Source organism: Hypomesus nipponensis, chromosome 19 (assembly GCF_054491055.1).
Source record: "Hypomesus nipponensis isolate SF chromosome 19, ASM5449105v1, whole genome shotgun sequence".
Lineage (NCBI taxonomy): Eukaryota > Metazoa > Chordata > Actinopteri > Osmeriformes > Osmeridae > Hypomesus > Hypomesus nipponensis.
The window spans coordinates 5,297,606-5,358,553 of NC_140379.1; the positions used below are offsets into that span (position 1 = coordinate 5,297,606).

The 60,948-nt window shown below is 44.5% G+C and overlaps 3 protein-coding genes across 5 annotated transcripts in view; 1 reads left to right on the forward strand and 2 right to left on the reverse strand.

The window, feature by feature from the left end:
- shf (Src homology 2 domain containing F) overlaps positions 1-5,159 on the reverse strand; it is a 77,771-nt gene extending 72,612 nt beyond the window's left edge. For both annotated transcript variants that reach the window (XM_084682382.1, XM_084682381.1), the window contains exon 1: positions 4,500-5,159. In XM_084682382.1, coding sequence (XP_084538508.1) covers positions 4,500-4,934 — 435 coding nt within the window. In that variant the 5' untranslated portion in view covers positions 4,935-5,159. The remainder of the gene's footprint in view (positions 1-4,499) is intronic.
- A 23,165-nt stretch (positions 5,160-28,324) lies between these two features.
- Positions 28,325-38,316, reverse strand: ube2q1 (ubiquitin-conjugating enzyme E2Q family member 1). 2 transcript variants are annotated; one of them, XM_084682241.1, is made up of 13 exons: positions 37,731-38,316; positions 36,658-36,762; positions 35,406-35,528; positions 35,054-35,110; positions 34,753-34,893; positions 34,006-34,090; positions 33,817-33,877; positions 33,576-33,666; positions 33,388-33,446; positions 33,070-33,118; positions 32,878-32,973; positions 32,066-32,132; positions 28,325-31,790 (listed from the first exon to the last, which is right to left on the reverse strand). In XM_084682241.1, exons 1-13 carry the CDS (start codon positions 37,887-37,889, stop codon positions 31,759-31,761), a joined length of 1,125 nt encoding a protein of 374 aa, XP_084538367.1. In that variant the 5' UTR covers positions 37,890-38,316; the 3' UTR covers positions 28,325-31,758. The 2 variants fall into 2 exon arrangements, with proteins under 2 accessions (XP_084538367.1, XP_084538366.1); XM_084682240.1 differs by having other exon boundaries at positions 34,738-34,893.
- Positions 38,317-54,250: 15,934 nt separating this feature from the next.
- chrnb4 (cholinergic receptor, nicotinic, beta 4 (neuronal)) lies at positions 54,251-59,845 on the forward strand. The gene is made up of 6 exons (XM_084681651.1): positions 54,251-54,296; positions 56,400-56,545; positions 57,307-57,351; positions 57,631-57,740; positions 57,938-59,003; positions 59,481-59,845. Exons 1-6 carry the CDS (start codon positions 54,251-54,253, stop codon positions 59,643-59,645), a joined length of 1,578 nt encoding a protein of 525 aa, XP_084537777.1. The 3' UTR covers positions 59,646-59,845.
- Positions 59,846-60,948: the final 1,103 nt, after the last annotated feature.

Genomic DNA, 60,948 nt, shown 5'->3' on the forward strand with positions numbered 1-60,948 from the left:
ATTTATAGGCAACGTTTGTCAATGTCTTTCATAACACTGCTAAAACAAGAAAGCCTGTTTGATGCTTTGTGGAGTTGGGAAGTGAAGGGCATTTCCTGCTCTGTAGTGACATTCAACTGCTTGCTATCACACCTACCCACCTTCATCTGATAGCGAGACGCTTTGGGACTGCTCTCAAAAGACAAGCGCGCCTCACGGGATGGGTTCTGCTGCGTCCGTCCAGCCGCGAGGCGGTCAGGCAGTGATGTTTACTTCAGCTTTGACATTTCTTCCATCGCAAGCGTAGATGAGAGTGGGATGTCAGAACACTAAGAGCTGGCAGGATTCGCTAATCACATGACCCTACAGAGCGGAATGCCAGGAGCCAAAGGCTTTCAAGAAAAAGGGCTTTTACGACTGCGGGGAGAGCGAAGCTGAGGAACGTTTAGCCATACCAGCCACTATGCCAGACCAGTCAAACACACTGGATTTACCCACCCTGGGAGATTGCAGCTGGAAGAAGGGTGCCATGATTCAGCAGGTACACACCCGCAGTGTGCTGTACCCCCGCATCAAGAGAATCAAATTCAATCATACCAGAAAACATCAGAATAGATTGAGCGTAACGCCATCGTGTACAGGAAACCTCACAAGTCATTGGATGTCTACTGCAGGAGAAATGAAAGAGCATCTAAACCCCCATGCGCTGTTCAAAAGGCACTCCTAAGCCAATTACACACAACTGTCCCTTCAAGGACTCCGCTAAACGACACCTGATTGGCTCCCAGCGCCTCCTCTGATTCCATTATCAGAAATGTGATCTGTGTTGCGGAGGCGAGGCAGCTGATGCCCACTTGTGGCATTCATCTCAAACACAAGGAGACAGGCACACTCTCCAAAAGAGAGATAGAGAGAGAGAAAGAGAGAGAGAGACAAAAGGAAAGACAATACATAAGATTTCTGAAGTGGAAATTGGTTTCCGAGATAGTTATTCAAGTCAGGTGGGAATGGGTCTCAAGCACAGGCCAGAAGAAAAAAAAAACACATAAGCAGACCTGAGACTCTTAAGGTGCAAATATGCTTTGCTGCACTTTGGGCTCTATAGTGCAGGCTGTTCTGCTTTCCATCACCTGGGGGGAGAGACGGTTAGGAAACAAAGGGTTCTAACTAACAACATAATCATTCTAAATGCTAAACTGCCAGTCATCCCTTTCATGTTCAAGGATGTGCTGAGCCAGGAGCTATTAAAAAGGACGTGGAAGAGAATAAGGAAATAACTGTGCAAGAAATCTGTCAAACCAGATGTCTCGCTCGGTCGTACGACAGCTGTCTATGTTTATGATCCAACTGCATGCTTCTATACATAGATATGTAAACTGTTTTATGAGCTGTCCTTGTGTCCTCCCTGCTCTGGCTGTGGGAGCTAGGCATAATGTCGATAATTCAGGCTCCTGTAACAAAGGACATGGTTGGTAGAACAGAACAAAATAATGAATACAATATAATGCTGTGCCTTCAGTGCTATCAATGAGAAGGTATGACTAAGTAAAAACAAGTTATAGTCCTGCACTCATGTCTATGTTGACATATTTCCAAAGTTGTGTCCGTCATCACTTTCAAGTGTCCTTGAGAAGTTATTTTCAGCTGAGCAGGAGGATGGTTTAAAAGATGAGGCCCTTAATTAGCTCCACCGCGGCAGGCTAATAATTGATCATCTCATTCAACTCGCTCTACCATGAAGGTCCCGCAATGATAAACAAACAAAAAACAACAAGGGTTTGCCATAACGGCACTTCCATCAGCATGGAGATAATGGCTCTCACCGAGGTCTCTTGTAATACAAATATACATGTAAAAATGTATATTTGTATTACAAGAGACCTATATATATATATATATATATATATATATATATATATATATATATATATATATATATATATATATCTTAATGAAACACAGCCTCTCGCCTACCTAGCTTTCTTCCATGTAAACTGTTAATAATACAATGAAAGTGATTTGGAGGACTGAGATTAGGACTAAACACTATACGATGCTATTGACAGCCCAGGCATTAGATAAGCAGTTATATAATTAGCATCCAGCAGTCAAGTAATTAAAACATCAATGGGGCTCATGCTGTAACAAGAAGGCACCAGCGTAGACTCTCTCTCGTCAGCATACTGCTCTTGAGGCAGCAACATTGATACACACACACACAGAGAACGAGAGAGAGAGAGAGCGAGATATTTTATGTTTAAGTTTATGTTGCAACACTGGTACTGCTCCAACCCTCAAAACTTTCACAGTCAGTTTAAAGATGGTCAAAACTCTTAAATCACTTGTTTCAAAAAGTAGCGTTATCAAACACAAAGCTACAGGATCTAGTCCAGACACCGTAAGCACTATCCATTCCACATTCTCAGTTGGTTTTAAGGGAAACAATCCTTTTGTATGCTTTACATATGTAATTGTTAAAGATAGCCACAAATATCTCAAATTGCAAAATATTACAATAAAACGTATTTTGTCTGGAGCATAACAACTGAATCTAAGCCAACGTGTATTTTAAGCAGTGATTTCACATTTTGTTCAGATGGCTTTATATCAATAGCAGTTTTTTGTCCGAGTAAGCCTTGTTGGAGACTAGACAATAGCTCCTTCTGGAACATTACCTTGTCCTGTCAGATACAGAAGCATTTTTAGGGCTGTTTGTGTTGCCTGGTGACCAAACCGTCTCAAGGGCTGCTTTTTGTCTTTATTGCATTGCAGTTCCCCCCCCCCCCCCAACAACACACATTTCCACCAGAGGTCATCAGCATGTTCAGCAAACATCTAGACCTTCAAAATCCAGGTCTCTAAAATGTAGCTCTGAATCACCCATCAACTCGCATTGAAATGCTATTCGTTCACATCATGTTCCTGTTTGAAGGAAGTCACTTAACCCATGCCAGAGACTGATCTGTACGTCTGCCTGCTGCACCATATGTGCACAGAGTGGAGAAAGGGGGGTTGAGGCAACAGTATTTTCCTGCTTGAGAATGCCATGCCTAATTGACTGCTGAGATCAAAATAAACCCCAATTAACAGGAGACAGAAGTAATCCATTTAATTAGCCAAACAGAAGCTGTTGCAGAAGAAATAAATGTTGAGTCCTGACTTAACCATTGTTTTATTCTAAAAGGAGCACGGCAACTTGATTATTCTTTACATAAATCCCTGCATTACCATCAGAATCATCAATGGGTTTGCAAAACATACTGGTACAAGACAGTTAAACAAAGACACATTCCAAATATAAGATGCCAATTTGTACAATCCTTCCTTGCAATATGAAGGATAGTAAAATGGTAGCCTAAAGGACTACAACTGTTTCCTCCAAGAACTGATTTAGTTCTCTGACATGATGGCAAATGTTTGTTAACCCTAACACACACGCCTTGGATATTGTGTAACAGGTTGTGTCACGAGCAGGAGCAAAACAGACAACTTTATGGCTACTTGTTAAACTGACATAAAAAGAACCTCTTTGGAATGGCACTCAATGTGAACAGACCACACCTGAAAGCAGAGGAGTGGCAGGTACATGCAGGAAACAGGAAGAAGGCTAAATATGGGTCTCACACAATTTATAGTTAAAATCAGTACAGTGTTTTAATATGGAATACAACACTGGTTGGTTTGGCATCTCCCCACAATACTATGATTGTGGTGTGATGTAAGAAGCTCTGAAAACAAATACCTGGCATTGGTAATTACTGTGTCAGCGCCACAATAAAACATGGAGTAAAGTTATGCAGCTACGCACATCTTCCTCCAGTGTGTGAGTTGAGAAGCTGGTAGGCTACATTCCAAAGCAGAATCACACTTCATTCGTCCTTAACCTCACTGACATCGAACATCTCAAGTTTCTTCAAATGAACACAGTGTGTATGAATTCCTGGAGAGCCTAGCTTGTCACTAAGCTTTAAGGCACATGGTGGAACATTGCCTTCAAGCATTATTGCCGTCTGTCTCTACATTTTTCTACCGATGGTAAAAACCCCAGGGGGTAGACGTGAAATTGAATAATTTTAAAAATGGTACGCCAAATGCTGTTACAAAATAACAATTTGTAGAGTATAGTAGAAATCACTAACGGCTATTTTACTTAAGGGTTCATACTGCTTACATCTGTTTCTGTCTATTGCAGTTTCTTACTACTCAATTGTGCTTTTGGTAAACATTTCTTAACAATAATGACAGAAATCAACGAAAATCTATTTGTCCCGATGTGTCCAAATGAGGTAGCCTAAACAATCAGTATGTAGCCTACCTTTCTAGTTAATACCACATGTGTGCTAATAGTGTCTGTCACAAAATCTACACGGGACCAAGACTTACACCTGTGGGATGTCGTTCAACCAGTTTTAACGACTATACTTTGGAAACATATTCAGTTTCAATGAGGGCAAGTAATCTACTCTACATAAAAAGTTGTGTAGGTTAACAATGTGTTTTGGACCTGCGTGGCTACTTACCTTTTCCTTATTTTCATGATCCGAGGGAGGCGAGGTAGGAGATTTAACGCTCCCTACAGCAACAGCTTGGGCTGCTATAACACAGCTGCCCGGGGCAGAGTTGCTTTTTTCGATTGTTTCCACCTTTATGAGCCGGTGCTTTGGTGACACATACTTTATGTCCGGAGACCCCACAGAGCTCAAGCCTGTTCCAAACGAAATATTTCCGCCTGGCGTGTACGGGTCTTCGAAGTCCAGTTCCTTTTGTAGTTTGTAAGCAGCAAGAATGTCCGGCTGAGCGGGGCTCGGATAAGTGGCCCCAGAGCTTGGTTGTTGGTAGCCAGGAGTACCGGACACAGCTTCGTGTCGACAATGTCTGTAGTCCGGTTTTGGAGGCGCCGGAGGTGGTGCTTTGGTAGTTTTGAATCCTAGGTGTTCCTTGAACCATTTGGCCATGCTGCCAGTGCATTGCTCACAAGTCAGTTGAGATATTTTGTTCTACCTTTCCTGGTCCTACTCTTTTTTTGTGAGCGCTGGGGTCCTTGGCTCACTCCGACTTGCTTCGGAGTACCTCTCTTGCTCCAAGTCCGACAGAGAACCTCGCGCTAACCCAGCGCGCGCAGCCACAGGCACTTTCTGATCTCCCTTAACTCTGACACTACTATCGCTCTGACAGCCCGACCGCACTCTACGCCAAGCCCATGCTATAGCCCACGCAACATGGGAGAGCGCTTGTGCAAAGAAGGAATAGGCACGTCCCTGTCCCCTCACCTGAGAACATTCACTGCCATCTACCGGACTATTGTTCCGCATCTTATGCTCAACCTAGTTTTACCGTCATCAGCGTTTTTGTTTGTATGGGTGTTGAGAAGGAAATCTAAATGAAATTAATTTATAATTCATGGACCGGCGAGAAAATTATATTATTTCATAATTACTCCCTTCTGTATTAGAACTCATGCCAGTACTGAAGGAAGGAAGATACAACCATGACATTTACAATTTGTCTAACTAATCTCTTGGTGACCACTGGAAACGCATCTGTAAATAGCAAAAACCTTTAACCAAGCTGACATTCAGTCACCTTCCAAACATTTGCACCACAGGCTGAGGTGGCACACAATTAAAGTCACAGCCATTAAAAATATCCAAAGCCTATATTAAACCAGGAAAACCTTGTATAGTGGTCAACACTAACTTCGCAATTCAAGACAAACCCACTCATTTGACACAATATTAGCAGGAACCAGCAGCAGCAAGCATGGCCTTTTATGACGCAATATTTCATTTAATACCACATCCTCCAGGAAGGTGCACAGTGCTGGTCAGGTTAACCATAATAAAGCCCTGGGAAAAGGAACTCCCATGTGTTGAAGATAAAAAAAATCGATTATCTTCCCCAAATATGGCCATCTTTTGATGGAAGGTCGGCAGTATAATTTCAGTCAGACATCCTTTTCCATTGTCCATTCCCAAATGTAGCAAAAACATGAATATTCATAGAGTGAAACTGGACAAATAAAAAGTGCTTAAACATGGGCGGTAAATCATTTAGATCAGAGCTGACATTGATAGTTTCTGAATGAAGAGTTTGGCTCTGGGAGAGGTCTCTGAAAGACAACTGACCTAGTGCTTGAATATGTGCGTTTGACTGCCTGCAGAGAAGCAAAAAAGAGTTTAACTTATGCATTGCAAACCACCAAGCTCGAGGCACTGTTAGGACCACACTTGCCAACTGTTACATACTACGATCACCCAGGCTTGCAGCACCCAGGCCAGGCGCTGAACCACAGGAAGCAGACAAAATCATTCAGATACGACAATTCAAGGTTCGAAAATTCAGGTTGCTCAAATTCAAACAGTAAAATTCAGATCCGTAAAATGCAATGAAAAAAAGAAACAAAGATATTTTTGCCGAAAAGAATCGACCGGAAAAATATTCGAACCAAAAATATCCGAGACGCTAAAAATTCAGATTGCAACATCCGGGATAACAAGGATAGGTAGGGAAATTGAGCCTTAACGCAATCAAACCATCTCACTTCTCCGAGAAGGATCTAAATGCAGACCTTCCTCCTCCAGGTGTAGCTGCAGGCAGTCATACATACAGATCAATCACAGCCTGGGGTATGAGAAGAGAGGTCCGGTCTGCTGCAATCTGATTTTTGGGATTTGAATTTCATCTTTCGATTTGAGCAGCCTGAATTTTCTATCAGAATTTCTGAAGCTTGACTGTTATTTTAATAGAATTTTTGGGATCAGAATTTTCCTGTTCGAAATTGAGTAACCTCAATTTCTGAAGCTTTTTTTCCCAACATTTTTTCAAATATTTATTCAAGCTTTTTGTTTTACCTTTTGAAAAAATCATTTCACACACACACAACACAAAAAAGTTAATATTTCTTGAAAAAGTGTTTTAAATTTTTTGAATGGTGTAAGACTGCTTGCCTCAGACCGGACCCATCTCCTCAGACCCCAGGCTGTGATTGTATGACTTATCTGCATGTATGCAGGCAAAAATAGTCTAATAGTCATGCAGCCTTGATTTCCCTTGGCTCTCAGTTCAAGGCATAGTTTTTTGTTTTCTTTTTTTACACAGCTAATCCACGTAGTTTTGTCTTTTCCGGGTACCTAAATGAAGCCGTTGTCTTCACAGTGGTGAAGAGAAGTACTGTGAGAAGCCATGGAAATTACAGCACATGTATGACATGCTTTATAGAGTTTAGAGAGCAACTGCCCACACACACTCACACATCAAAGGGTTCTCATGTGTACCCAGGGTATTGTCTGGCAATTCAGTTTCAAGTCAGGCACCAGACCAGGAGAAAAAAAAAAGAGAAAGAAATCGAGCTCTTTTGAAAACATCAATAATTCATCACACATTTTTTACCAGGTAAATAGTGTAGCTCAGATATCCAAGTATACATTCTAAGGCATTTATGGCATCCACAAGCCCAAGTACTCATTTGGCGTGGACTATGAGTTGAGCATGAGGAATAGCAGTAAGTTTCATCTGCCACATGCACAATGGTATCATCCAAGTAAAACACTTTGTCAGACATTCAAATGGTGCTCGATTGCTGATGACACAGCTTTCATATTCCTGAACTGTTATATTTTACACAGCGATCCCTTTTAAAAGTATTAATGTAATCCCGCTCAGAATAGGTTGTTTGTTAACATATGCATCAACCATGAAGAGCAGGGTAGCAAATGAGACCTGTGTACAGTATTCACCACCAGAATGCTCTTCAGGTGGTAGAAACATTGCCTTGTACGTCGACTCGAGGTACAGAAGCTGTAAATATAAAATGATATAAAGCACAGCGGAGTCACAAACACACATGGAGAGGTTAAAGTAGCAATGTCCCCATGCCCACTGTTCCCACAGTAAAATCATCAATATTTTAGTGTGTTCTGGTGCACTTCCCTGCCTACTACCTCATGTACCACTCCCCCATTTCAGCAGTCTGATTGCATTGTTTTGTCTCCTTTCCCACACCTGTCAATCAAAGAGTTGTGGAACACAGCCCATCCACAAAAAGCAGGTGGCTCCTGCCACTCATAAGCCCCACAGTGGCCATCACCTGCAGCCGTAATACATAGACCCTGAGCAAGGGAGATGAAAATCAGTATTAATGGCGGTTGTGCACTGAAGGAGGACATGGAAAGAGTTCAAACGTGATTTATTTGCGGCCACTCTTTGGACCCAGGTGTGCATAGATACAGTATGATCTCAGAAAAATATTCTGTTTTTGTTATGAGGTCATCTCAGATCGGTGGAACCAGGTGCAGAAAGCTTGACTTCTTTCCTGTCAAAGTGTATACTTGATGTGGTTATATGTAAAATAGTGGTGCATAGATGAGAAACATATGGACACCCTTCCCATATGATTACTCTTTTGATACTGTTTTGAGAAAGTGTATGCTATGCACTCTGATAGGACACGCAGACACATACAGTTGGCAGTTGTATAGTTAGCAACAGGACCTGTCAGTCAGGTCACCATCTCACATCCTCTCGCATCATCTCCCTCTCCCATTGGCTGCATTTTACCTTAGCTTTTTTCAAGAATGATCAACATCAAACAATCTTATCAAATAATTGTATAAACCTTTGAGAAGAAAATGCAAAATATTTGCATCAAGGAACAGTTATTAATCACTTCTATTGTATCGGTGAGGGTGAATGTGCAAAGGCTCACAATATCCCATTTGCAAATCCTCTCTTTTATCTTTGAAGATTTTTACCCTCTATGTGAGAGAAATCTTCTTTGTCATCAATAGGACTGAGCCTCTGCAATATCAAATTATTCCAATATTGCCTTTTTGAAGTGATAATGCACCATGTGAGACTTAAGGAGAACATTCCAGGCTACTAGTTGAGATGGCCTACTTTTTTCGCAGGGTTATTAGGGTTCATTTCTGCTAGCCACTTAAAACAGATCAGTCAGATGTGCAAATTATAAGAAATGGGTTATTGTATGGCAGAATCTGCAGACTCAGTCACTGGGGAATTAATCTCCATTTAGTTATGCAATGTTGTTCAGGTTTGACACTCCCTCTGCAACACCCAACTTCTTTGCCTTCCTATTGCATCTCTGTTTCTCTCTCCCTCCCCTCGTTACACATCTGACAGCATTTCACAGTCAAACTTACAGCCTAGTCAATTATTCATGAGCTGCATCTCAAATTCCCTTTAAACACTTTCTTCTGGCCTTGTTTGCTGATTCTCATGCCACTCCATGCATGCCAAGCTTCTGTATTTGCTGGCACGTGGAACACACAATGTGACATGTTACCTATTGAACCCTCCTAGGTATGTCACTTCCTTAAGACTTCAATATAATCCTTGCACATCCCTGCCTGTCTGGGTAGCAGTGTTATTCACTTGCTGTGAATGATTGTGCTGGTAAGTGTGGCTAGGTGCTTATGACAAGCAGGGGCAATCTCTGGGATAGGTTCCATGTGTTTGTTTTGTCTTTCTGATAGTTATAGTTGCCGTGCGATGCTGCATCCCCCCCCCCCACACACACACACACTCAGACTCTTTTCTTGTGATTGTGAGCTGTGACTGTGATGGATCACAGCTGCATGGTCTACAGCCCAGCCTCCCTGCACTGTCAGACACAGTCAATGGCCGCAGATTAATGAACGTTTACAGGCATCTAACTGTTCGTTTCACCTCCCCACTATCTTCTTTTAATGCACAGCTGGTATGCAACGCCATATTTACTAACATATGGGGGTCACAGCTTCGCTCATCCCTGGGAACTTGCTAATGGACCAGATAGCTCTGCATAATCTCCACTTGTCCAATTGCTCTCTCTCTCTCTCTTTCTCTCTCTCTTTCTCTCTCTCTTTCTCTCTCTTTTTCTCTCTCTCTTTCTCTCTCTCTCCTCTCTCTCTCTCTCTGACTCACTCACTCACTCACTCACTCACTCACTCACTCACTCACTACAACCTGTGTTCATATCAACAAAACCATCATTATGTTTGTCATGCCCCACCCTGAGCACAATTTCATTATTCTGAAGCACAATTATCAAAGCCAGAATTGCTGCTGGTTAGATTCACATTGATTGCCATGTGAGGGAGACACACTGTGACTGAATCATTCCCCATCATCCTTTTCCTCATTTTCTCATTTGTTTTATTGCATTTTCTGATGGCAGTCATTTCCAACTGTGCACGTAAACTGTGTTGTTGTATGATCAGTGCATTTGGTTAGAGTTGATCTGGAGTATATAAATGGGATTCAGTTGAATGTGTGATCCTATGGAGAGCAGCACAGGAGCAGTGTTGAGCGTCCCCTGAGCCTTCTGTGGGAAATGTGCTCTACAGCAACTTTGAGTAATGGAAGATGAGAAATGTGACCCGATTGGCCCTGTCTTATTCTGTGGCACTGCTATCACTGTCTTGCTAATGGTTCCGTCATGTGTTAGCATGTGCCACGGCAGGCCCGGCTGATTGGGGTCCTCAAACTGCCAGGTCTAACCGCCACAAAAAGGAAACGGTGACGGAACACCACGTTCTCCTGTCTCTGGAGACGGAAATGTCCTCATCCTAACGCCAAGTCATTTCCTTCACTGAGGGTTTTTTTTTTCTTCCCCACAGCCAAGATGGTGAGTAGAGGACTAGAGTGCTCATCACTCCAGCACTGAGAGGACGGTGCCATTATCTTCAGCAAGGGCACCGGGCGGACAGGATGCAGGTGATGACTGAGGACGCTGACAAGCTTTAACAGTGAATGAAGAACACGACGTTTATGTTTCGGTTCGGTCCTCGTAGGAAGTTAGCTTCTATAGTTTTTGAAGAACAAACAACTCTTCCTCACTGATATTTGTCAAAGTATATACATTTTGAGTAGAAAAAGTACTCATTGATTCGTTATTAATTAAATATTGGTAAACTCTGCGGGTGGCTTCAGGGATCGCTTGCTCTGATTTGTACTCTTATTAATCATATATTGATTTCTTGCTTACGTATGGTCCTGGTTGGCTGACTGTAAACTCTTAGTGTATATGAGGTCCTTGTTTATCTTTTAATTGTGTATTGATTCAGCACATTTATTGAAACGGTTAGTCTTAGTATTTTGAGAGAACCATTAAAATGCCATACCAAACTGAGCATACTGTCTGCAATCATTATTTATTTTATATGTGCAATGTTGCTTAAGCTTATTTAATGAAATAAATAAGCAAAAAAAAACGATAGATTAATAAGGACTACTTGGTTTAACTGGACATATCCCTGTATGAAGTTCCAAACAATTGTAAGTGCTAAACACATTTGAGTTGAGACTTCACATGCCACAAAACATGAACATTCTTGAGTACCTCTCTAACAGCTTTCCAGACAAATTAGACACAGCTCACTAGTATTCAATGGGACTCACCCCTGGGAAATTATCGTGAGGCAATGTGGCGCTCATCTCGGTTTTATGTTCCCTGGGCAAAGACTGAAAAAACGTCAAGAAAAGCAATAAAAAAATCTAAGACCTCATCTTAAGACTGCCAGAGCCTGCGAGTGCTCGACAATCACCCGGCCGTGAATGATAAATAAGTAATTTCCTAGTGGGTTTGTCTACGCAAGGGGAGCGGATCCTTTCCGACTCCATCGGAGCTGAGTTTTTTTTCGGAGGGATGATTAGATGGTGAGGATGATGGATGGACGAAGTGTGATCCTGGAGACAGGGGATGTCCGGACCTCTCATTGCCGGACGACTCACTACTGGCGGCCATAACCACAGCCTCATTACACTCACAGCTCAGGCTAGACTCTTTATCTTGTGACATGTTACTGAAAGGCCGTCTCTAGCCCTGCTCGATTGAACAGCATCACCGACACCCCTCGTTTTAGAGGGAGCCCATTAGAAGCTCCATTGGAAGGTAAACGTGTTAAGAAATTCAAGGATGAGATGTGCTGCAGGTACTATAAAGAGACCGAAGGGATTTCACTAAAGGGAACCGATTTTGCTGAAGAGTAAAGTGTATTGGTTGGAAATTAAAAAATTGACCAGCTACCTTCTGTGGATGAGCGTAATTCAGTTACTGATCTGTGTCAGGACATTGACTGAGAATATCTTCCCAGCATGCTATCTCAGACCCAAGAGCACACTGAGAGACAGCATCATAGACCATTCAGACAGTGAGCTACAGTTCACGATGAAAGCAAAACAAAAACAACACGACTACTCCAGCCTAAGGGCAAAGAGCCAAGGCAACATCAGTAGAAATGGAATTCCAGACTGAAGCACTCAGAAATGTCCGACTCCTTTGTGCGAGTGTGCTCAGATGTTTTCCTGATGTAAAGGTACACGTTTCCTCTAACTGCAAACCCAGAGCTTAGCTTTACAGAGTCGCAGCCATCTCAGCTGTAACTAGCAGCAGTTTATTGGACGTGTCTTTATGTGCAGTAAAGCTCTGGAAAAAGCTCCCGGCAGTTCTTACCAGTGACTGAGCTTTCCCTCAGACTTCCATTTCTCTCTGAATACTGACAAGGGATGGCCATAATTCTAGCACTGTTACTTACCAGCAGTCTGGGGAGGCCTTACATTTTCGACTTCAGCTCTCTGTACTTCATACAACGGTGAGTCTACCAACTTACACGTGTCAGTCTGACAAGCTATGTTCCTAACGGCGTACCATGTCTAGCAATGACTACTGTGAAGGCATGTCTGTATGTAGATAATGAACCTGTGGAAATGCATTTCATGCAGTGTAATTTCATCACTTATTCCACCAATTATAGACCCCATTACAGTCACAGACTTCAGATTTTTTACCACGTGGCTTTGAGAATGATTCTCCAAAAACATGTAGCAGCTGAATTAAGTAAAGGGATACTATAGGCTAGTGCAGCCCAATTAAGACCCCAGTGACAGGAACGTTCACATAGAGCAGTTTACTGAGACGTTTCTGAATGTTAACTACTTTAGGTGTAATTGGACTAAAGTGAAAATAATTTTCTCTTAAAGATGAACATGCTTTGCTCTGTGTCCGCCTTGGCAGTGAGAGCCAGATTGTGCGAGTGCAAGGGGAAAATCCAGCCACAAGCATATAAATGTGTGTTGACTGGCTTGACATTCACAGTACCAGGCTACTTCGGACACAGTTACACTGACGGAAGGATACACACCTTTTCTTCTTCCCCCAGGAACTAAACGGTGAGACACTTCGGCACTCTGTACTTTTCCCATGAGACGCCAGTGTCTGAAACACGCTAATAACACCTAAAACTGTCTAGCACTGAGGAGGGAGACAGACAAACCAAGACGCAGAAACAGAGGGATGGATAAGTCCCTAAACACGGAAGCTCTCTGAGAGGAAAGTGCCATTCAAAGCAGCTCTGCAGCATTATTTCCAGAAGACACAGTTCCTGTCTCTTCTGAGTTAGCATAATTAGCACTCGGTGATAAAAATGGGTCTCTAGGGAGCTATCCACTCACAATATATTTAATTGAACTAAATGATATAAAGGGATAAATTAAACGCGAGTAGTATTGAGCTTGCCAGAAAAAAAGAGAGTTCAATCAAACTGTTGTAAAGGGCACGGTAATATTCTTTTTAGTGTTCATCAGATAATGGGCGTCTCTTGTGAGGGCTGAGAAGGGAATTGTACAGCCACAACCTCTCCTGAGGGTGTGTGTGCATGCTAATGACCCCTCACTAGGTAGCCCCAACTCCTCGATGGGATCCACCAACTACCATAGCAGAAAATCCCAGGGCATACTCACACACACACCTCACAGATCACACACAGATTCCCTAACACTTAAACACATATGCGCACACACACACACAATATAGGTACATGCGACAGGAGCAGGTCAAAGTGAGTCTCACACCTGGTCTCTGTGCTCGCCTTCATTACCTTCTTCCTCCAAAATCCCCCCTCTGGTCATGAACGAAGGACTCCTGATCTGATTCTTCACGTCCCACACACCCTTCTAGTCTCACACCAGCCTTCACCACTCACTGTGGCTGTCTGAGGCACCTTCTAGACCCACATTAACACCTAACCACCTCTGGCTTCCCACTCTGAGGAGAGGATCAGCTTTCTGTCTGTGTGTGTCTGTGTGTGTTTGTGTGTTTATGTGTTTATGTTCATGTTGTATCTTGTAGCTTACAGTTAGAGGTTTCCAGACAGTCAGAGTTTAAGTGCCTTAATGATAATGCAATGTAGGTGTCAGGCAATCTTTTTTTGTGCCACTTAGGGGTCATTTAGAGTCTAGCTTTCAGATCAATAGTCTGGGCTTTTGGAATTATTTACATTTTCCAAACAGCAAAGAGCATGTTTTTCTCATCAATTATCAGTAAATGCATGAAGAGCTTCGCCGACAAGACCAATGATTTGGGGTCAAAGAGTGGTTTTAGTGTACTTATTGTGCAGTTTAGGGTGTCAGTTGCGTAAAGTGATGGGTGAGTCATCGTGGATGTCATTTTAAATGGGTTGATGTAAATTGAATCATTTTGAAAAATCAATACGTGGCCTGTTGTGTTTTCAGACAAAATGAGCCCTTTAGCTGTTATGAATGCTTTTCGTGGTACTTAAAAATATGACAACATACATTTTAGCACAAAAAATAAATGGAATTGTCCTTCTTATATCAGGGCAATACCATTCATTTGTCACGCAAAGTACATCACGTAAAAGAACCCTCAGAGCTTCACGCACTCAAACACACGCAAATATACCACACACACACACACACACACACACACACCGACCAAAGGGTGTGGAGAGAAAGTGAGATAGTGTAGCGTGTCTTTGATTTCAGCGACTCCAAAGCCCTGCCAAGCCCCGCTGCACCTCGCTCCGACGCCCCCCCACCCCTACGCCCCCAACACCTTTTCCCACCCTGTCACAGGCGAGAGAGGAATACAAACCAACCCCCCCCCCCCCCCTGCCCATTCCCAACCCTGAAGCAGAGCACAGCCCCCTCCCTCCCTCCCCCCTCCCTCCCTCCCTCCCATCCCTGCCTGCTCTCTTCCAAGGACAGGCAATGACATCCCCCTCAATGAGAGAAATGTGATTTTGCCGGATGCAGACATGATGGAGAACACAGCTCGAGGGGTGGGGATAGGGGTGGGGGGGTATAAGAGGCAATGCGGGCAAGAGTAGCGGGGGTGGTGGGAGCTCTGTGATTGAGACTTTAACTGCATATGTTTGACGCCCCCCCCCCCCCCAACAGCCCCCATCACCCCGCAGACACACTTCACACTCTGAAAGTCATCCATATTGGCCATCCTGCCTCAGTGACTTCTGTCAGACACCATGGTTAACAGTGGATGCCAATGAGAGCAAGAGACAGTTGTCACATGACAACCCGTCCACTCAGTGTGAAGGAATCTCGGCCAGACACAGCCTGTGTTAGCCTAGCCGCTAACAGAAGGCACAGTCTCGGAGGGGTGTCATGTCATTGTTGCCATACTTTTTTCTTGTGGTGTGCATAAATCTATGGACAGGCGTTCATATTTGAACCATGTCCAATGGTCGATAAACAGTAGAGTTAGGGGCCAGTGCATGCTCGCCTGTCTGAACAGAGCACATGGGTTTTGTGACTGTCATCTATGAAGTTATTTAGCTCCAGAAGGCCAAAGCTGAGAGGTGATTAAAAGCAGAATAGAATGTCACGCCTAATAGATAGAGAAGGCCACAGGATGAAGAAAAGAATGAGGGGGGAGAAATGGGGTGGAGGGGTGAGAGAGAGACAGAGGACTGGTAGGAGGGAGGACGGATGACAATGGGGAAATAAGGGATAGAAAGATAGTTGTGTGTGTGTGTGTGTGTAGACACTGGGGAATGAGCAAGAATGGTGTAACCATGGTCGGCTCTATTCCAGTTGTAATTACCCACACTGGAGAGGGGAAGTGGACCTGACACAAGCCCCTACACTGCAATATAGACCCTGTTCTCTACCAGACTGCAACCATATGGACCCTGGGAAAACACACACACACACACACACAGAAGCACGCTGTGTGCCCTTGCAGGACGTCAGCTGCAAAGGAAACATCACCTATGATACATATCTGAGATTCTCCATGTTTCGAGTCTCTGTAAGACAAACCATCCTGTCGTCTACAAGCCCATAGCCTTGCAAACCCATAATGGTTCCGCTCTGTGGCATTTGAGTGTAAAGCGCAGTGTGCAGAGCAAGAGCGCTGTCTAAATGCAGGGAGACAAGCTTTATGGCATGACCTTCTCCACAGACATCCCCCCCCCTCCCTTCCTTTCTCACTCCATCTCACTCCATCCCCCCCCACCCCCCCTTGCTCCCTTCTTTCTTTTTCACCTGCCTTCTCCCCTTTCAGTCTGTGTAGCCATCTCTGCGGCTCTGGTGATTGTTTCCAGAGATGACACGCATGTCACGGAGCAGACAGTTGGCCTGGCCTCGACCAGACCACTCTTCACCCCAGGGCAGGCTGGTGGTAGCCACAACGGGTGGACAAAAAACAGAGAAGCAGTCAAGGGAGCCGTAAACTCACACACACACAGATTTATATTCTCTTGACATATATTCATTGGAAGGTTGTTTTTTTCACGACAGTGTAGAGTGTACGCAGTGGAATTACCTTTGGTTGAAGGCGTCCCTATGTAGTGGCATATCCCCAGTGAATAAACACTAAATAACCATGGAGAAGCCTGGCAGTGAGCTCTCAGATCAGGCACAACCTTCATCCGCTCTCAGGTCGCTCGGGGATGGCGCCGTGGGGGGTTAGGGGGGTGGGCGTCCGAGCTGTGAAGCAGCACGCCGCTCACTTTGTCCCTTGCCCCCTGTCTGTCTGAGGGCTCTTGCTGTGACAGCATGGGGCCGGGGTGAAGCCAGAGGTCTGTACAAGTGACAGGTTCACGCGACTTGATGCTCTGCATGTTGAGCAGACCACACAATGTGCCGCTCACCTGCGGTGCTCTCCAAATCTGCCTCCCTGTCCTCGCTTCTTTCAAGGATATGGTCTACGTCATTGAGCAATGAACTGCATTTTGTCATTAGAGATTGATTATTTAATCAGTCAATGTACATGGCTGCATGACAATGGCCGATAATAAGATAGGTCTATTTATTTTATCTGTGCTATTTTAAGGCAAAATGTCAATTCTCAGACCTATTTCTACTACAGTATCCCTACACACATGCACGTGAATGCGCACACACACAGAGACATCAATTCCCTGATGATGAGTAAATGTCAGTAGGCTGCAGTTTTATAAATTAATTTAGACTTCAGACTGTGGAGAGATGGATGTTCTCTAGCAAAGTGAATCCCAAAGTGACTGTTACTGGTCGACTGCAAGGAGAGCAATCAATTTTACCATCCAGAGCAGTGAAAGGAGGGAGTGACTGCTGGGTTATGAGATGAGGGCTCGATGAAAATGCACCAGGCAGGGAACCAGTTTCCTGAAGTTCCCTCTGTGTGCTGTGCAACCAGCTTCCCCATGTCCCCGCACGAGTCTCCATCATGGCCCCTCGCCCTTGACTGCCTCTGCCCTGGTTACGAGCCACTCCAGACAGCCATCAAGCCTCCAGGTCGGAGGCTCCCGCTCCTAACCTTATCTGACGACTCCTCTCCTGGCGCAGAGATTGAAATTTCATTACCCTTGCAGCTTGGAGAGATTGACATTGCTTTTCATGTCACACAGTGTATCTGTGCAAGGAGAAGAACAAAGCAGAGATTGTATTCTTATTCTTACAGTACCTTATCACTCACGAAAACAATGTTTATTTGTGATGGTGATACAGGAATATTCACATCATAGATGAAGAATAACATAACCTCGCCACTCAACAAAATAACGATGAATAAGGATGACGCATGAATATTCATCATAGATAAAAGCAATACCTGTAAGGGCTTTTATTGGTCTAGTAAAATGCCCGTCTATTTAGGTGATGTGATTCAAACTTTGGTGGGCCATTTCAATAAAGCCAAAGAGTAATCAAAACCAATCAGTATTCCTCTGAAGTCCCTTCCCTTTTATTAGCAATCTCATAAAAGTGACTCTTTCGAATAGGCAATTGACTAGCAGTCCTGGCATTGGGTTTTTAATCTGGCGTAAAAGCCCATTTACCACAAATAAATCAGCTTGCATGATGTCATAAGCAACTAAAGGAGACGGCAATGCCTTTCCTCTTCATAGGAGCTGTGTAATTACCTCTGCTTGTATTCCCATAGATGAATATGTTTGCAATTATCTAAGGATCAATCACGATCCTTATCCACACCTGTTGATGAAAGTGCTGGACCGTTTCCGTGGGGACGGAGGAACATACGGTGTGTACACTGGCATGTCTCGGTGTTCCTGTGCAAGCTTGGCACACTCTCTCAAAGTCATCCTATTTACCTGTCCCCCCACCTCGACAGGTCTGCAGGTGTGTCTGAGTCGCCTCAGGGACCAGGATAGACTGCAGCCGTCACTCTGCACACTGAACACCCCCTCCTGAGGCAGCAGGGGAGAGGCGGGCAGGGAGACAGGGCAGGGAGACAGGGCAGGGAGACAGGGCAGGGAGACAGGGCAGGGAGACAGGGCAAGGAGACAGGGCAGGGAGACAGGGCAGGGAGACAGGGCAGGGAGATAGGGCAGGGAGACTGGGCAGGGAGACTGGGCAGGGAGACAGAGCAGGGAGACAGGGCAGGGAGACAGGGCAGGGAGAGGCGGGCAGGGAGACAGGGCAGGGAGACAGGGCAGGGAGACAGGGCAGGGAGAGGCGGGCAGGGAGACAGGGCAGGGAGACAGAGCAGGGAGACAGGGCAGGGAGACTGGGCAGGGAGACAGGGCAGGGAGACTGGGCAGGGAGACTGGGCAGGGAGACAGGGCATGGAGACAGGGCAGGGAGACAGGGCAGGGAGACTGGGCAGGGAGACAGGGCATGGAGACAGGGCAAGGAGACAGGGCAGGGAGACAGGGCAGGCAGGCCAGGGAGAGCGCCAGCTGTGAGGTAGACGGGCTGACAGCAAGGAGGAGAGGTAGCTTGGGAGGAAAACAGACAGTGGTCAGACAGGCAGACAGGGAGGAAGACAGGAAAGCAGGAAGGCAGATATGTAAGGGATAATGTATAGAACGGCGGTCATTAGCGGGAAAATAAGCCCCTCCAGAGTGAAGCTACACCCTGCTGTTCGCCCTGTCGGGCTTATTTTCCCGATAATGACCGGCATTCTATACATTATCCCTTACTTGATGAACAGCCTGTGCTCATGTTCTTGCACACATGCCCACACACACCTGTTCATGCCCACACACACCTGTTCATGCCCACACACACCTGTTCATGCCCACACATACCTGTTTATGCCCACACACACCTGTTCATGCCCACACACACCTGTTCATGCCCACACACACCTGTTCATGCCCACACACACCTGTTCATGCCCACACACACCTGTTCATGCCCACACACACCTGTTCATGCCCACACACACCTGTTCATGCCCACACATATAAAGTGCCACACTGTGGGATCGGACACGCCGACACTCTTCTTCATACATACACGCTTGCACCCACACACTTTTGCTTCACACAAACGAACCAGTTATTAATGAGATGACACAAACAACTACTATAACCGTGCACATACACACACACACACATTTCCCTTGATGCTGGTGGTGCTGTGTCTAGTCATCACTCTCTGTCAGGCTTGCTCTATGTACACAGCCTGTGGCCTGTGAGTGGCTATGGTGGCAGAGCCAATCAGAACCACTGTCAGCAGGCCAGCACAGAGTGTGTCAGCCTCAACATTCTCATTTATTCATCACCCCTTTCCCTTTCCATTTCTGTCTTTCTTTCTGTCTTTCTCTCATTGTCTCTCTCTCCCCATCGTTCTCTTTTCCTTTCTATCCCTGCTACGTAAGCGGCTGATCTGTGGTCGATGTGAGCTGACTCCTAAAATGTACCTCATTGAAAGTCCTGCTGTTACTTAATTCCATCTGACAACAAATCCCATTTTTCTTCCCTCTTTATCCATACACCGCCTTTCTAAACTCAGAAACTCTCAGGCTTCAGTTGTCAAAAGATCAGTCACGAGTCAACCTATCAGGGGTCAAAGATGGATGGAATGGGTCTCAGTCTGTTGCTTGACATGTGGTCCAGATTGAACTTGACATCGTTCACTAATGGTCCCAGTGAGTGTTTTGACGAGCAGTTATTACACCGATGGTAATGGGCTCAATTAACATACTCTATTCCGACCTGAACATGAAAACAGTTAGCCTCTTGATCTCGAGCCATTGCTGTGCCTTTGCATGGAGCACATCCTCCTGATAGTGGTCCATGCACTGCCAACCACTCTCAATGTGTCACCATTTACATTTAGTCATTTAGCAGACGCTCTTATCCAGAGCGACTTACAGTGAGTACAGGGACATTCCCCCCAAGGCAAGTAGGGTAAAGTGCCTTGCCCAAGGACAAAACGCCATTTGGCACGGCGGGGAATCAATCCAGCAACCTTCTGATTACTAGCCCGACTTCCTCACCGCTCAGCCATCTGACTCCCTGTCACCACCATTGTGTAATGCACCTACTGTACCTCCCAAGGTTGGACAGCATCAGTGAAGTGATATGAGACTCTGGGGGCGTACACAGAGAACCTCTTTCAGAAATTAGCTTTGACAAAGTCCTCGCTCTAATCGCGTGAGCATCCTCCACGTCTTCTCTCCGCCCGGGGGCCATCAGCATAACGGATGCCTGCAGGAGCTGCCCTCTGGCCCCCGTCCCTGCCGCAGAACCCCCCCCACCCACACCCACCCACACCGCCTGGAAATCAAATACACTTAATGGGAGGAGGAAACATTACAGCTGTAATCGAACCCAGAGCGGGAAGGAGTGTATTATCCTTCACCCAACCCCCCCCCTCTATGGAGAGGAGGTTCTGAAAGGCTGATCAGACATAACCGGAGCTGTCCTTGCCTTACACCACCCCTTCCTTCAGTGTTTATGTGTGTGTGTGTGTGTGGTCCCTCTGTTCTCACCACACTTCCACACACACACCCTACCCCCAGTCACTGATTGGCCCAAATGGCTTCTGTCAGGAAATAGAGTGCATGGCCAGTGGATCAGGTTCTCCTTCTGACTGAGGCGAGAGCAGCGTGAGTGGAACGACTCGAAGGTGCTCCTCTCACCGCAGACTGGCTCTCGTTTCAGGCGACGGCGTTCAGAGGGCAGACTCAAGGTGAGGGAGCTAGGTTTAGCAGGCTTAAGAAGCCCTGTTGCTTTGGTGGTAAAAAAAAACAAAAAACAGGTATATATGTAGTGTACAGTACATTAAGAAATAGAGTTTAGCGGAAGTACAGAGTAAGTATCTAAGAAGAGGCAGTATTAGGGTAGGATTAGAGTAGACTTCCCTCCGCTAATCTGGGTTTGGCTGTTTTCTGTACCAGGAAGGGGATGGTTCAATGCTGTGTCATCCTTCCTGTCTCTCTCTCTCTCCCTCCCTGAGCCCCAGCAAGACAGCCTGGCGTCAGTATCCCCCTCACCTCATCATCCGAGCACATTAATACATTAACAATAAATAATGAGGAAATCCATTGAAACAGACTTTGCATATAGATAGCCTACTTAAGGGGGAGACGGTCATTAACACAAAACTGCGGGGAGTGGCCAGCAATTAGAATCCCTCTCCCATTCGTTTTTTCTTCCTGTGCCGGGCAGGAAGGTAGGTGGGCAGGAAGGTAGGTGGGCAGGAAGGTAGGTGGGCAGGAAGGTAGGTGGGCAGGAAGGTAGGTGGGCAGGAAGGTAGGTGGGCAGGAAGGTAGGTGGGCAGGAAGGTAGGTGGGCAGGAAGATAGGTGGGCAGGAAGGTAGGTGGGCAGGAAGGTAGGTGGGCAGGAAGGTAGGTGGGCAGGAAGATAGGTGGGCAGGAAGGTAGGTGGGCAGGAAGGTAGGTGGGCAGGAAGGTAGGTGGGCAGGAAGGTAGGTGGGCAGGAAGGTAGGTGGGCAGGAAGGTAGGTGGGCAGGAAGATAGGTGGGCAGGAAGGTAGGTGGGCAGGAAGGTAGGTGGGCAGGAAGGTAGGTGGGCAGGAAGGTAGGTGGGCAGGAAGGTAGGTGGGCAGGAAGATAGGTGGGCAGGAAGGTAGGTGGGCAGGAAGGTAGGTGGGCAGGAAGGCAGGTGGGCAGGAAGGTAGGTGGGCAGGAAGGTAGGTGGGCAGGAAGGTAGGTGGGCAGGAAGGTAGGTGGGCAGGAAGGTAGGTGGGCAGGAAGGCAGGTGGGCAGGAAGGCAGGTGGGCAGGAAGGCAGAAGGGCCTGGGTGGCAACAAAAAGAGGGTGTATGCATATCTACATCGTACCCACACTCACCCCTTCCTCCACTACGTGGAAAGGTCCCTGAAAGATGACAGCCATGCTGGGAGGAAGCAACACCCAGTGTGCAACCCCTTCTCATGTTGGTGGATGGGGAAACAGATCCATCGTAGATGTCACCAGTAAAAGTTAGCAGAGAGGATGTATCTGGGAAAACAAAAAAAGATGCTCATGGCGTGGTGGCAGGAATGGATGTGAAAGCCCAGACAGACGTAAAGCCTGGGGTGACACACTTTCCCACAGATTCATTACACATATGACAGGCTCTCGGTAATCAAACTCTATGCTGCTCTCTCTCCTGTCTCTGAGAGAGCTCCTGTCCAGCCAGGAAAGAGGCTAAATCACCCGAGGAAGGCCACAGGGCCTCATCAGAAGACAGTTGAATGGCCAATCCCTTGCCAGCAAAAGGAAGGTATTATCCAGCGCCCAGCTAATTATCCAAATCACAGACAGCGGGTCATTAAATATGGGCTAAATTAAATATCATGGGCCTTCGTGTCCCATCCATCAGGATTCCGGTCCACTTTCCTCTTGGCTGGATGTGAGTCATGCTGATCAGTCTGCGGAGTGGTGAACCAGGGTCTCATCCGGGAGGAACAGAGAGAGCGGATGGGAGGGTGGCCCTGTTTGGGCGCATCGGATCTACGTTGGCCATTGGCTGACTAACGGACGGTAACATGCTTTTGGCTGGCTGGTTGGCTGGCTCGCACATTCCCATACTGCCGTGGCCACTTAAAATCTCCTGCTGTCAAGAGCAGGTCTTGACATGGCTGAACAGGTTGTCATGGCAACAGTGGCTTGTTAGGGATGTTTATGCAGGGGAACCTGTGGGTTTGCACTTAGGGGAGAAACACATTCACCATCCTCTGGCAATATAAGTAGCATCAAGCAACAGGGGGACACTGAATGCAAAGATCAGATGGCTTAACTCAAAATTGCATATTACAAAGCTAACATGTGAAATGTCTACCATAAAAGTTGGTGCAATGTATGTAGAGTAGTCCCTAAAGCATGTTTACAAAATAAGCCTGTTAAGTAGGTATCATTGGATGCGTGAGTTATAAACAAGCCCATGTGAAAGTGTGAGAACAGGCAAACGGCACACTAAATCTCTTCAGCACATATCCGCTGAACTGAGAATCCCATTCACAGCTGTGCTTGTCAGTGGTTATGGAACTTCCTACCAATCTCTTGGCTCTCGTGGTATCAATAATCAAGCCAAACAGCTGTTTTCTGGAGGCTGAGTGGAGGCACAGGGTGGTAGGGGAGATAGAGAGCACGCCCGCCCCCTCCTGTGGAGAAGCGGAAGGAGATAGAGAGATTTGCCAGCCATCCTCCTTTTCCTTACCCACCTCCCTCAGTATCAGGATGGATGGCTGCTGCGCTCCCTTCCCCTGGCCTCTGATGAGCTCCCATTGTGAGGCCCGAGGAGGAGAGCCTTCTTAATGGGATTGCTCTCATTCTGGGAGAGCCGATCTATCGACTGCCTTCCGTATAGGAGGACCCCCTTTGTGAACCGAATGAACTCAGAGATTGATGACGCTGGGTTCGGTGTGAAGCAGACCCACCCTCATCTTCCATCTCGCCCAAAGGCTTTAACGGCGGGTTTATTTGGGGGCATAATTCATATCAATGTGAAAATGAAGGGCTTGTGCCAGGTTGTCAGAGCACTAGTATAATGTTAACATTTTTCATGCTCAAGAAAAACAGCCTGGAGAATCTAATTGGGGGGCAGGTAACACAAAGTAATGTATATACAGTATTTGCTCTGTCTGGAGGGCATATTGCATTTCCAGGCATTAAAAGACAGCATAACACTGACAATGAGAGGGAAGAAAAAACCTTCCATATGTCTGCACAACAACAAATGTCCCTGCATAAACTTTCAGCCCCGTGCCTCGCTTCCTGCTCATGAGAAATGATAGCTGCTTTAATTGAAAGAGTGTCAGAATGTATTCTTTTCCTTTAAGAAGGCAGAGACTGAACGATTCTTTATCTGCAGGTGTCAGGGCATGTCTAACAGCCCTGTAATACAACAGGTCTCCTCTGAATGTTGGTGTGGACGGCCAGACAGGCTGATAAGATGCTTATCTCTGCTGATGGCACATAGTCTTATCTCTTCTATGGCTGTTAGCCAGGCACACAATGTGACTTATGCAGGAATCTCAACACTAGAGAGGAAAGGAAGCTAACAGCATTGTTTTTATTTGTTGATGTGGCGCTAGTACCATGTGATGTGCTGTGTCATAACACCCAGTAAAGACAGTTCCATCCTGAATGCTAAAGATATATACTGGGCATCACACCATGTACAGAAATATAAGCATTATTCAAATAGTGTATATCATTTTCAGGAATATCCCACGTTTGGTTTACACAAGGTTTACATACAGAACAGATCCTCTTTTGGTGTTCTTCAGTGATGAACGATGCTGCACTTTTTTTTTTGCTCTGGCTGTGTCACAAAGGCCATTTTAACCAATGTAGCCTTTCCATTCATCAGTCTTATGAGTGCTCTTCAGTGCACACCATCCATCTCCCAGCCTGCTCATCCTCCTCCTGCTCCTCAAAATAGACTAAAGACAGAGGAAGAGGAGAAGGGGTGGGGGTTGGGGGAGTTTAAAGAGCCCCTCGACCTCCATCCACCCCCCCACCCCCAACTCTCCACCCCCTGCCTTCTTCAACCTGATGAAGCCATCAACCGACCCCGAATCCAGATGCTATGCCTCATTAGTGGAATATAGGATTCTAGATCTTAGGGCTAGCCTTAGAGCTGGCCAGTAGAACAGTCCAGGTTTGGAATTCTCTTCTGTGAAGGGCCACAAGTCATCATGGTGGAATGGCCTGGGGAACCAGCGGTTCTCTGTGAGAGTGGTAACACTGGGAGGGTTAAATGTAAAAGAAAAGAGGCTTTGTTTCTGCTTATCTCTCGCCAATAAGCTTTTTTCATTATTGGACTGAGGTGCATTGAGAAAGGGAGAAAAGAAGGCCCTATCTCCTGTTTAAATCAATGTCCTAGCAATAAGTCAGTTCTATCTCTCTGCTCTGTGGTTTAGGCATTGGGAATCAGAATAAGACAGATAGTCTACTCCAATGAGCTCATTGCCCTCCTCTTTGATCTGCCAGTGCAATTGTAGCCTGAGCCCAGACAGAGCTGTATCATGGAGCAGGCAAATAACCTTCACTCACAGCCTGCTACCTTACAAACACCCAAATAAAGGTGCAGTCAGGAACCTTCAGAGATCACCAAAGCATGGAAGGATGTTCAGGAATAGGATCCTTTTGTTCTGTGGGCCTGGAGGTGGAGGGGGGGACTTTCTGCTACAGTACCCTCACACAGTATTGAGCAAGCATCTGAAATGAATCATAACCCCCCAACAGTGGAAATCTATTTAGTTTAGCCCAGTCAAAGCCTGTGCAGGGAAGCACATCTCAACAGGGAAACCTCTGATCATTGGACAGTCTAAGATGAGGGGTAAAGACAGATAGGGCCAACGTGACTATCCCATACAGATTACTTTGAATGGTGTGAACAACAGCAAAAAACATGTTTACTACAAAGACTGGTCTGGTTTGAAATTCATATGGAATGCACAGAAAGAAACAGTATAATAGATGACACACAATCAGCAAATGGGATTGTCTGATTGCCTTTTAGTGTAATTTATGCATTCTATCTTCCAGAGAGTCGGAGAGGCAAACAGGGAATACATTTGAAATAACTTCAAGAATGGCAAGATGAAAAACACTTTTAAGGGTCATTCTCTAGAAAGATGTAAACTACAATCACACAAACTTAAAATGCTGATTTGGGTATGCATAATGTAATAGGGCAAACATCCTTTCCAGTGTGGAAGTATGCAACAGGAATAAAAATCATGCAAACTATTCCATCCCTTACATTGCTGAGAAAAAGTAGCCTGGAAGCTAAATAATTATTATTACAGAAAATACTTACCGCATCTCTCTAACTCTCTATCTTGGCAATAGGTCATGCGATTCAATTGAGATTCTGTGTTGTGTCCCAGGCCTCTGTCCAATATTCACTTGGGATTTATATCCAAGCCCTGGAGGGATACATCTGTCATCGGCGGTGCATTGAGACATTCAGTTGCTAGGGCAGTGCCTCCAGTGACAAAAACACACATACAGTTTACTGTCCTCTGGTCATACACAATCAACGCAATCTAATATTGAATTGTGTCTATCTACTGATCCAACATTTGTTTGTCCCTCTAAGACAAACAAGGAATTAATTTGAGTGCATTTGTGGTCTGTTTATAATGTGCACACATAACTTTTTCTTCAGGCGGACTTTTTCAGCAATTTCTTCCACAATACTTCAACTGGAGCAAACGGTGGTTTCTCGCAGACACTTTAGGCACATGTATAAGAGAATCAAGAGGAATGACTAAATCACTGTCAAAGGTTATTCAATCTTCACCCTCATTGCCAACGGCCATTTGTTTCCGTTTCTTCTAGCCCTAGTTTATGTCAGGGATGCTTTAGCCAAGAAATGTGACTTTAATTTTACAGCCACCTGGGGCCCTAGAGCCTTGGACAGGATTTTACCTTGGTCTGTTGTGCTGGGTCGACACCTGCCTGATTGCTGTCCAGCTGTTCCTCTGCAGCGGAAGGTCTCTGAAAGGCACAATGGGCTCATTGGTCTCGTTTCATGGCCCTCTTTGTCAGCCGGAGGTTACTGTTGCTGCCCCATTTTTCTGTCTTCAATGGCCTGACGGTAGATTCTCAAAAGACTAGCAGAAAAGTGATGAACACTGCAGTCCACCCGCTTCACGGCCACAGCCAATCCCTGTATCAGTGCCATCTTAATGACATGTGAGCAATGATTGTACAATTTATAATCCAATCTGACAGTTTAATATTCTCGTCTTAAACTTTGCCAGCATGTTTTCAACTTCCATTCGATGCAGTACAATGCCGAACAGCCAGAGTTATTGGAAACTGAGCTTCTTCCTTGATGTACCCCCTGATCCAGGGTTATGCTTGAGCGTTTTACTGATATGTGGTGCGCAGTGCAAGTCAAGCTCTGATGGACACGACTGTTAAGCCACGGGCTATCAATCAAGTTCAGTTGATCCTCAGAGCAGGCCACAGTGTGCTTAAGTCTGGCTTCAGGGTCGACGTACAGGCCAGCAATAGATGGGAGAGATAGCAGGAGAGATAGGAGGACGACATGCAGTATAATGAGCCTGGGGTTGGCAAACTAAACCCTCAAATTACGTAAATATTTTTTTTTAAATAATGGTCAATTACCCTTACAGGAGAGCCGTAGGGGTACAGATATAGTCTGTCCGTCTGCCTCTCTCTCTGTTCCCTCCTTTCAGACAAACGCCACTGTCTGCCCTGCATAAAAGATTGTGATCCAGAAAGGCAATTGAAACTATCAATGTTTTCAAATGGAAAATGTGGTTTCATTGTCATAGTCTCTTGGAGTGGATATACCTTTAAAGTGAACAGTGACTGTTTATCCAGGGCCACTTTCCAGAGTAGATGACTTTTAAAGGTTTTCCAAATGCACTTTGTTCTTCGTAAGTGGTTTCTAGTGTCCATAGAGGAATGAGAACAAGCAAGCAGAGTTAATAGAGGACAGGTCCAGAATAATAAGAGTTTAGGTTTTCTATTATAGCTTCAGCGCTCTACATAAGTCATTGGCGATTGAAGTCTAGGTATCGAAAAACTTGTGAATGACAAGACATGGTTATCTATCCTCTATGTGCCCTGACAGAACTGATTAAAACATGAGTAAAGTCTGTATTTGCTCAAATTAAACAGTAGAATACTGTGACATGAGATTCCATCAACCCAATACTTGAATGTGTACTATTGAGCTCTCATACAAGGCATACAGTCCATTTGCAACAGCTCCCTCTAATGGCAAATTTAACTGACAACAGCCACAGAAATGGAACGACTGCAGCACATCAGACACCACCTGCTGGCTGGTCAGCAATGTTCACATGATTATGCAAACAGACAAATAGAAAACAGACAACCAGTGACAAGCCCACAACAGACAAGTATTTCATAAAATTCTTTATTCATAAACTTGATGCAAGTTTACAAATTACTGTACATGGTCAAAATTACCCTTGCAATGAAAAATATAAAATAAAACCAAAGCATGCTAACAGTGCATAACTTTATAACCCACCCACCACAGAATGAAGCCAGAGAGGGAACCCATTATTAGGCAAGTCTCTATCTCAAGCCAATATTCCCACAACCCCTAGACTGTTATGTTAGACACCCCATCTAAATAGGTGTAAAAAGAAGCTGTAACTCACTGCACAACTGACAAGACTACGGACACGGGGGCCGAGGAGGAGCAGAGCCTCCGCCTCGGGTCGAGGTGAGACCGTCTGGTGACGAGGGGGACACAGGGACCTGGACAGAGAGGTGGAGAGAGTCCTATCATCTTCACTAGGTGTTCTGCTAAGGTGGAAAGAACAGCAGTCTGCTGTGTGTTTGTTTACTGAGGAGAATTTATTTGGTCTCGTATTTCTAGCAATGCGCCGGATGCAGCCGCGTCGATGCTCTTCGCTGACCTGATCTCGTTAATCAGGTTTTGCACTGCCGTAAAAAAAAAAATCAATTTTCCAGGAACCCCTTCAAAAACAATCAACCCTATTCAGTATTCATCTTTAGACATCAACCCTATACCCACAGTTACAACAGAGCAAAAGGACTTGTTATATCTACATGCGAAAAGGGACAATTAATACCAAAGGGACAAGTTGGAGTCTGTCCTGTAAACACCCATGTAGACCAGCACTGGTTGAGGTAAATGAGTGTGTCGGGAATCAGTGTTCACCAAAACATCCTTCAGCATGGGACCGATCGTCTGTGGAGATTATTCATATCTGTGTGGAGAGGGGTCTATATCAAGAATGGCAAAGTCTGCCCAAAAACAATCACTTCAACCTTAGCACAGCAGGCTCCCCTCTAAACAACCTGAAGGATTTTGTCAGAATATAACTCAGAAAGTGTGCAGTCCAAAAGCAAAAAAAAAAAAAAAAACTCTTATGCTTACTGTAATTACAGGGGAATCAAATGGTAAACCAGTTATAAAGAAATAAACTGAAAAATAAAACTTGCATCTTGTGAAGCAATCCCTTGCAAATTCAAGTATGCATTATGTATTCCTGAGTTTGCTTCTGCAGAGAACACAGGGGCAGGGGTAGTTATAAGTGGGCATGTCTGGACCTAGAAGGTGACTAAGAGGAAACCAACGACACCATCAACATCCATGCCTTTGACAACAGCTATTTATGTACTTACACTGTAATGGAGTGAATAGTGCCATATGTCATGACTGTTACAAGTCTTGTGTGATAGAAGAAAAAATAAAAAGAGAAACTGTAAAAAATCAACAAAGATGTGTTGATAAACTGGTGAGGTGGCTATTACTTGCACAAACACAGGTGGAACTTAATCTGACCTACATGATACATGGCAGTTCTACAAGGAGAAGTGTGTTCTGGATTAGGTTCGCTTTAAGATGACCCAAAACGTTGATAGTAAAAGCAGGATATTAACTAGGAACATGCGAGTTCCTATGCTGGGGGTTCAGGACAACATACAATGTGGAACAGCGTGAGCTCACAATCACCTATGGAGTCATATGTAAGAGCATTAAAAGCAATGCAATAAACTTTTTTCTCTGCATAATATTCACATTCTACTTAAGACTCAGCATGCTGATGGTATGGCAGAGCTGAGGTTAAGGGTCATGACTAGGTACCATAGAGGAGGCTATGGTTGGAGGAGAGGTTTCGTCTGAACACCTTAGGCCTCAAAGCGACTTGACCAATACACCACAGTCTCTCTGGGCCAAAAGTACAACACAATGTCCCTTCCAGCCACTCAGATCTCTGCCAGTGGGTTGGTGGTGGGCAGGTCTTAAGGACCAGGGAAGGGCTGGGACCTGTGGACCCCATTGATTTATACTTGGAGACTGAAGAAACTTGAAAGGAGACATGTCTTTTGGTATGGTCTCGTCACTACTGGGAAATACAATGCTGTATTGCCCTTCTCTGCATAGCCTTACTGAGGTGCATCAAGTTTCAAGGGACAGCTACAAATAGATTCAATGTCTGGAATGCCAAAACAGCACCATCTGTGCAATTACAACAACGCATGGTAAAGAATGAGGTACCACTAGAACAAGGAATGGTGTGTTATAGGCTGCTGCCAAATATGACCTCAGAACTCAACTTCATACAGGAAATCAATCAACAGTAGTAGTCATTAAGCTTACAAAATAACATGGTTTATGGTGTGTGTGTGTTTTTTGTGTGTGTGTACTTCAGTAAAAGTATCCGTGTAGCAAAGTTTGACTTATTTCTATAGCGTGACACGTCTTCAGAAGTTGTGATGGCCCTGGTATGAGTAGTCAAGGGTATACTAATGCAATTCCTGCCCACCCCAAAGACCCACACAAGGTTACATTAAAAACAATTAGAATCCATTCTCGGAAATACAACTTTACAAGTTTTTACATGTGGAGTTAAATTCAACTACATTACAGTGATTAAATTCCAACTTGCCACTGCTAAGCCTGGTCATGTCTCAGTATGTTGCTGACACTGCCCAAAACTCCAGCCCAGGTGGAAGGTGGAGGGGTAAGGGAGTGAACCCCCCCCTTATCCCCAACACCACCACTTATCTCAACAGGATATCCTTCACAGAGCAGCAGTCCCACCCTGGCCACAGGAGACTGTGTTGCTCGTCTTCTCCAGTCAGGCAGGGAGTTTGGCTTCCGTAGACCCAGGGTATGTGTAAGCACGCTAGCCTCTGGAGCACAGGCGTCCAGAGGAAGAGGAATCTTGGCATTATACAGATATTACACAAGCACGGACATGACAAAAGCCAGAATGGGGGGGGTGGGGGGGGTGAGGTGAGGTGGGGTGGGGTAAATCTCCCACCATCAGCAGTAAATTGTCTGCTCCAGCCACTGCTGCCCCTCTGGGGGGGGATGCCTCTGGTTAGTCAGGTCCAGTCTGAGGCCAGCAGCTCTGTCTGGTCGAGATGGACGTCCTGGCAGAAAGCCTCCGCTGGTAGAAGAAGCCGTGCCTCATCCGTGACCAGAATCACCGGCAGAATCCACTCCTTCGCTCGCCCATGTGGGAATCACCGGAGCCGGATGATATGGAGTCTAATATGGAGTGAGGGAGACGTCGCAACGGAGAAGAGGGGGGAAATGACAGGCGAGAGGAAAAAGAGGAATGGAGGTGGAAAGGGAGGTTCCTGTACTGAAGTCTAGCTGAGGTGGTTTTTCAAGGGAGTCGTCATCAGTTTGGTCAGAGAACAAGTGGAACTGGTGTAGGGGTTGAACATCCAGTGAAGAACATAACTCCGGTAAGGAGAAAAGGAAGGGGGGGGGAAAAAGAAACAAAAAGGGTATGGATCCTAAGACAGGGCGGTCCCAGAACTGACACGGCCACAATCCTTATCTAGCCGTCCTCCTTCGGGGGTGTGTACCAGCCTAGAGAGTTCAGAAAAAACGTGATTAACTGGAAAGTAAGGGACATCTGGCTTCTGCACATTAACATTCAATCTGCATATGAAATTCCTTTATACATTTGGTTTGTGCTAGATTATCTACATTATCTACAATGAGAACCAAAATGAGATTGTTGCCAGAAAAACTATTGGTTGAACCCCCCCCCCCCCCCCCCCGGGTGATATATGGAGGGATTAAATATCAGTAAACAAGGTCAGAGATGCTCACTGGGTGTAACTGGAGATGGGAACACTCACCATTCTTTTCATGGATCTGGACCAGGGATTTATATGACTGTTGTGCTCTGGCAAGATTATACTGGTTCTGAAAACAAAAAACAACAATTATACACCACAAAAGACAGAACATAGATAAACCTCCTGAGCATACGTACAAAGAAATGCATCCGGTTGCACAAAGACAAATGCTTAAAATAGCTTAATTTCTGGCAACACTCCCGACATAATGGTTCGGGCCATCTTCAACCACCTGCCCCGCAGCGTCTTCCGCTTATCTGACTTCTCATTTCCACTGATTCAGCCCTCATCAGCGGGACTGATTACCGAGTCCTGTCCGGATACTTCACACCCACTCAGCCCAAGATGATACCTTTCCAAGTGCTCCAACACACCAGTCTTGGTGCGTTCCTACTTGAAATCGCAGGGGCTGACGCTTGGCTATAAATAACCCTGACTGGTCAGTCTGCTCTAAATTCTAATGGGAGCCTAGTGCCAGATTAGTCTCTGCCAGGAGTTGTACAGAGCCTAGAAGTGACAGCATGAAGTGGACTCATCGGAAGCTGCAGAATTAAGAGATCAGCATCTTGCTGGCCCTGTCCCAGAGGGTGCCATGCAACCACACCCAGTAGGAGTGAAGTGACGAGGCTTATCAGAGCAATAGCTGCCTGCCTCCACCTGCATGGAGGGAGAAGGAACCAGCTGGCCACACACAAAGGGGAGCACAGCTCAGAGCTCTGCCCCCACCTTGTTCTACTCTACAGTGTCAACATGAAGTATCGTGCACGTCACTGCAATATACAGGAGCAGTTAGTCGTTTCCCTCGACCTTACCTTATTGGCTCCAAACTGCACTCTGGCTTTTCCTTTGACTAAAGTGGCATTGATCTGCATGATGACAGACTCTATGGAATAGGCACTGCTCCAGCCCTGCAACCAGAACAACAAGTCCATTAGAAGCTGATGCTACACCATGACAGAAGGTGGAACTACCACAGAGTCTGAAAAGTAGGCCACTTAACCAACCTGCTTAGTGAGAAGTTCCATGCACAGGGCTCCCCCTCCAAGGACGTAACTACAGAGAAGAGGTTAGAAAAACAGAACAGGGTACTTAGACGGTGGCCAACTGGAACAGGGTTCACAGCAGTTTGGTGATCTCCTCGTTCCGCAATCACAGACCACCCGTTTTCACCTGCCAAACGCCCAGTGTGACCTTGAGATTTTCATGAGCTGTTGACAGAGAGGGGAGTCTGGGCTAAGACCGCCCTTTCCTTTACAGTCAGGAGGGGAGGAGTACAACAATGTCTGTGAAAACACACACACACACACACACAAAGAACTCACCCTCCGGACAAAACAGGCGACGCTACCCGCACAAACGGAGGGTCAAAGGGGAAGTTATCCTGCCAGAAGCAGAAACAACATTAGTACGGCCTCACAGCACCCGGAGCTTTAGGTGCAAACATGATCCTTACTTTACAAGCATTCAAAATCAACGATCAAAATGAATGCTTTGTAGAAGTCCCACTCACTTTATATGAAAAGTTTAGCAGAATGTAATCCATCCCCTCCTTCTCCTTCAGGACTTGTAGGTCACTGTGCAAAGGGCTATCCGGATCCACCCTAGTGAAGCATACCAAAACAAAAGGTCAACTTATATATTTACCAAAAATAAAATAATAATGAAAAGGCTGTAAATGTATGATGAAAATGCTATTTATATCTAAATCAAACTATGTGGAACTTCTGGACCCAGAAACATGGGTTACTCACGTCCTCAGCTTCACGTGCCATTCATAGAGGCTGTCGTTGCAAAGCTCCACAGAGTAGATCCCTGTAAGACACACCCAGTGTGATAAGACACACGCTACGATGCATCAAACCTTTGGCTTTTCACATCAAGAGGACACAGTCCTGGAAGGTGGGGGTGTGGGTGGGAGTGGGGGGGGTGACAGAACGTACCGGTCTTGTAACTCTGGGACCTGTAGATCTCCCGAAGCTCCTTCATCAGGCGGTCTGAGGCCTGCACTGACCCAGAAACAGCCCCCTGTGGAGCCAACACAGCAGGACAATATAACACCCTGACACACCATGCTCAGGTCTCCGCACTGGGGGGGAATATTAAGACCGGTAAGCAACACATGTGAAACAGTGCCTTAAATGATCAAAAAGGTATGTTCATTCTCCACACCAAAGTGCATTCCTAAATTCCTAAATGAACAATAGAGCCTCTTGTTTACGCCTGGTAAGTCCTCTGACTAGACTGAAACACCACTGCTGTTTCCCAGTGAGGCGTTTAAGAATTTCTGACAGATTTCAGATGACCACGCAGCTGAGCCACTGAATGGAGGGCAGACGTCACACAAACTCATCTATTCACCACTGTGCACTGCCTCTCAGAAATCAGGCTCAAAGAAAACCTGGAGATAAAAATGCAGATAAACACACTGATACACAGGCTTTCCGGTAAAATAAAGAAAGATATCTTGATCAACCCTACAGTAGGAGAGATTTTCCTACGTCAGAAGTCACTACAGCTATGCATCATGATTGAGCGTAGCATTGCTATGGGTATTCGTTGAGCGAGTTAAGCCCATATCATAACCAACCAACTCATGGCCGTTACATTGTTAGTTCAACAACAACAACCCCTCATGCACCCCACCCCAAAAAAGTATGAAAAGGTTGCCTTACCGAATGAGCACTTACATTCAAGTGGTCCTGCCTCTGGTTCTTTCTGATCTTCTCCAGGATAGCCAGGTTCTCCTTCTCAATCCCGTCGTCCTCAGACTTCTTCCCGTCCACTGGCTCCTCCTCTTTCATCTCGTAGTGGTCGAGGTCTTCGATGTCCTGCAAGCACACAGAAGCAAGAGCAAGAAAACAACAACATACACAATCAAAGCCAGCAAAGGGACGTTGTGGTAATCCAGAACCATTTTTTCTTTGTGACACGTGTGAGAATGAGAGGGTATGGGTGTGTATGTGAAAGGCATTAGAAAGTGAGAAGGACCTCTCCCATTTCCTCCTCTTCCTCCTCCTCTGACGTGACCTCATCAGTGGTTCCATGCTAAAGAAACACAAAAGAAATATAAAGAAACAAGTTCAGAAAGCAAAATATACACCATTTCTGTCCTCTGGTCCAGCAATCAAGACTTGTAATGAAACAAACACTGAGACAAAGGGTCCTGTAACTGAAGAGAACACAGTTCTGACAGGGACTCAGTAGCAGAAATGCAGCACAGCTTTTCATCAGCAAAGCACATTCATCCTCAGCCTCTTGTCCTCAAACAAACTTCCCGCTGTCATGTAAAAAAAACAACACAAAACCAACACAAAAAGACACAGGTGCATTTTGGCCTTGCCTTGCGGTCTTGCCCTACAGGCCCAGCAGGCAGGGGCTGGTCAAGCATCTCCACGTCTGGGTGCTGGGGCAGGTTGTACAGCCGGCACAGATCGCAGATGAGCCTCTTCAGCTGTTGCAGGAGCTGTGCGGAGCAACAACAGGGAAAGAGAAAGCCACAGACCACATCAAGACACGTGTCAGTGCAGTGACAGAGCAGGGAAGACGTGTCACAGGTAGCATTCTTCATGGTCCACACCCTCGCACGCAGCCACCCATCACGAAAGGTTTGTTTTCGGGTGCACATGGGGCGTCGTCTTACTGACGTGCAGGGTAAACAACCAGTCACCGCTTTTCCTGAAATCTAGAACGCTGATTCTCTAGGACAACACACAGGGAGGTGAACACAGCTCTCCACTTTGAAAGGGAAACCTCTTGTCTTCTGCTGCTGGGAAAGAAATGTTTCTGATCCAAGCAACCAAAATGTGTTGAGATCTTATTTTGTATGCAAAAAATAGTAAGAAACGTTCCTTCTTTATTTTGTTATACATGTAGGATTATGTGTGTATTTGTACGCCTAAATGTTTCTATTCACAGCAAATGTAAAAGAGCTGTGATATAAGGTTTTAGTGACAAAGCTATGACTCAAGTAACACTCCAGTGACCACCCCAAGCCATATAACTGGGGATTAGATAGCATGGCACAGCGTGCACTCATGAGGTCAACAAGTACAAAACAATGAGTCGGTCAAACTTCCTGAATTAAACCCTCTGCAGCACAAACAAAAAAGTATGGCCATAGAAGCACACGATGATATTACATGTACAGTCAGCTGCCTTATTCTTGTGCAATATGAACGAAAGGATGTAATTGAAAAAAAGAGAGGCAAAGATAAATTAGCACCAATTATCTGCCTGCTTTGGATAAAGCTTGGCTCAGCAGGCTAGTGTTGTTGTCATAACGCAGAGAGAATGCTCCTGCTGAGATAAAGCCTGGCCCATTAATTCTTAACCAGACTCATAGGGCCTGATAAAGCACTCTTTTTCCAATTCAACCCATTTTCACAAGACACAAATGTGCCTGTGCCCGTTGTGAAACTACATTAATGACTCAAATATCCAATATATCTTGACTTGTAATAAACCCTATGAGACAGGCATGAGTGGGTTCATGGAGGGGCAGGTAACCATGTTTTCCAACGAAGCTATGTTAGCCAGAACACACATTTTTGCTGATACACTGGCTGTTGTAGAAAGTTAATTTGATATCTTACCAGAGTACTTCCTTTTCTCACATCATCAAGTCGCTCCAACACTTGTGTCAGGCTTGGATCTTCAGAGTCCACAAACCATATAGGTGGTGTTAAAGGGTATGACTCCTGTTAGAATGAGGATGAGCGTAAAAATAAGTTTTGTAATCGTCGAGCTTAAACTAACCCTTCACAGATACACGCAAATTCGAATAGATGTATTTTAAATATTGAATTATCTATATTACGTGACTGTGGCGATTTAACGTTTCCCTGCTAAATAGACAAGATACATATACCGTCTGAAAACTGTAATGCTAGTTATCAAGTTAAATAACTGCGCAATCATTACGACAATGCGGATTCTGGCTTCCAAAAACACTACCTAACCATCGTCATGAGCTAGATCTAGTTAAGGTCTAGGTCATAATAGTGATTTTAGTCCAAAAGCAAAAGCGCATAGTGTGTAATTCAGTAGGCCAAATAGACGAGCTGACATATGTCAAGCACACAACACTAGTGTGGGTTAAGGTTGACGGGTTAGTTACTAGCTAACACTAGCAGTTGTTATCGACACAACCGCTAACTTAAGTAAGCTAGCTAAATTGAATCGAACAATACGGGTCTCTTGCATGTCTTGGGCCGAGATTCCTTTCATAACTATAATTCTTACTAAGAATCTTAGTTACACTAATGTTCCAAATAACGTAAAGACAGGATTCAAGCCATTCTTTCCCCCTAGTTTAACTAACTAACTAGCTAGCTAGCGTAGCTAGCTTATTCGTTAGCTAGACTAGTCTAAGCTAAGCTATCAAAGTGACTACGCAGCAAGCTGTAACGCGTTAGCCAGCAAGCAGATTTTTTCAGAGTACGCCGTCGCACTGGCTGACTTTCAATTTCTCATAGCTCGCTAACCAGCTAGCCATTGCTAGCAACCAAGCTAACTTACAGTTAGGTACGCTAGCTAATCAAGTTAAACGACGTAGAGCTACAGTACCTTGCTAGCGACCTAGCTAAATAAGTAGCTAGCTAGCAAGATAAGGTGGTGGCGAACCAACATTTCTTTTGGCTTGGCTAAAAAATCATTGCCATCTTACTGTTATGTTGCAGTGGATTATCAGAAGTTTTTCTCCAGTTACATTGAACTGACAGCTCAGTTCGTCCGGCTTCCAGTCAATTATTCGGAAGCGTTCGTGGTTTGGATCAAAAATGGACTCCAGAAACTTCAATTCGGCCTTCAGCCCCGAAACCGACATCTTCCACGCATCTCCGGCTGGACCGCTGGGGAGGGGAAAAGTCGGGACTTGCTGCCGGCACGCAATCGAGTCCAAATGGTGCTAATGTTAGAAAAGCAAGCGACAACAAAGGGGGCAAGACGTGGCCGTTTAAAAACAAAGATGCTGCTAGCTGACGTTAGCTAGCGAGGCTAGCAAGCTTGCTAGCTCAACAACAACGCCTTGAATGCACGTCCGTTGTGTCTCTTTCCGTCTATTGTTGTTGTCGTTCTTGGCTGTCCTTTTGTTAATATAGTCTCAAAACTATAAAGTGTGTCTCAATCGTGTTCTTACAGTTCCTTGATATGAAAACGTTTTAGTTTCACCGCTTAACAAACAGAAGATGCCCGCAGAACTTGATCCAGACGCGGGCGCTGTGCGTCGTTGGTCCTGCTGTTCAGAGGTTTCTTCTGGGGTTTAAAGATGGCGTTTTTCCGAACCCGCAGAATCCCAGCATTCAGCGCGTGCTCAGTTTAGGGCGGAGGTTAGAGCATCAAAACATATTTTTTCCATATTGATAAACCTTGGACAATATGCATACATTTGTGGTTGTTTATAAATAGTTGATTTAATATCAGTTTGACTGTAGCTGTTATTGTTTCTTTTTTAGGATACACCCCCAAAATTACACATACTGTAACGAGAGGAATAGTAAAGTAAATTTGCATCCATAAATTGCGTAGATGTCAGGTTCACGATTGTCCTCTTGAGACATTTGCATTAGCTCCATTGTATTTCTTCACGTGTGATAATATCAAATGTTAGGATAGAGTACACAAATGCTATGGTCAAAATAGTGTAAGTGTTACCATGCTGGATATCCTCAGTCAATCTTCAATGTGAAGAGGGGCCTTTAAGGAAGACCACTAATTTAACTGGACACCCAATGAGGGGTCTCATAAGGAATTCTAAAATTCAAAGCATGCCATCCCCTTGACAGTAAGTCTATTACAAGGAGAGGAGTAATAGCAAACCAAATAATGCTGTGTTCTAATCACACTGTCACAAACAAAAGTACTGTAACCTAATATAAGGACTTGGTGTACCCCTGTAAGAAAGTGAATAGAGAGGAGAGGTGGTTCCATGTTTAACAAGAAATATGAAAGAAACTCTGACCCCAGTGTTCAAGGTTGCCATTATAGATTTATTGTCACTTTAAAAAAAAACATAATTTTATAACGTATTGTTTAAACACTAATTTCAATGACTAAAATGTGTTGCCATCTGTTGTGAACATGATTGAGTGTAGTCTATGTGTATTCCACACACAATTTTAAAGGTACTTAGTCAGGAATCTGTAGCATAAGTTACATTAGGAGTACCAGGCACCTAACACAGCTACCAGTAATATGCTGTGAAATGAGTTTAACTGGGAAACAAATGTATGAGCTGTAGAGTACATTGTTGTCTTGAGTGTGTATTACTGGTATTCATCAATGGAACCTTCCACAATACCAAACTCTCTGAAGTGAGGTAGAATGACCACCAGATGGTAGTAGATACTAACATAATGAATGTATCAATTCAAGTATGCATGGTGTGGTTCAAGACTTAAGGGCAGGGTGGGGGTTGATCCTCATAGTTAAGACTTGGACCACCCCAAAAAAACAAAAAAAAACAACTGGTCGATACTTTTATATATCGTTCTTACCTGTAATCGTAAATATTACTTTACGTCCTGGAGAAGAAGTTGACCTCCTTGATTGTCATTGTATAATTCGCACTCTGCTTAAAGGCATGGTCAAGAGTATTACAGTGGGAATTGTTTGTAATTGTCTTATGGAACTGGGCGTTTTCATAGCCACCTATGCTTGTTATTGCTTATTTTCCTGAACACAATCTTTCTGCACTAATGCAGATTTAAAGGGACGTCTTCCAGTGAGTAATGACTGTGAATGGGGTTATGGCATAATTGCCATGGCATTTTTCCACATGAATAGGGATTTCAATGCAGACAAGCTGTATTGAAACATTTGTCACTATTGCACCTCCCACCCTCATTCAAGACTGAATCAGCATGGTAGGCATGAGCATCACTGGCTTCTGTTTGCATGACTTTGTGCTCGCTGCATTTTGTATGTTCACATGATGGCATGACATTTTTGGTTTTGAATGATCAAAATGAAATAGAAAAAAATGGATTCTTGTTACTTAATGTGTACGTTTATGGTTTTACATCTTATCAGTTAGTTAACATTGACTGTTTTAAAGTTTTCACAAAAAAAAAACTTCTCAGTGTTTCTTTTATAGCCTGGTATGATCAAAGTCAAACCACTAGATCAAAATCATTCACCAAAATGAACTGTACTTGACTGTTTTGACGGGTTTGTGCATGAATGAAGATGGGTGGAAATACATGAATAATTCACATTAACAAACCAGGTCCTATCCCTAAATCTCATTACTACAGCCCCCCCCTGCCGTTGTCCTATTGATTTAAACAGCAATCACTAACATCATTACACATATCACACCTTTCCAATGTATATCTGCTGTACATGCACAGGCACCTTAGTACTAACTGTTGTTCTGTATTACCAATGCTACCAAATGTGTCCCAACTAAACAAGGTGTGTGAAGGTCAAGTGGTAACTGACGTTTTGGGGTAATGCGTTGGTGGCCCTGCAAAGGCCATCGTTTCACTCCAGTGCACAAAGTAATTCATTTTTTTCTGACCATACAGGAGACCAAGGTGTTGTTTCTGTCTCATAAAACCTTCTGTGGGTGGAGTGTTGAACATGAGGTATGACTAATACAGACTCCTGGTTTCATCTCATCTATTCGTCAAAATCAGATCTGTGTGTGTGTGTGTGTGATTAATGACCTTAAGAGGTCCGAGTGTTTGTCAGACCACCGCAACAATAATTCACTTTGAGCAGAATGCAGAATTAGAATAGGTTTTATGGGTCTGCTGAGACAGTCGTCCAGTTTTTAAAGCATTTTTTTTTTCTTCTTATAAGTAGCATTACAATTTTAATCATATTTTTCTTCTTCTCAACATTAACCCTGTTTTATTATGGAGAATAGAGCAGCACTACAGTGACTTGGAAAAACACATCATAAATCTATGATTTTGCTATTTCTTTTTGTCATGCTCTGCTACTTGCTCGCAGTGGCATTTAATATTGGCCCATATATCTATTAAACAGAATAATACCAGAAAATTGACCTACCAAACTCAATTTAATTATGACCTTTCCTTCTGCTGTTGATATTTGTTATTTTCATATAAATCATGGACAAAGTATTTATTTCTCTATTGCCATTAATAGTCCATCACCTACATACAAGCATTCATTTTGAAATACTTTGAAAGAGAAAACATTGATTTGCATTCCCAAGTACAGTTTTCATTGTGTATCAAAAAGAGAATAAATTGAGTAGAGAATTCCTCATTCTCATGGTCAACACTCATACTATAGCTCTGTCATTTTCCACCGTCCTTTTGATGCGAAGTCCAAGAGCTGTTTAACCTGAGCTGCGCTTACCAGGGGCGACTTTCAGTGGCAGGTCAAATCAATAACATCTACTCCTTGTTACCGGGTAATTACTTACCATCGATTGCAGAGAGCACATGGGCATTCAGGAGCAAGGCTTACCCTGTTTCTGAGTTTATGACAAGGATATAATGTTGCAGAATGAAACAGCCACATAAGCCTCTGCTCAAAACAGTTAACCTTCTTGAATTTTCTCTCCTGATGACTCTTGTAATGACTGCGAGAACAACTCTGTAAACTAATAGACAGGTTTAGCTTCCTCTTTTCTCCGTCCCTGTGTGTAATACATCACTTATACCTCCATTAACAATGATGTGCCAGGTGGGCCTGTTACCAATCTTTTTGAAGGTTGAGTCAGGAAGGGGAAATAGAGCTTGGACAGCGTGAAATAAACATCTATGTTTAAATGGTGATTGTCCTTTCAGACTTGTTTTATGATTGAAGAGCTGACCTGGAGTTTGTCAGGCGGATGCGTCTGTACAGCTTAATAAAGAGGCAGATTGCTGTTGTCTGTTATGATTTATCTTGTGCCGCTGTCCTGCCTCTGTCCTGTACCCAATAGCTGAAGTAAAGTTAATTAAAGAGGCAGAGGCTCGTTTTCACCCTGGACAGGGGAAGCAAATCACACCCCAGCATTTACTGTCTTTATTATTACTTTATGACAGAGCCCAGCTATGCTAGAGAAGGCCCTGCCATTTCAGCTCAAAGTACAGCCTTTACCATTAGCTTGAAGGCTAATACAAAGGCCTATACAAATACTGGTTGATTGTTGTCGTATGTGTTCTTAATCTAATTAAAGGGCAGTTTGCGATCAGGAGCCGGCAGCTTTCTTGATGAACCACTAATGGCCTTGGTAGTCTCACTAAGTGAGATTAATAATGTGGACAAACTGCCATGTTGGCATACTAGGCCTATACATTGCAACCCAGGACACTGTTTCATGGCTACTTAAACTCACTTGTCTGCTAATGTTCACTTAATCAGACAGGTTTACCATGTCAAATGCAGGAAGATCAGACAGCACTTCGGTCTTATAGAGTTGCGGCAGTAGAATTTCTCTCCGCCTACTTTGGGGTGTTCCGAGGTCCAACTGAGTGGCAGAAGCCATCTTTCAATTCTCAGTCTTAATTGCCGTTGCACGTCCTGCTGACTCACCACATATACAGGTGTAGTTTGTCACAGCAGACAGCACCATTCCCTACTGCAAGGAGGAACAAGATCCAATTTTCTTTTGGGGAACGGTGAGAATACATCTCTCAGGGAGAAGCAGCAAGCGGCGTCTTCCTCCAGCACATACAGTACTGTACACACATGGTATCCAGCATCCTGGCCCCCGCGGGCTGGGAACCGCACCACTCTTGCATCGCCCGGCTGGGTGATCGAGATGGCAGCTCATTTACAAAGAGGCTCCCTATCTCTCATCCTCAGTGGGCCCAGCACCACCACTGGGCCTGCATGAAGGACTGTACATCACCAGGCCGGAAATTTATGGAAATTAACCAAAGGGGAGACGCTGCCCTTTACGCTGTGCAATTAGTTTAATGTCACATTATACATGCAAGACATTGACCTTGAAAGTTAATATTTTACTGCAAAGCATGTATTACATGGATATCAATTCAGCACATTGACTTGACGGTGTGAATAACTGTTGAGAAGTGGAATACATTACAAGATACTATCTGTTTATAATATTGTTAAATAGGACCCTAAACTCTTAGCATTGAAGACATTCTCACTCTCTCTCTGTGTATTACAAAGCTCATTCTGTTTGGCATAGATCTCCTCTCACAAAACATAATCTGAATGCTTTAGTTGTGGTACAAAATCCTTCTGCAACAAAAGGGTTAAGGGTCCACCTTGGTGGTCGAATAAAGCTTTTAGAATTCCAGCATCTGTGTCTTAAGATGCCAGCTCTATGGCTCCACAGGTACTGTAGAGTAACAGGAAAGCAGTTCTCATCTGGCTTCTAGCATATTTTAGATGGATGTCCATATTATTTGGCAAGGAGTGACACGGTAAAACGGTTGAAAGCCATTTCCGACAGTTTTGCACCTCACCTTTTGAACCAGGATCGAATGGATGAAAGGAGAACATGACAGTGGCAATTCACTTTGCTGAGAGAAAACACTGAATTAAAACAGAATCGTGGAGAGAGGTGAGTTATGTTACTGTCAACTCACTTTTATGTCACCCTTTAGGCCTAGCAGTCATTTTACCATCTGCTACCAATAACTTTTATCCTGGTTAATTAAGTTCATGATATTGGCTATTTAACACTACAATGATTATTCGCCATATATTTGTTACTGTCAGGTTGTGAGGTGGAGTAGGACCCAAATGCAAGCAGACAAAGGGTATGCTAAGACAAAGACTGGACACCAACAGGAACCTAAATACACAGAAACAAACAAGACACAGGTGAACACAATGAAACTGACGAGAACTGAACGAGACACAGGTGACGACAATGACAGGGAAACACTAGGACAGGGCAAAACCAAAAACAATAAGGGGGGCCACGGCTGTGGCCGTGACAGTTACCTCCGTTTGTCTTGCTGAAACCATTGCTGTATACTGATAGAAGCAATTGGCGCCATTCTCATCATAGGTAATACTGGTAAATAGACTGTATGTCGTCAGTGAATTTGGATGTTACCGGGTGTAAGAGAGACAGTGAGTCATGTAACATCGACCTTTGATGGAGTTCGGCCCATCTGTATCTAAAAGTTGGGAAACACATCAAACCATTTCAGGAAAAATTGCTGAAGCAATACGACGAATCTGCATCTTCCTTTCACATTTCTTGATCTACTGTAATTGAAAACATGAATGGATGCACAGTTCCAGGTGAACATGAAATGCAGGAACAGAGCTGGTATCACTAAGCACTAAAAAAGGACTTGGCATAGATAGTAAGTGTATGCGTTTTGTCCACAGTCCAAGTAATTGTTCATTGACATGAATCACCCTTTTTTCAGATTGGAAAGAAAAAACTTTGTTATGACAACCCAATAAAGAATTGCTGTAAAGCACAAAAAACACATCTACATCAATTCATTCATAGTTTGAACCATTGTGAGTTGTTTAGAAGTAAAGAAGGTTAACATTTCATGAGAAGGTTACTGCCGAGAGTTGGCACATGAAATACCCACTCACACAATGTTCCTTTTAAAATCTGGAATCAAGGTGCTGATCCCACCACACCTCTTATAAATATGTACTTCTATATATAAAAAATGAGAGCACCTTAGAAACATAATTAGAGAAAGGAGCTACTAATCATTCACTTCACTTAAGTGCTTCTCTAAATGGCACCCCTGAGGGCCGTTACTCTGCTCAAGTACACAAGCAACGTCTAAAATGTCACCTTGAACTGTGGTGGCATCGCTAATGGTGCCCAGAGAGCGACTCCACTGTCTCAATGATGAGAAGCGTCGGGGGGTGAAGAAGGATTGTCAGTAAGAGGACAGTTTTGTTGTTATCAAAAGTATCAAGGATGAAGACAAGTATCTCGCGTGATTACTAATGCCTGTACTGAAAGATTCTGATGTAAGAGGCCATGATGAAAGGACGAGCTTGAGGGTTGAGTGTGACAGTGTATAGGCAGCGTCAATGTACTGTAAGCTTGTGAGCTTATATTGTTTTAAGGCATGCATCGCCACATAGATATATAGGGAGATAGCTCTCCTTTATTTGTGCATAATGTATTTTTCATGAAGTCTGTAGTGTAATGAATAAATGGACCCTGTTCTGCAAGTCAAATTGGATAACTGTTATCTGTGGATCCGTATGGTGGGCTCTGCTGCTCTGCAAGCTCCTCTAACCACGTCAACTACAGCCTAATCGCATTTCCGCCAAAGTCCATTTACTCTCAGGACCTGGGCGGTCCGGTCAGGAATGGGCTGTGCTTGGGTGGGGAGAACGCGGGGGTGCTCTGAGAGAGTTAAGGGTGGTTTGAGAGGAGAGCAGCATTGCCTATCTATCAGCTGTAATGTTAATGCAGTTTACCGGGCCAGGCAGAGGCCCTGACAGGCTGACAATGGGGAAAGGAGGCCCTGCCTAAATCAATTAGCTAAGAGGACAAATATAATCTAAATCATAGCCTGCGCAGCCCAAGGCAGCGGCGTTGCAAATGAGAGGAGCAGGCGGAGAAGAGTGCTTACTCAGGCCCGGCTGTAGAGTTATGATCGCAGTGCTGACAGTCAAACGTACCGCCTCCTGCAGCTTCAGACGCCCGGGAGCAGAGGATGTGGAACAGGAGCCAACTTGAAGGATCAAACTGTGTGTAAACCGGTCACCCTGTCAATCACAGTGTTGTTAATGTCTACTGCAGTAGGGCTTCATAGAACAGCAGCAGTGAAAAGGCAGGGAGATGTGGACAGTGGCACAACTCCCATTAAAGTATTTTTACAAAGCTAAGGTTTTCGGGGAGACTGTTTTATTTATTTATCTGATACAGCAAATTCAGTTTCCATGTGCAAACAAAGCACTCTTTGGACACACATTATTGCCTTAATGTTGAGGAAAATCAGCCACTACCTACACAAGTTAACCTACATAAAGTTTCAAAGACAATTAAAGCTTTTGTTTTTGTGTAGTTTGACCAAGTTGCAGAGGGTATGTGGAGAAGGGGGTTACATACTCTATAATGATGATAGGCTGGAGCATATGGTGGCTGTGCTGGAAAGCTCTATGTGGCAGATATCATTTTCCGCCTATAACAAAGATCGCAGCGGAGACTTTGAGGAGGAGAAGGCCATTCTGCTGGGTCCCGGGGGCAGTGGATTACCATCTGGAGCCCCGAGAGCCTTGACACATCCAATTTACCTCTACCTGTGACTGATCCGACACCTGTCCACACAGCACTCAGGGCCACAGACTAGGGAGCGCCGTCGCTATCAAAACTGACAAGAAACGCTCATAAACTGGGTCCAGAAGTCTTTAAAGTAGAGCATGTTCACTGAGAAAAGACACCATCATTTTACCCTTTTAGGGATATTCATCAGCTTCCTGTTTCTGTTTTTCTCCCTGTGCTGTTTAAGCTTTCCTTGTAGCCCTATATTCTGTGATGAACATGAACCACTCTTCAAAAGTAATTTAAGTTGAGGAAATTGTCATGGATAGATAGTGCCCGGAGTTTCATTCTATTAATCTAAGTGGATGGCTGGATTACACATCCAAGACAAATATTTAAATTGCTCGGCCCCAAAGGGGTCGCATTCTTTAACTACATACTTGGATGTCATCCAGGTGGGCTGAGTGCACAGGCAGGTAATTCACCTCCGGATGGGCAGGGCAGGGTATGAGATGACAAGACTCAAAAAAACACAAAAACTCAAGCAAAGCCTAAATCAAACAGTTTTAATACCATCACACTCAATGAGTGATCAATTAGTTCAGGATGAATTATTGTCCCTATTGTAACAGCAATTGAGAGAGGGCTACGCACAATTAAATGCACTTTCATGGTGGAAAAGTCTAACACCTAATATGAATTGATACAGGTACATAATTGATACATAATTAGAAATCTCTCCATTAAAGACGGCAAAGTAATACAAATTACACTTGGTACAAACAATTCCTAACAAAGACGCCCTTCGGTGTCATACAATTTCAGCCTAAAGTCTGGATGCCTGACTTACAAAAGATTGTGTCTGTTATTTATATTTGCAGCAACAGTTTTTCTTGTCTTTGTATCAACTTTACTTGACTCTACTGCACTCTATTCTGTTCTGCTCATCTACGGCCTATCCAGATTCCAAACTATATCATCTGGCCCAAGTCTGCATTTAAATCCCATTCTCGTGACTGTCTATGTTACGGTATTTGAAGGAATGAAGAGGCAAATGCAGATTTGATGGTTCTTTTAATAAACCACAAAGGAATATCAACAACTGAGGCACATAACTCAGAATAACAAAAAATATCTGACAAAAGATAAGCCAGGAAAGGGTAACGCATAATAACAGACAACCAAGTAACAGAAAAACCCAGGAGTTATATACTCCACTAACGAGAATTAGAAACAGGTGAACAAAAACACGTGCAATAGCACGTCATCAGTACTGGACAGTGGCGCCACTAGTACTCTGGTGAGTCTGAGCGTAGACGTGGAGTTGCTGGTCGAGACGTAAGTCTGTGTGGTCTCCTAGTTACTGTGGCTTTGAAGCCCATTCCTCCTCAACCCCTCCACCCATTCCCTAGAGGGGGCTCATGGGTAATACGGAGGACAAATTCAATCACAGATATGTGAAACACTGTCCAGATGATGTCACTGACTCTCACTGACCTCATGCTCTTGCGAATTGTAAACAAAGGGGTGAAATGATGCTGTTGCCTCCTGTTCATTATGCCTGTGGTCGGTCACACAATCACGATCACAAAGTCGTTTTAATCCACATCATCTTTTTCCTCACTGGTCTCAGGTCCAATAGGCAGAATAGTAAACGTACCCCGGCCTGTAGTCTTACACCCAGAAAATAATGAATCTATCCAGACAATTATTCACTATTTCCAGACTGATGGAAACTGTTCGAGCATCATAGGTCAAGAGTAATATATGTATGATGTATATCTCCTCATCATAGAAATGTTTCACTTCTGTAAATCTTTGATTAGGACCTAATTAAATTGATGCCCCTTAGGAAATTTGCACCCAGCTTCCCCAATCACAATGTCTTTGTTCATGAAAAGAAAGGGGAATTAAGAAAGTGCAGATACAAGCAAAAATCAATTAGGCGATTCCAGCTTTTCATAAAAACCCAGTTTTTTCTCACTTGAAAGTTAAGCATATCAGAGATCTACCAGGCTTTAAATTTCTGCTCAAACTCTCATGGATCATCCACACATTAGAAAATTGTCATTTGCTCATAGGGGGCATTGATCGCCACACCTAGTGCATTCCCTCTGAAGCAATGGGCAGACCCCAAATGTTCTGTGGCACTACACGTTTGACACGTATCAAAACCTTCAAGGCCTTTAAACCACTCCCTCACACCTTAGCTCAGTCCCTGGCAGGTCATTTCCATGTCCAGCCATGACACCCATTGATTAGATCTACCCAGATTTGACCTCACAATGAGTCCCCAGAGAGGGATAGCTTTCTGGGTTTAATTAGCCCAAAGTTTAGTCCTTCCAGCTCCAGCATCACCATCTTTGCCTGGGAGATGTCTGTTTCAATCTATCTGTCTAGCTATGGGATTATGCACCAACCATGATGAAACAGCCTCATCCCAAGATGGGGGGTTAAATCATCATACTGTTTTGGGCATACTGTTTTCTTTTTTTTTTTACCGATTTGTCTCATGCAGCATTTTTAAGCATTGGATTTAAGAAGCCTGTCATTTCCTGTCAGGTCATCACAGTGTGTTTATTCACAGCTGGGGGGGGGGGGGGGATGAAGAGCAATGAAGCAATGAAGAGCACTCTGCCGTTCTAAGTCCTATTCAACGCTTCCACCAATCCTTTGCCTGCTTTTCTGTGCGACTGAGAGAAAGGGCCACTTGTTATTCTCACACAAACCACCCTGACCCTTCATGCTCTATGGCTGTGGGTGTTTGTCTGCGCCAAATGAGGATAACCCCACTTATTTTTAGCTTTCTTTGTGTACAGGTTCAACAATATATATTTAGTTGGAGGAGGGGGGGGGGGGTGGAGGACATAAACTGTCATTACAGTGCTTATGAAATACATTCTCAAATGAATTTTATTGAAATGGTCAGTACCTCCAAAGTCTTCTCCGTGTCCAAAACAACACACATGCATCATTTATAGAGAGCCTTTCGTATGCCCTTGTTCTGTCTCCCTGTCTACACTCTCAGACACACCCTTCTAAACACATTAAGACCTCATCTGGGCAGACCAGATTGATTCCAGACAGCCATGATTGGAGGATGGCTGTCAGTAAAATAGAGCTCATGAACAACACGGTGAGTGACAAATTAAATCAATTTTACAGGCCTGTTAATGTCAAGGACCAGTAAGGTATACAGGTTTTTTCCCATCATTCAAGGAAATGGACAGAACCTCACACACACACACACAGGCACACACACACACCATGTATCAAACCTTCTTTTTATTGACATGTTTACAATCCACATTGCCATGGATCTATTTGCATAGCCAGCAGCAAATGAGACCTTTAAATACATTACATACCGTACAATGCTTGTAAAAAAAAACTGCAACTTCAAGAACAGTTCAGGAAACAGGTGACATTTGATCCAGTTTCCACAGCCCTATGGGGTAACATGTCTATGGTGGTCAGTTGATAAGTAGGTGTGCATGTCATTTTCCACTGCTTTGATAAGGAACATTCTCTCTTTAATGATTTCAATGTCCTTGAGATTCATGTGCCGTAGAACAAGAAGCCATCATTATCCCAAATGAGTTTAGTGATTCCTAATGAATCTCCCTCATGTGCTTGTCAGCCTGATATGGCTGTGGTACGTGACGGTGAGACAACCAAGACTGGTCTCTCTCTCTCTCTCTCTCTCTCTCTCTCTCTCTCTCTCTCTCTCTCTCTCTCTCTCTCTCTCTCTCTCTCTCTCTCTCTCTCTCTCTCTCTCTCTGTCTCTGTCTCTCTGTCTCTCTGTCTCTGTCTCTCTGTCTCTCTGTCTCTGTCTCTCTCTGTCTGTCTGTCTCTCTCTCTCTGTCTCTCTGTCTCTCTGTCTCTCTGTCTCTCTGTCTCTGTCTCTCTCTGTTTCTCTGTTTCTCTGTTTCTCTGTTTCTCTCTCTCTCTCTCTCTCTCTCTCTCTCTCTCTCTCTCTCTCTCTCTGTCTCTGTCTCTGTCTCTGTGTCTCTGTCTCTCTCTCTCTGTCTCTGTTTATCTGTCTCTGTCTCTGTCTCTCTCCCCCCTCTCTCTCTCTCTCTCTCTCTCTCTCTCCCTCTCTCTCCCTTCCTCCCCCCCCCTCTCTCTACTACACCTTCAATATTTCCCTTTCCTTGCTCTCTTTTTCTTTCAATTCAAACCATTGTAACTTCCACCCTGAGGGCTGAGGTAGCTATCATTTGCTATGAAGAAAAGCCCTTTTTCCCCATTTTTCTTTGGCTCCTTAACACTCACATACACTTTTCAATCATCTAGTTTGAAAGCCACCAGGCCTTCAACTGTAAATCCTCTTTGTGGCAGTTCACTTCACAGAAGCCTTTGATGGCAGGGACTAAAGAAGGTTTTCCATAGATGACCGTGAACATTATTTCATCCTCTGGGAGTCTCTCTCTAAATCAGCCTTCCAGGGAAGGGAGGATCAGGGACAGCCTGAACCCATCGATCCCCTCAGGGATTTGTGGACAGTGCCTCGAGGCAGGTGTAGGTTTATGTACAGAACAGCAGAGCTGTAAGAAATGACACCAGAGAGCTCAAGTCATCAAGCTACGGCTGAGGGCCACTCCCAGCGATATATACCACTGCGGGTATCCCACTAGGCTCCCTCTTTAGACCATTCATTTTTTCTTAGTAACTCTCCTTGTGTGAAAGACTGGGTAATGGATTCCTGACTCCAGGCTTGGTCACACCTTCCTGTCCATCACTGAGGAGTCCATGACTGTCCTGTAGGGTCTAACACTTTACCTGCGCACATACACACCATAGTGGGCATGGACACAGAAATCCCACTAACTACAGAGGTGTTGACACTTGCCAATGAAAGGATTTAGTGTCTTATAAACTTAGCTCCGTTAATGTGCTACCTAGAACCAAAATCTGTTTAGTTTTTCATCTAAATACTTTCAGACAGACATTGATTGACAGATCATCTCTACACAAACACGCACACACAGACAGATACCCACACTCTCTTGTGACACACGTTACAATAATAGTGAAACACCCTGCAGAGCTGTGAGATGGGTATCCCTCTGCCGGCGATGGAAGGAGACTGATCAATACCATCACATATGGCTGGAGTCTGGGCTAGAGGAGCCAAGCACTCCAGGTAATGAACTGCCTGTGTGATATACTCACAGGGTGGGACTGCAGCTGCCCGCGCTATACACGGCCGTGCTACAGAAGCAATTCGTTGATTAGTCATTTCTCTTCCATCATGCTTCCCAGCACAAAAGACAAATCACCTGTCCACACCGTCCCTCGACACACATGCATCCCTCACCCTCGGCCTGGTCATCACAAGCCCATACGACTCCTCATGCATCGCCTCAGGATAACACTGAGCAATCTGTCAAAGCAATCCACCACTCAGTGACTGTCAATGACTATCTGTTGAGCCATGTGTCACATGAAAAGAGATGCATCTTTAGCAGGGGAAGAATTTGAGTTGAGGCTTGGGTAATGAGGTTTTCTCTACAGCTTGCTTCCCTGGCTGGCCTTTCTCCCATGTTTGATGAGAAGGGTTCAAGGATGGGAGCCAAGGCTATGGATTTGGTTAACTCAGGGAGGACCCAGAGAGCTCCAGCACAGATGTGCCAAACCCTCATCATCACAGCGACCTCAGAAAGGGCTGGACATGTACATTTTACCCCCCCCACATCATGTTAGGCCATGGCCAAAAACCAGTTTAACAAAGAGTCATAAAGGAACCATCCAGTGAGGAGATACAGAATCAAATGGCATACATACAGATCTAATTGTACACATTTCTTGACCAGTGACCAGTGTCTGACTGGGATCACTAGGAACAAACTTTAAACCAGGGGTTATCATCACTTTAGTACACAGCAATGCCAAAACAAGGGCAAATAGAAGATAATATGAACAAATCATGGTAATATTTTCACTGTGACAAGGAAGACAACTTCAGCCTCTTTTCAGGCAAAGGTAGAGGAAAAGGAAAAGGATAGAAATGTGTGGATTGACAACTTGGGAGGGAAGCATTGGCTTGAATCCAGAGTGTACAAGCACTGATTAAATACTGCTGAGATAGAACATTTTGCATCATGTGTCTCTCTAGATTGTCATCAGTGAAGAAATATGGAGACATTTGTACTTATTTGGTACAGGCTTCCAAATAGGCTGTTGGAATTTTCATATTGCTGAGGCAAACGGTCTATGAGGACTTTTTCTTTATTGCTGCCTCCAAAGGTACAGAAGAACTTTAATACCCAACATGTTCTCTGTACATCTCAGTCTGTGCATAGTAAAGCTATATTGAAAGCTGAAGGCTCACACACGACCAACAGACATACAATGATACATGATAACAAACTGCCAGTTGCATATACAGATACTTCTTTAGTTTGTCTACAACTCATCATAAAAAACTGTGTTTATGTATGATTGATAATATTCCTTGAGGGTTTAGGTTGGTTGAGGGGCAGTTCTATGGGCGTATGTGAAGCCCTCTGTAACATGCTTGTGTGTAAAAAGGGCTATACAAATACATTTAATTTGATATAATTGATAATAAGAGTGGATGTTTGCAAGAAGTTCTTTGCCTTTTTCAAGTGTGTTTAATACTTCATTGGACATAATGATAATGGCTGTTTAAGCAGTGAGCAGACAATAAATCTCCCTTGCTGAGATTGTACTGTCATGAGCTTGACTGGAATTCACTCCTGTAAATCTCTCCTATCCACCTGCAAAATCTTATTTATCACCAACTGGACCTTGCAAATGTCTTTACAAAACCCACGAGACTTCACCAGATGACCACAGATCAGCCATGGTAGCCAGCCATGATGAGTTGCAGGAATCAAATAATGGTAATTGATGTATTGATCAGACTGGAGCACTCATGTCAGGATAGCATGTGGACAGAGAGTGCCTGGTTTGTCCATATCAGGTTCATTCTTTTTAGGTTGATATCTTGTAGATCTCTGTTGGGGAGATAACTATGTCTTCTCTAAAATATCCGACGCTATCCTATGTGTGTGTGAGAGAGAAAGAGAGAGAGAGAGAGAGAGAGAGAGAGAGAGAGAGAGAGAGAGAGAGAGAGAGGGGGGGGAGGAGTAGGCCCCCTGAAGGATGGACAGAGACTGACAGACCTCCAGACAGAAATATGTTAGTTAACTTGTGGTAGTTGGATGTATGTGTGTGTGTGTGTGGTTGGGAGGGGGGGGAAGGTGGCATGTAGGGGACAGAGAGATAAATGGAGGTCAGACCAAGTGCATTGACCTTATCCTCAGAGTCACCGAGCTGTTGGTTAATGGAAGCACTCTCAAACCATCTGGTTAGAACACACACCAGTTCACCTCAGCATTCACACAATACACTAATGAAACCTGTCATGAAGGGCTCAGAAAGCCTGACTGTTTGTCTGTTGCCCGCAACTTAGCAGACTAACATTTTCAGTTGTAAGACCACATTTGCCTTGAATTAGCAAAACATGTTCAAATTGGCAGAACAATTGTTTGACATTACATGGGGAAGAGCTTGACACCGTGGCACTCCACACTGCATGTTATAATGGACAGATATAATGGACAGATAATGGACTGAATATCAGATCATGAATCGTCCGTAGTCAAAACAAAATAAGGTCTTCATAGTTACTTATTTAATTTAGAATATTTAGAGTGTATAAAACAATTTGATGTGGAAAAACATCTTTCAAGGCTTAAAAGGAGTATCTATGCGCATACAATGGGATAGTGTTGCCAATATTACCGCGGATTACAAGCGAACCGCACGGGACAATTGTATGCTTTATCCCCACGGTTCGATAAAGCTGACCCCCGATCTACACGACTTTTAAAGAAGAATCTTGTTCCAAGTAGCGCTGCAGGCAGTGTCCGTTAACACAAACATTTGCGCTCGTAGAGGAGGCTACAAACTCATGGAGCCTTACAGGAGTTCGGCGTGCTCGATGAGAGCGTTAGATTTTGTATCTTTCTAGAGTTTGCAATTAAGGATACACGGATGGACCATTTGTCACCGCCAAAATGACTTGGACTCTGCTAATCGTTTATTTTCTCACATTAATTCTATGTAAGTATGTATGTCTTGTGGGAAATGTTTGGTAGAAGTCTGATATTTCTAGTTGTATGGAAATTATAAGGTATATCATTTATGGACTTCACAGCATGCGTACGCTTATTTGTATTAAAGTCCCTAATTTCTGAATGCTTTCACTTCAATGTAGACAAATATATTCTCGATTAGGGTTATTTAACAATTCAGTATACACATTTGGGACAGTAAGGTTGAACGTGGTGTTCTAAAATGCTTTAAGTGCTTGCATTATTCTGTCACTCGATTTTGTCTATTATGTACATTTTTGAATAACAGTGCATGTATTTTCTCGGTCACAAGCTGCGGGTTGGACCGGTGGATAAGCTACTAAACAGGGGGACATGCTGAATGTAACGTTATTTTGCATGAAATAGATATAACGTCACGGCCAAAGTAATGCATAGCTGCCTGTTAACATAATCCGTTCGTCCAGTTTTAGTTTTTGAGTAAAACCCTCCGTACTACGCTGCCGTGGTGTTGCCAATTGGCCTCCAGATTGCCTGGGCCAGGGACAATTCTCGGTTGTTAAATGTCAAAATCTTGTAATCGACAATAACTAGTTTGCTCCCTGGGGTAAAACTCACGAGACTAAAGACACAGTACTTTGCTGGAAGTTTTACATGCAAAGCTTAATGTCCCATCTAGTCATCATCCTTGTTGTAATCTCTACGAAGTGTTTAAAGTGTCAGTATACTGACCAAGTCAGCTGCTGATTCAGCCAATGCATCAAAACAGTTGTCCTCCCCTGTCACTCAACCCAAGAGTCAAAACAATCCTTTAAACTGCTATTATTAAAAGGAATTGCTCTTTTAGGGCATTCACACGCACGCACACACACGCACAGCAGGTAGTGATTACTAGTTTGTTTAGCCTGCCTCCCTCACTTGGCAGTGCCCTTCACCTCTGGGTACAGCATGATTTGTTTGACGGTGGTCTCCCAGAGCTTTGACAACATGCCATCTGTTAAAGGCAGCCCAAGCAAGACAGATGATGGGGGCAGGATGGCAGACATGGCAGCGGGCAACAGCCCTCGGAGACACCTGTCATACAAAGCACACCTCTCTCTCCTCCATGGATCTGGGCCCACCCCTGGTGATAATACACAGGGTTTGGGAAAAAACGGCACGTTAGTGATGCACACCAACTTGCCTGACACACTATGGTTTAGAGATCAACAACTGAACTGCATACTGTCTCCTCTCTTACACTACAGGCTTATTTGCTTATTTGCCTTAAAAGCAATTTCTCCTGCAGGGGCACTTCACTAGCATTGCCCCCCCCCCCCCTTCCCCTGCCAATGTATTTTCTCTGGGTGAACCCAGGCTACTCCTTCCTGCTGTGTCAGAGCAGCCGTTACTTGAGGAGGGGTGAGATGGACAAAGGGGTGTGGAGAGAAGTGGGAACCTTACAGCATCCATGTGGACCCCGTCCTTCAAAGTTTCAGATGGGAGATGCCGATTAGGTCACCCACCCGCTCGCCCACACAAACACATACACACCTGACTTGGCTATTTATCACAACATTGGGGGTGTTACTTATGTGTCGATATTTACCCCACACAAGAGCAAAGATGGTTGATATGGACTCAGACAAATAAACCACAAGTTAAATTAACACTGCAGAAAGAAATCTTCTTTCAATCCAGAACTCAATAATTATATATTTTATATCTCCCAAATAAAGACCCAGCCTGGCTCTCTTTCAGTCCTCAGGGTCTTGTATACCTGATTATGCAGTTAGTGAGTTGTGCTCCAGTCCTCCATGCTCATGGAAACAGGAAGTATAGCTGTGAAAGCTCTCCTTACCTTTGTGTTGGAGGGGCTACCGGGTGTTGGTTGACACAGGAACAGATGGGAGAGTGCTGTTTCAGCAACTATTCCTTGTGTTGTGCAGTAAAACATGCTCCATGAAACAGCATAAAAATGTAGACATAGGAGCACGACCATTAAATAAGTGACTAAACCAACATGGCCTATAAGTCTCCCTTAATACAGGGGCCAGTGGGGTAACCATGAAGCGATAAAGTATCAAGGGTAACTATCTATATCCTGTTACTGAAGTTGTTGTTGGATTCTCAGGTGGCAGCTGTGCAGACTCAGAGGAACGCCTGATGAACTGGCTGCTGGGAAAGGATCGTTACAACAAGCTGATCCGGCCGGCCATAAACAGAACAGAGCGTGTGACTGTTAAACTTCAGGTGTCTCTGGCCCAACTCATCAGCGTGGTACGACTGTAAACATTCCACCCTGAAACCCAACCAGGACCCAGGAGCGAGAAAATAAAGATAAAGAACGAAAGAAAAACTGAGAGAGATGCAGACAGATTAGAGAAACTAGTCAGCCCAGTTAATTACCTTCACAGATTCGACTGAGTGCCCCAAAACCTTAATGGTTGTGATGGGTAGGATGGATGTGGTTTGCAGATCTCTTTGTCTGTGTCATGTCCAGATTGAAACTTCAGCACATTGCATTAAAGGGAGCCGTAAAGCTGCTGCTGGGCTATGAGGGTGTTGGAGGATGTCCTCTGATTTACAGGGTCCTTCCTTCCCTGCTGCAGTGAAACAAAGACACCCTGTATGAGTCGTCGTAGCTGTGGTTGTGGCTGTGCTCAATGAAACTTTGGTATTGCGTTGTGTGAACTGCGTGTAATGACAATGTAATTACTTTATCATAAACTATTGAGGGAGAACAAAGAATGGTGTGTGCCCGTTTAACTGCTCGTGTTTCTGGTCAGGTCCTCTGTCCTGTACATTGTCTTTATCAAAAGGTCCAACAGTACACCACAACAAGCAAATCTGTTCCCTGTGATAGTGTTATCCATCTGAACGTTGAGTCACTAAACTAGGACATCTTTCAATGCAACACCACATCTATCACTCTCTCTTTCACAGAATTGTTTTTGTGTTACCTTGTTGTTTTTTGTACCTGTGACTTAGTAAGTGGTATGTTGTTATTGAAGGTTAAATCTCATTGCTTCCCTCCCCAGAATGAAAGAGAACAGATTATGACCACCAATGTCTGGCTCACGCAGGTAAGAATGAATCTCACGGTAAGACTCTATTTATCGCCACTTACAGAGACCACTTCATCCTTCTCCACCTCCGTACTCCTACTCCCTCAACTTGAATTAAAGCGTAGCCATGCCTCTTCCTCGGTTAATGCGGAACAAACTGGCCCTATATTTGTGCTAAGACTGTTTTCCAGTGGTGTGATAATTACGAGAGTAATTGGGAATGATCTGGTGCTGATGGATTATATAGAATGACTGCTGTCTGGCTGGCCCAACGTGACTGTGTCTGTGTCTCTCCAGCACTGGGTAGACTACAGACTGTCATGGGATCCTTCTGATTACGAAGGCATCGATAAGCTACGTATTCCCTCCAGACACATCTGGCTTCCTGATATTGTGCTGTATAACAAGTAAGCATCACCTCGCCAAATAGAACGTGGTAGAAAAGATAATTACGTTCTTGCAATTTGAGAATAACGAGCCTCTATTTTTTAAGTAATGCGTGTCATTGTAATATGGTTTTCTCGTTACTGCATAATAGGATGCTGAAATGGATTCTGTCCAATATCTAATCTTCGGTCGCACCTCTTTCCTCTCCATAACCCAGTGCTGATGGCACCTATGAGGTGACAGTGTTTACCAATGCCATTGTTCAATTCAACGGCAGCATCTTCTGGCTCCCGCCAGCTATCTACAAGAGTGCCTGCAAGATCGAAGTGAAGCACTTCCCCTTCGACCAGCAGAACTGTACCCTCAAGTTCCGCTCGTGGACGTACGACCACACGGAGATCGACCTGGTCCTGAAGTCTGAGGTGGCCAGCATGGATGACTTCACGCCCAGCGGTGAGTGGGACATCCTTGCCCTTCCGGGCAGGCGGACCGTCAACCCCCTGGACGCCACCTATGTGGACCTCACCTATGACTTCATCATCAAGAGGAAACCCTTGTTCTACACCATCAACCTCATCATCCCCTGTGTCCTCATCACCTCCCTGGCTATACTGGTGTTTTACCTGCCCTCTGACTGTGGAGAGAAGATTACGCTGTGCATCTCTGTCCTCCTGGCTCTCACTGTGTTCCTGCTCCTGATCTCCAAGATCGTCCCGCCCACCTCGCTGGACGTGCCCCTGATAGGCAAGTACCTGATGTTCACTATGGTACTGGTGACCTTCTCCATCATCACCAGTGTGTGCGTGCTCAACGTGCACCATCGCTCCCCCAGCACCCACACCATGCCCACCTGGGTCAAGCTGGTGTTCCTGGTCAAGCTGCCCGCCCTGCTCTTCATGAGGCGCCCCCAGAATAACTCGGCTCGCCAGAAGCTGCGGCTGCAGAGGCAGCTCAGGTCTCGCAGGTCCATGCTGCGTCTGGGTTACCCCGTCCCCTGCAAGACAGCCCCGGTCTTGTCCTCCTCCTCGGTCTTCCTCTCCACCGCTTCCGCCTTCTCCTCCCCAGGACACTTCAACAACAAGAATGCAGGCCCACCAGGGTTTAGCCACTCCTCCAGGAAGAAGGACGTTCGTTCCACAGAGTACCTGCCCAACGGTACCTTCCCTTCGGGCCAGGACCTCCGTCTAAGAGGCGGTTCCTACTGGGGGGCCGAGATGCAGGAGGCCGTGGATGGGGTCCGCTTCGTAGCTGATCACATGATGGGGGACGACGATGACCAGAGTGTGAGTACTCCATGTGTGAGAAACTACATGAATAACAAACTACATTTGTTTAACACCCCTGGCCTTGAAGGGATGCAGTGTAAGCAGCCTAATTAGGAGGTGTGTTAGCAGATTGGCTTTAAGGCCTGTCTGGCCCAGAAAATGGAAGCCATGGTCATCGATTGTTTACTTAAATGAATCAATAAAATAAGGATGTGACCATGCCTGAGGAATGGCCACCTTGAAACACTGCAGAGGATTGGGGTGAAAAGGTCAATAGCTATAGCGATGTACACCTCAGCAAATATCGAGCCTGTTTCTTTCCTTTTTCTCCCTCGACCTCAATCTTGAAACAAATCTTTGTTTTTCATGTGAAGGACTTTAAATTAATCATTTATCTCTATCCACAGTTCTTTCAGAGAGTCAACTTATTCAGACACGTCCTGACCTCTCTCCGTGGCTTTCTCTCGTTCCCCATCCGTCCTTCTGTGTTCCCAGGTGATTGAGGACTGGAAGTACGTGGCCATGGTGGTCGATCGAATGTTTCTGTGGATATTTATCATCGTGTGCGTCGTGGGCACCCTGGGACTGTTCCTTCAGCCTCTCTTTCAGCACCACATCGTCCCCATCCAGCCTGCTCACGCAGAGACCCCTCGTATCTGAGCCCACACGAGGGGTGGGAGGGTCAGGGGATTTGATCCAGTGGCTTACAGCAATACAAGCAACTGCAGCTTCGGTTACATTGAAGGACATGTACAGTACTTCCAAAATGACATCCATCTCCCTATGAGAAGCTCATTTTGTCTCTGTAAAGTTGAAGATGTCATGGACTATTTGTTTAACAGGACTGATGCAGGCAAGGCTCATGTTGTACTTGAGGGAAAGTAAACCGAATAATGGCTGTAATTACATTATTATGTTGAATGGCATTACCAAGTTGTTCAACTTAAAGGTGTCGTTAAAGAATGTATTAAATGGTTGTACCTTCAAGCTTTGTCAATTAGTTTGATTAACCATTGGCATCCATAAAACCTCTTCATGACATGTTAAAAGTGAAACACTCTTTGAAAATATTTTTATGCGAACATTATATGTAATATATTAATGGTTATTAAGTGAAATTATGGTGCACAAAATATGCAAGTGTAGGACAAATTCATGTCTAAACATTTCCGCTTGGTACCTGCTGCATCATTCAATGATGCATTTTGAACACAAGTGGTTGCATATAGCGTCATCTACTGGCTGCACTGAGCAGACTCGCATCCACTGACGTTTACAAGCTGTCGCTGTTTTTCAATCGCACACACATGCGCAAGCAGACGCACACGCACACGCGCCCACATACACACACACACACACGCTGAACCTTTACTACCCAATAAAGGTTGCTGAGTGGGCTCGTTAGAGATTCTGCAGACACTGTTGGTTCTGTAGTTAGCTTGATTTAAATAAACAAATACACCAACGTCTCACAGTGCCAATAACGGTTTTGTTTGGCTTCATTCTGTTTCAGTTCACAGTACAATTTACTGCTTCCCAACATCAATTTAAAGCGAGGTCTTTATTCCGTTTTCTGTCACTATACTTCATTCATGTTGTCTTCCATCAGAGAACAGGGGGCAGAACAACAAGAGGACATATTGCGTTATCACCGTTTTAATACAGGCATGTCATCAGTGAGTTAAAGCCTATTAATTAAAGCAGTGCTGTACGATACTGTTTTAGAGGGTGTTCTTGTCAAATAAGAAGAAATATTTTCATTGATGAACTGCCAGGGCCACTTTTGTCAGATTGGTTTCCTGTCACTTCAGATTCTAATGACAAGGCAAACTCTGTTCTAGAGATATGCAGGATCATTGGGCCTGGAGGTTTATTACTAAACATTAGAACTCTGTACGTCGCCAACCATCGCTTAGGGCAGTGGTTCTCAATCCTGGTCCTTATGCCCCCCTGTCCTGCATAT

Coding starts and splice junctions, on each gene's coding strand:
- ube2q1 (XM_084682240.1), bottom strand. CDS start 37,889: ATGTCGGTTTCGGGGCTGAAGGCCGAATTGAAGTTTCTGGAGTCCATT. Junction 36,763..37,730: donor TAATCCACTGCAACATAACA/GTAAGATGGCAA, acceptor TCATTCTAACAG/GAGTCATACCCTTTAACACC. Junction 31,791..32,065: donor CCAGATCCATGAAAAGAATG/GTGAGTGTTCCC, acceptor TGAACTCTCTAG/GCTGGTACACACCCCCGAAG.
- chrnb4 (XM_084681651.1), top strand. CDS start 54,251: ATGACTTGGACTCTGCTAATCGTTTATTTTCTCACATTAATTCTAT. Junction 56,546..57,306: donor TGGCCCAACTCATCAGCGTG/GTACGACTGTAA, acceptor TTCCCTCCCCAG/AATGAAAGAGAACAGATTAT. Junction 59,004..59,480: donor GGGACGACGATGACCAGAGT/GTGAGTACTCCA, acceptor CTGTGTTCCCAG/GTGATTGAGGACTGGAAGTA.